Source organism: Nomascus leucogenys, chromosome 3 (genome assembly GCF_006542625.1).
Source record: "Nomascus leucogenys isolate Asia chromosome 3, Asia_NLE_v1, whole genome shotgun sequence".
NCBI lineage: Eukaryota > Metazoa > Chordata > Mammalia > Primates > Hylobatidae > Nomascus > Nomascus leucogenys.
The window spans coordinates 89,465,199-89,537,287 of NC_044383.1; positions in this window are offsets into that span (position 1 = coordinate 89,465,199).

Genomic DNA, 72,089 nt, shown 5'->3' on the forward strand with positions numbered 1-72,089 from the left:
GTTTCATCCATGTCCCTACAAAGGACACGAACTCATCATTTTTTATGGCTGCATAGTATTCCATGGTGTATATGTGCCACATTTTCTTAATCCAGTCTATTGTTGTTGGACATTTGGGTTGGTTCCAACTCTTTGCTATTGTGAATAGTGCCGCAATAAACATATGTGTGCATGTGTCTTTATAGCAGCATGATTTATAGTTTTTATACCTTTTATTTCCTTGAATCAGTTGACTAGGTTTCTTTTCCCATATTGATGAATTTGGACATGTATTTTTGTTTCCATTGTCTGCCATTATAATAATGTTGCAATAAACAATAATATATGTAAGTTTTCTTCAAATCTATGATAGACAAAATTTTGTATACCTTGCTATTTATTCACATGTCCTGGATATGTATCAACTTTTTTCAACAAAAAGGTTGTGCCAAATTTACATAATCAATAAAAATATACATGTAATAATATTATTTTACCTAAAATCTCCACATAACTTAATGAAGGTTTTTTTTTGTTGTTTCGTTCTTTCACATAAAATGTGTTTATTATATTCTTTTCTTTTTTTTTTTGAGATGGAGTCTTGCTCCTTCACCCAGGCTGGAGTGCAGTGGTGCGATATCAGCTCACTGCAAGCTCCGCCTCCCGGGTTCACGCCATTCTCCTGCCTCAGCCTCCCGAGTAGCTGGGACTACAGGCGCCCGCCCCCGCACCCAGCTAATTCTTTTTTTTTTTTTTGTATTTTTAGTAGAGGCGGGGTTTCACCGTGGTCTCGATCTCTTGACCTCGTGATCAGCCCACCTCGGCCTCCCAAAGTGCTGAGATTACAGGCGTGAGCCACCGCACCCGGCCTATTATATTTTTTTCAATGGGTGGGTTAGAAGAGAACATAGCATATGACTGAATACATTGATTTGAATATATTCTATTTTTTCATGAATATTAAAAGACAAAATTACTTTTTAAAAAGTACAATACTAATCAAAACTACAATAAGATACCATCTCACACCAGTCTGAATGGCTATCATTAAAGCCAAAAAAGTAACAGATGCTGGCAAGATTGTGGCGAAAAGGGAATGCTTATACATTGCTGGTGGGAATGTAAATTAGTTCAGTCACTGTAGAAAGCAGTTTGGTGATTCCTGAAAGAACTCAAAACAGTATTGCCATTCAACTCAGCAATCCCATCACTGGGTATATACCCAAAGTAATATAAATCATTCTACCATAAAGACACATGCACATGTATGTTCATCACAGTACTATTGACAATAACAAAGACATGCAATCAACCAAAATGCCCATCAGTGGTAGACTGGATAAAGAAAACGTGGTGCACATACACCATGGAATACTACACAGCTATAAACAAGAATGAGATCATGCCCTTTGCGGCAACATGGATGGAGCTGGACACCATTATCCTAAGCAAACTAACACAGGAACAGAAAAGCAAATACCACATGTTCTTACTTCTAAGTGGGAGCTAAACATTGAGTACATATGCACACAAAGAAGGAAACAGCAAACACCAGGGCCTACTTAAGGGTGGAGGATGAGAGGAGGGCGAGGATAAACAAACTACCTATTGGATACTATGCTGATTACCTGAGTGATGAAATAATCTATACACCAAACCCCCATGATGTGAAATTTACCTGTAAACAAACCTGCACATGTAACCATGAACCTGAAATAAAAGTTTTTAAAAAATGCAATACTATAATACAGGGTCAGAATCAAATATTTACATGTGATAGATGTTGTGACAGGAAATAAATTGATATTTATAGACATAGCTTGTCATATATAACATGGATATAGATTACATATCCTTTTCAGTTTTGTTGCTAGTTTATTGAAGCACTTCACAAGCCTGAACAAATGGTCCAATTTCATGATTTGTATAATTTTTCATGGAATAAAAGGCATTATTCAATGACACTTGTTATTGTATATATTAATTATAAAGCGACAATACTTTTCATTTATCCCAAAATATATCACAGTTTATTAAAATATTTTTCACGACAATTCAAATATTTTACAAAACAGTTTGGAAAGATAAATCATTTGTTTCCAGAAATCTTCAAATAGTGTCAATATACATGTTGCTAAGGTCTAAAAACAAAATTTATGTGCTGTTCCTAATTTATCTTCATAAGAGGGTTAACACATATTACAAATAAATGATTATAGTTTCTGTAATATAACTGAAGTAAATTCCATTCAGTATGTTCCCTAATATCCCTTTTAGAACATGCGCATATTAATTTCCTTTTGAGAATCAAACGCTGGTGAAAGTATCTTCTTGTGAAACTGATATATTTTATTCTTACAGATAACAATACATGTAAAACTAATTATTTTTACTTTAGCCTTCCAATGCATAAAAATATGTATACATTTCATACTCTACTAAATTAACTTACCCGTTCTATTGTACTAGAATAATTAACTCTCCATATGGATATATATTTTTGAAACCAAAGTAATTTTTTGGTATATGTATCTTGTGTTATAAGACTTACCTGTGTTGCAGAAGGATAGTAAAGATTCACATCTCATATAGAGATAATTTCAATTTTTTTTAGTAGTTCTCTATAAAATATGAAGCTCAAAAAAATCAACCAAGTGAGAGTAAGGAAAGTTTTCTTGAATATAAAATGATATTGATTCATGGATTTAGAGAATGAGCAAGGTTTAGCCAAGGTAAATGATTAAAAGCAGTTCAGATAGAAATTAATGAAAAAATATTTGAAGAAGCTGGGGCAATTTCAGGAGTTCAGTTGATTTCCGGGACTCAGAGAACGTCAGAGCAGCTAGGATTCAGATTCTAAGAAGAAAATAAAAGAATTATGGATGAGATTGGAGAACTAGGCAAGGACTACATCTTGGGAGGCCTTGGAAGCCGAAATAATGTTAATTGAGCTCTTTTTGTTTTTTTTTTTTAAGAAAGGCATTGATGGGTTTCAAAGAAGAAAGTGCAAGCATCAAATCTGAACATGTGAAAAGATTAGTTTAGTTACTTTGTGATGAATGAAACAGACATGGAATGTGGATGCAGATTGAGAATTACCCATCCTTTCAGAGCAAGGGTGTATTTCCACCAGAGACTTGGTGGAGACAGACTTTAATTCTGTATGGAGCTGAAATTTAAGCAGTGGCATAATAGATAAAGATAACACTTTGATTAGTCTGACATTTCTACATATCCATTCAAAGGGACAAGATGGAAGTCAGATCTGTACAGAGATGCCATAACTCATATGCTATTAAATGGAGTACTCTTTTGCGAACATGGCTCACAAAATGTATTCTTAAATAATTTTTAAAAATAGTAGGCATGGATACTGTAACAAAGACAGCCAAGCAAATAGCAACTATGTTGCCTCGAGGAAAAATCAGGAGATGTAGAGAGGGAGACTGTATACTACCTATCAATCACTTCCATTTGAAAGTCATGCATATTGAAGAATGCCTCAAGTGTTCTACAGTGTAATCCAAAAGCCCCAGGATGTACACCTATAGTGCAGACTAGTGTTTTATTGTCAAAATATTCATGGTCAATAGAAAATAAGTTAATAATTGAAAGCACAACAAATGTAACCAATAACATAACTGAAGAGTTGAAGAAGAAAATTCAATTGAAATTGCCTTTAGAAAGGAATGTCTACTCGTATATTTTAAGATGGTCTCAATACAGTCATGTGACACACCATGATGTTTCGGTCAAAAACCAACATTATACATGATGGTGGCTCCATATATAATCATATATAATTAATACCATATTATAAAATTATAAGATTATAATACCATATTTTGACTGGACTTTTTCTGTTTAGATATGTTTAGGTACATAAATAGTTACCATTGTGTTACAGTTACCTACATAATCAATATAGTGACATGCTGTACAGGTTTGTAGCCTGGGAGCAATAGGCTATACCATATAGCCTAGCTTTATAGTAGAATACGCCATCTAGGTTTGTATAAGTACACTCAATGATGTTTGTACAATAATGAAATTGCTTAATGATGTTTTTCTCAGAACACATCCCTGACCTTAAGTGACGCATGACTGTATTTATAATAATGAAGTTAGTGAACACAGAATATCCATACCTTCAACATTTTGTCAGTTTCCCACAGTAGTTGTACAAATTCACAATCATGCTGCTCCTAGAAGACCATGAGCATTCTAGGTACTCCACATTTTTGCCAATACTTGCTACTGTAACTTTATCTATTAATACTTTTGGTCATTATACAAAGTGTGCAGGAGGTTTTATCTGGTACTTCCCTGACAGATAATGAGACTAACTACCTTTTCTAATGTTTATTGGGCATTTCAATATTTGCTGTGTAATATCTGCTCAGGTCTTTGTATAATATTTTATTAGTTAGTGTAAAGTTTTTTAGTGCTTTTTTTAGGTACTTTATATAATCTGAACACAATGCTTTTGCCTTTTGTATGTATTGCATATATCTTTTCACATTCTGTGGCTTGCTTTATTAACATCTTAGTGGTGTCTTTCGAAAAAGAAAGTTTTAATTTTAAATATAGTAAAATTTATTGGCATTTTCAATTATTTCTTTCACTTAAAATTTACTAAAAATTCTTATATGTTATAAAGAAAATGAGAAAAGTCAAGACAATCCATTTTATTTAATGAATCTTTTCCATTTTTGAAATATATTTTTCTGAATATACTTTTAGTTATGTTTATGTAAGTGACAGGAAGGAATAAAACATGACTATTTGGACTCTACAAGTTAAATACATTATGAATATTTGCACATATTTTCAGTGTAAGTTTTTGTCTTTAAGTTTTCATATATGCAACTGAGAAAGTATCACATATTTGTTTAAAAGGATGTTTAAATATCTTCTAAAAGCTTGAACATACTTCAGTAATTCAATATACTATGAAATAAATATGCTTTTACTTCAAATTTGTGAAAAAAAAAAGTTCTTGAAGTTGCTTTAAAAAGTTCAAGTAATATGCCCCTAGTTTTTATCTGGGTTTTTTATTTCAAATGTTTACTTTGTTTTTAAACTTCGCTGAACCCTAACGGGCCCACATGTTACATTAAGCAACACTAAAATGTTTATATGTGAATGAAATATATAAAAATTATAGATTACAAAATATTTGGGCTAGTAAAAATATTTTCAGACAAATGTATTTAGGTAGATTCTTTCTCCTTTCATTTCTGGAAATGACTGTAACATTGTCTATCACCTTAACTGGCTTAAGCTAATCAGCTCCAGTAGTGTCTGAAGGCCTGCCTATGGGTTGATTATCACCTGCTGTTGGACATTTGTAAATTTGCATTTGATAATAAGGCATTTGAAGTTATATTTCTTTATTTTCTATATGTGTATATTAAGAATTAATTTTCTATTCACAAAGAGGGAACAAATTTATACTGAAAGATAAATTGTTTAATGTGACAACTATTAGAATGAATTTAATTAACTCTAGAAAATATTAGAGTCCATTTCTGTTTCTCAAAAAAGGAATAGTAGGGATTTAAAGAAGCACTCGCTGAATTCCGATGGAATGAAATAAATTGAATATATCTAAATGCTTTTATTCAAGTGAGTCTATATTATGTTCTCAAACTGTGAAGGATATTATAGTATAAAAATTTCTAGGCCAGGCTCGGTGGCTCACACCTGTAATCCCAGTACTTTGGGAGGCCAAGGCAGGCAGATCATGAGGTCAGGAGATCGAGACCATCCTGGCTAACACGGTGAAACCCCATCTCTACTAAAAATACAAAAAATTAGTCGGATGTGGTGGCGGGTGCCTGTGGTCCCAGCTACTCGGGAGGCTGAGGCAGGAGAATGGCATGAACCCGGGAGGCGGAGGTTGCAGTGAGCCGAGATCATACCACTGTACTCCAGCCTGGGTGACAGAGCGAGACTCCATCTCGAAAACAAACAAAAAAAATTGAAACATATTAATGAGAAAAAGATGATTTAGTCAATAGTAGGTATATTTTATGTATTTTTAGAAATACTAAAATAAAATATTCTAAATTAAAATATTTCCAAAAATTTCCTTGGATATTCATTTTCTCTGATAGGACCTAGAAGAAATAACTTTAATTAATGGAGTTTGCTAATTGATATTTTTATAAAAAATAAATTGTATGTTTTTACAAGAAAAATCTATGAAGCAAATAGATAAAATATATCAAGTTATATTTACATGTTTGTATATCAAAACCATACTTATTCCGTCTTTTTCATCTCTACAAAAGTAAGAACCTATTTATTCATCAAATAGTACTATTATAAGCTTTAGGAATACAGTGAATAAAACATATTCATTTCCTCAATAAAGATAATTTTTATAAGAACATAGGAAGATACACAAACAAGTATTTAAGCATCATGTACCTGTAGGGTAAGATTTAACCTGTTACGAGGGAGAGAGGCCTATGAAGAGCTTTCAAACACAGAAATTAACAAGTAGACAGGGGGAAGGCACAGAAGAAAGGGCATCTGTTATTTGAAATGAAAGAAGGTAGAATTTAAGGACAGAATCACAACATGAATTCATTTGAACAGAAAATACAGAGCTGATTATAAAGGACTTTACATGTCTTAAGTTTAAGTTAAGAAGCTTTTAGATTTTTCTTCCGGCATTGGAAATCTATCATTCAAAGGATAACATTGTAACAAATAAAGGATTGCAATTGCTAGTAACAGTTTAGTAGTATGGGGGACAATATTGACTACTAGAAAAAGGTTGGTAATATTTTTATACAATTTGGGGAGCAGAAGATTATCATGGGGTTGGTAGTTTCTTTGAGGAGGGGAAATGAATGTGAATAAGAAGTTTAGGGTGATGCTTATGTAATTGACTTGGAAAGAAACTAACGTAGTAATAGCATTCTGTAAGTTTGGAAAGAGAAGAGAAGGAAGAGATTTAGGAGACATTTACAATATTTGGGTATGAATACAGTCATTAGCAGCAGCCTGTAGGACATCCACAAAGAACTGTCTAATAGGAAGTTTAATGGGTCATAAATTCCAGAAGAAAAATCAAGAATGGAATATTAGTTTGAAAGTCAATCAGAATATAGTGTGTTAACAAAGATAAAGCTATAAATGAGATGAACCTGTTTAGACTAGTGAAAGATTACATTCGAGGGCAAATTAAGAGAAATTTCAAAAGACACTAGGAAGTAGTGTTCAATAATTGAGAGGCAGAAGCACATGCGGCCACTGGAACCTGGGATTGGTAGCTGCTGCTGAGGTGGCCATGTCAGCAGTCCAACACCGACTGCCCACACCAGCTCTTCAAGGGTTCCCCAGAGAGGTACAAGAAGAGGCATTGGAAGTGTGGTGGTGGAAGACAGCCTCCCAGAGTGACTGAAGAATCTGGAATGACTGCAAGAACAAATCAGGAATCCTGAGAGGACCCACAGACCCTCTGAAAGAAGCAGACTGCTCCCGCAGCACCCGGAAGACACCCCAAATGCTCACAGCAGAAAGACCTGCCCAAGGAAAGTCTGAGTTCAGACATGCCTAGCACTGCCCCCACCTGATGGTCCTTCCCTCCCTCCCCTGGTAACTGAAGACAAAGGGCATGCACTCTTGGGAGTTCTAGGGTCCTGCCAACCACCAGTTCCTCTTCATACTACCCCAGTTGATGTTCTCTGGAAAGTGCCACCTCCTAGCAGGAGGCCAACTGGCACAAAAATAGAACATTAAGCCACCAAAGCTAAGAACCCTCATAGAGTTCATTTCGCTCCCCTGCCATCTCCACCAGAACAAGTGCTGGTATCCTGAGAGCTGAGAGACCCATAGATGCTTCACATCACAGGACTCTGTGCAGACAACCCTCAGTACCTTGCAGACTTGCTGGGTGGCTGGACCCAGAAGAGAGATAACAGTGAAACTAAACATTATATATGAAGGAAAAATACAGTCTTTTTTCAGTTAAACAAATGCTGAGAGAATTCGCCACTACTAACCCACGACTACAAGAACTGCTAAAAGGTGCTGTAAATCTTAAAACAAATCTTGGAAATACATCAAAACAGAACCTCTTTAAAGCATAAATTTCACAGGACCTTTTATAGGTCCTGTATAATAAAATGTATACATTTATACAATTTATATTGTATAAATACAATATAATATTTTGTATTATGTTGTATAAATACAATATAATATTTTGTATTATGTTGTATAAATACAATATAATATTTTGTATTATGTTGTATAAATACAATATAATATTTTGTATTATGTTGTATAAATACAATATAATATTTTGTATTATGTTGTATAAATACAATATAATATTTTGTATTATGTTGTATAAATACAATATAATATTTTGTATTATGTTGTATAAATACAATATAATATTTTGTATTATGTTGTATAAATACAATATATTTTGTATTATGTTGTATAAATACAATATAATATTTTGTATTATGTTGTATAAATACAATATATTTTGTATTATGTTGTATAAATACAATATAATATTTTGTATTGTATAAATACAATATAAAAAGCAAAAACAACAAAACAAAACAAAAACAAGGTACACAGGCAAAAAATAGCAAGATGAATTCTGTGCTACCTCACATCTGAATACTAACATTGAATGTAAATGGCCTAAATGCTCCACTTAAAAGATACAGAATTCCAGAATGGATAAGAACTCGCCAACCATCTGCTACCTTCAGGAGACTCACCTAACACATAAGGACTAACATAAACTTAAACGTAAAGGGGTGGAAAAAGGCATTTCATGCAAATGGACACCAAAAGTGAGCAGGGGTAGCTATTCTTATATCAGAGAAAACAAACTTTAAAGCAACAGCAGTTAAAAAAAGACAAAAAAAGTACATTATATAATGGTAAAAGGCCTTCTCTGACAGGAAAATATAATAATCTTAAACATACATGCACCTAACACAGGGGCTCCCAAATTTATAAAATAATTACTAATAGACCTAAGAAATGAGAGAAACAGCAACACAATAATAGTGGGGGACGTCATTACTCCCTTGACAGCACTAGACAGGTTATCAAGACAGAAAGTCAACAAAGAAACAATGGATTTAAACTATACCTTGGAACAAATGGACTTAACAGATATACACAGAACATTTCATCCAACAACCGCTGAATTCACATTCTATTCAACAGTGCCTGGAACTTTCTACAAGACAGACTATATGATGATAGGCCACAAAATGAGCTGTAATAAATTTAAGAGAATTGAAATTATATTAAGCACTCTTTCAGACCACAGTGGAATAAAACTGGGAATCAACTCCAAAAGGAACCTTCAAAACCATGCAGATACATGGTTGTGCATGTTTTTATGCAAATTAAATAACCTGCTCCTGAATGAGCACTGGGTCAAAAACAAAATCAAGATGGAAATTTAAAAATTCTTCAAACTGAACCACAATAATGACACAACCTGTCAAAACCTCAGGGATACAACAAAGACAGTGCTAGGAGGAAAGTTTATAGCCCTAAATATCTACATCAAAAAAACTGAAATAGCACAAACAGACAATCTAAGGTCACACCTCAAGGAACTAGAGAAACAAGAGCAAACCAAACCTAAACCCAGAGGAAGAAAGAAAATAACCAAGATCAGAGCAGTACTAAATGAAATTGAAACAAACAAAAAATACAAAAGATAAATGAAACATAAAGCTGGTTCTCTGAAAAGATAAAAAAAAGACAGGAATTTAGCAAAATTAACCAAGAAAAGAAGAGAGAAAATCCAAATAACCTCATTAAGACACGAAACAGGAGATATTACAATTGACACCACTGAAATATAAAAGATCATTCAAGGCTACTATGAACACCTTCACACACATAAACTAGAAAACCTAAAAGACATGCATAAATTCCTGGGAAAATACAACCCTCCTAGCTTAAAACACGAAGAATTAGATACCCTGAACAGACCCATAACAAGCAGCAAGATTTAAATGGTAATTTAAAAATTACCTAAAAAGAAATGTCCAGGACCAGATGGATTCACAGAAGAATTCTAGCAGACATTTAAAGAAGAATTGGTAGCAATACTTTTGACATTATTCCACAAGATAGAAAAAGAGGAAACCCTCCGTAATTCATTCTGTGAAGCCAGCATCACCCTAATACCAAAACCAGGAAAGGACCTAACCAAAATGAAAACTACAGACTGATATCCCTGATGAACCTAGACGCTAATACCTTTAACAAAATACTAGCTAACCGAATCCAACATATAAAAAAGATAATCCACCACTATCAAGTGGGTTTCGTACCAGGGAGGCACAGATGGTTTAACACATGCAAGTCAATAAATGTGACACAACACATGAACAGAATTAAAACCAAAAATCACATGATTATCTCAATAGTTGCAGAAAAAGCATTCAACAAAATCCAGCATCCCTTTACGATTAAAACTCTCAGCAAAATTGGCATACAAGGGACATACCTCAATGTAATAAAAGCCATCTATGACAAACCCACAGCCAACATAATACTGAATGGGGAAAAGTTGAAAGCATTCCCTCAGAGAACTGCAACAAGAAAAGGATGCCAGCTCTCACCACTCTTCAACATAGTACTGGAGGTCTTAGCCAGAGCAATCAGACAAGAGAAAGAAATAAACAGCATCCAAATCAGTAAAGAGGAAGTCAAACTGTCACTGTTTGCTAACAATATAATCATTTACCTAGAAAATCCTAAAGACTCCCCCAGAAAGCTCCTAGAACTGATAAAAGAAGTCAGCAAAGTTTCCGGATAATAGAGTAAGGTACCCAAATCTGTAGCTCTTCTATACACCAACAGCAACCAAGTGGAGAATCACATTAAGAACTCAATCCCTTTTACAATAGGTGCAAAAAAAAAAAAGACTTAGGAATATACCTAATCAAAGAGGCAAAAGACTTCTACAAGGAAAGCTACAAAACACTGCTGAAAGAAATCATAGAAGGCACAAACAAATGAAAACACATGCCATGCTCATGGATGGGTAGAATCAATATTGTGAAAATGACCACACTGCCAAAAGCAATCTACAAATTCAACGCAATCCCTATCAAAATACCAACATCATTCTTCACAGAATTAGAAAAAAACAATTCTGCAATTCATATGGAACCAAAAAAGAACCTGCATAGCCAAAGAAAGACTAAGCAAAAAGAACAAATCTGGAGGTATCACACTACCTGATTTCAAAATATACTATAAGGCCATAGTCACCAAAACAGCATGGTACTGGTATCAAAATAGGCACATAGACCAATGGAACAGAATAGAGAACCCAGAAATAAACTCAAATACTTAGAGCCAACTGATCTTCAACAAAGCAAACAAAAAAATAAAGTGGGGAAAGGACTCCCTTTTCAACAAATTATGCTGGGATAATGGGCTAGCCACATGTAGGAGAATGAAACTGGATCCTCTTCTCTCACCTTATATGAAAATTAATTCAAGATGGATTATGTATTTAAATCTAAGACATGAAACTATAAAAATTCTACAAGATAACATTGGAAAAACCCTTCTAGACATTGGCTCAGGCAAGGATTTCATGACCAAGAACCCAAAAAAGCAAATGCAATAAAAACAAAGATAAATAGCTGGGACTTAATTAAATTGAGGAGCTTTTGCATGGCAAAAAGAACAGTCAGCAGAGTAAACAGACAACCCACATAGTGGGAAAAAATTTTCACAATCTATACATCTGATAAAGGACTAATATCCAGAATCTACAGTGATCAAACAAATCAGTAAGAAAAAAAAGCCAAACAATTCCATCAAAAAGTGGGCTAAGGGCATGAATAGACAATTCTCAAAAGTATATATACAAATGGCCAACAAACATATGAAACAATGCTCAACATCACTAACGATCATGGAAATACAAATCAAAACCAGAGTGCAATACCACCTTACTCCTGCAAGAATGGCCATAATGAAAAAATCAAAAAACAGTAGATGTTGGTGTGGATATGGTGATCAGGGAACACTTCTACACTGTTGGTGGGAATGTAAACTAGTACAGTCGCTATGGAAAACAGTGTGAAGATTCCTTAAACAACTAAAAGTAGAACTACCATTTGATCCAGCAATCTCACTACTGAATATCTACCCAGAGGAAAAGAAGTCATTATACAAAAAAAGATACTTGCACACACATTTTTATAGGAGCATAATTCACAATTGCAAAATCTTGAAGCCAACCCAAATGTCCATCAATCAACAAGTGGATAAAGAAACTGTGGTATATTTATATGATGGAATACTACTCAGCCATAAAAAGGAATGAATTAACAACATTCCCAGAGACCTGGATGAGGTTCTAAGTGAAGTAACTCAGAAATGGAAAATCAAACATCGTATTTGCTCACTGATATATGGGAGCTAAGCTACGAACATGCAGAGGCATAAGAATGACACAATGGACTTTGGGGAGTTGGGGGAAGGATGGGAGGGAGGCAAGGGATAAAAGACTACCAGTAAGTTGAAGTATATACTGTTCAGGTTATGGGTGCACCAAAATCTCACAAATCACCACCAAATAACTTACTCATGTAACCAAACATCACTTGTACCCCAATAACCTTTGAAAAAATTAAAAAAGTATTTGTATATGAAAAAAAAGCAAATATTGAGAGCCAAACCAAGTTCAAAAACAAACAGTAAATGTCCAGTAGTGTCACTGGAGTTTAAATAACCCGATAGCAGATAAACGTTTATTGGATTTAGTCAAAATAAAGGAAACAGTCATGTTGGTCATAAAAATTTTCTTGGAAAGTATCAGGTTTACAGAAGTTTGAGGAAACAAATAATTATAGATATCAAAAATTAAAAGTTAAATCTTTCAGAAAGTTTTCTATGAATGTAAGAAAGAGTCAATGTAGTACTGCAGATGGTCAGGTAATCAAGTAAATTCTTCTGTGTTAGTGGGAGAAAATTAAGTTCATATAAATGAAAGAAGCTAGTGAATCAATTTTAAAAATAAATGAAATGGAATAATCAATTAATCATCGATCCAGAAAATGAAAGAGTATGAAGTATAAATGGAATGAGTAGCTATAAGAACTAGGAAAATTATCTATTTTGTTATATTTTATCTAGTATATCTCTTATTCCACAAGAAGAGATGTGGAAAGGATGAATTCAGACCCTAAATTTTTAGGATTCATATCAAGATGTTAAGTCATTTTCCATCTGGTTGTGTCTAGGTGCTGTATGTAAGGAAGTGAAATATTTTCAAAATGAAGATATCTTGGTATGCATAGGATTTAGATGATTGGAACAGTTTGAATAGCCACTTGTAAGACAGAGAAAGATGATATAGGAAAACAGAAGAATGGCTGCATTGAGGATATAATGGGCATTAAAGACATGTATGTCAACATTTGAAGTAATTTTGATTTTTCTAATAATGTCTAGCAAACTGAGTGCACGCACAGAGAAGGCCAAGGAGGGATTAATTCTTGATTGGGTTGTAGCAGTTGGGTGTGATTAAAGCTTATTCTTAAACATACTTTTTATGCACATATTAAAAACACTAGCTGTATTTGCTGTACTCAGTCCAGTTCTGAAGAGATAGTGTCACATTTTCACTTGTTGAGTGAGGGTCTCTCTGGACATGACTCAGTAAAATTTTTCTTAGCTTCAATGCTTTACTCAGAACAGTTGATCTATAGCAGAATAGCTTTTAAGGTTGTTTGGAGAAAAAAAAAATGTCCAAACAGGCTGAGATAATTAGTTGTACCTGTCATATTCTCTGAACTCTGAAAGTCTGAATTGGTGATATGACATAAAGAACAGGAGCGAGCCAAATACATAAAGAAAAAGCACAAACAAAAATATTTACCCAAGAGAATATGAGCTATAGGAGAGGTAAAAATAAAGACAGTTTGAAATAGAATCAAGTAATGATGAGTAATCAATAAAACACTGATCCTGGGGTCCCAAAAGGATGACTTCCTTCCCAAAGCCACTTTAGATCATTAACAATATGTGAAATCAACTAATTTAAGATGTATTCTCTTGGTGAGGCCTGGTTGTATAGTTTGAATTCTGGCTAGATGACTAAGATTTCTGTTTGCTTTATATCTGGGTCTTTATTACAAAATTCCATTACTAAGACAAACTGAATCAGCTCCTATTATATTTCATTTTATTTTATTGTGGAGACAAATTCTCACTATGTTGCCCAAGCTAGTCTTGAACCCCTGAGCTCAAGAGATCCTTCCACATCAGCCTCCCAAAGTTCTGGGATTACAGCCTATGAACCACTGTGCTAGGCCAAGCCTCTATTTTAAAAAAATAATAGTTTTTTCTTCCATTTCTCCTTTCCTCTTCAATTATTTGAATTTAAATAGCCATTATGGTGCTTCCTATTTTCACTGGGTGGGAATTGGGGTGTGGATTATGAACAATGCTCATAATACTACAAGAAAAGTTGGACAAGCAGAAAGTTTATGACTTTTATTGCTCCTATCAGAATATTGAGGCCATAGGTCAACTGACTGGTCAAAAAGTCAATGAGAGACAATCATCTGCAAGAAATGACTATACATGAGGACTGGATTTGTTGGGAAAATGTAATTAAAGATAAAATCTCTTAAGCCAGAAAATCTCACCACACAAGTAAAACAGAAGGAAAACAATTTTCTTATTGAATAAGCATTAGACTACAATTAGATATTAATCGCAAGCAATCTGCCAAGAGGTTGCAAACACAGAAAAAATCTCAACTGTTTGTTAAATCAAGCAGATACAACCCATTATATATGTGTTCTCAAGACAAAAAATAACTAATCCCCAAGTAAGGGGACTTGACAGCACCATTTGTCAGATGCACTCCATCCTAAATTCATTTCGCAGTTGAAGTGATGACCTGTGTTAGTTAATTAGCTTTACTGGAGAGAAAGAATAAACATTTCATATCTTTATGATGGCGGTGGTTTTGCAAGTTGAGAGGGGCATGCTCTGAAGTTAGATTTTTCTCCTCCCACAGAAATCAGGGGAAAGGGACTTTATCTTCCTTGATAATTACATTTCAAATAGATGGTTCTCAGGTCCTTGAGAAAGACATTCCTGTGTCATTAAGCTGTCAAGGGGCTTATTGAACTTTTAAAAAGATTTATACACATTTCAAAAAGACACAGAGATAACTTGAAATTACAAGTTTTCTAAGGTAAATGCTCTAGGAAAATTAGAGGGAGGGTCTTTTGCCTTATTTTCAAGCTTCCTATTTTTAAATTGTATTTGCCTTTACACTTTCCTGGGCAAGACACAGCTAACTTTAGCTAGAATGGTTTCTGAATTGGTGTAGGCCAAGTGTTTGCTGACGAGAGAGGGTAAAGCCTCTAGGTTTCTCAGATACAGGGGGATTTTGTACCTCCTTGCAGTCTTTTTCTTTCCACACCCCACAGGCCACTTATCACCTAGATGTGTTCTGAGAGAGTCCCTTTCATGGAACCAGCCATGGGGAGAGAAAAAGCAGCCACATCGGCAGGGGCACAAAACTCCCCTCAAATCCCCTCCTCTATCACTCTTGTAAAACTGAATTCTTAATCTGTGGAAGAATGGCAACAAGCATTGTTGGGTTTAGGACAATGCTGAAATTTATTACAGATAGGGAAAAAAAAAGAAAAAGAAAACATTAACTCTCTACCTCTGTGGAAGGAGCAAGAAACGTACAGAGCTCAGAACATCAGCCAGGGGAAAAATATTAAGAAGGCCATAATTCTGATATCCAAGAAAATGGTGCATGCTCAAGACCAAGGCTGAATGAGAATAACAGAGAATGCCCACCAGTGCCATCTAAGAAGATTTCAAGTAATGTGCAATGCTATAACCAGACCCTCTCAGAGTCTCAGCAAAATAGAATGACCTAAAGCTGAGGGTAGAATATACCATGGAAAAAAAAACAACCTTCTGATATCATTAACACAAGAAATTACAACAGGAACTTAAACCTGGGGTGTGCTGAGAATAACCATAACAATATCAAACTGCAAACCCAATCTAACTCCTAGTAAATTAACTCAGCCCCTGTCTTAAATCCAAGTGAAGAAAAGGCATACCTATTTTAAGCCATAAAATATATTTATTGCAATCTCTATTGCCCTACACAAAATGCTTGGCTTTCTATAAAGCATTCATACATATTAAAGGACAAACAAAAGGACACATTCTTAAGAGACAAAGAAATCATCAGAAGCAGACTCATGTTTGAAATAGATGTTGGAACTGTCAGACAGGTAATTTGAAATAACTATTATTTGTATGTTAAAGTATCTAATGGGAAAGAAGGGGCATGTACAAAATCAATTGGGTAATTTCAGGAGAGGTATGAAAACTATAATAAAAAATCAAATAGGAATGATAGAAATAAAAAATAGTAACAGACAGGAAAAAATATATTCAAGGGGCTTATTAGTAGACTAGCACAGCTGAGCAAGAATTAGTGAGCATGGAGACAGGCCAATAGAATTTGACTGCATTGAAAACAAAGGGAAAATAGAGTGAAAAAAGATTAGAACATCCTAAACCAGTGGAATTCATCTGGCTTAAGTGTAAATTTCATCTCAGAAGGAAAAGAAAGAAAAAAATAGAGTTGAAGAAATATTTGAATGAAACAGTGATTTAAAATATTGCCAAATTACTGACAGTGGTCTTAAGAAGCTCAGAGAGCACTTAACAGAGCAAATGACAATTAACCAATCAACCAGTCAATCAGATGGACAGATAGATTAAATCCATATCTAAGTTTATCACATCCAAACTGCTAAAAACCAAACACAGAGTATAGGATTACTATTAAATTCTTTTCTCTGTTCTTTTTTTATTTTTATTTTTTTTGCTTTTTAAAATCATACTTTCTTTTAGATCTGAAGGAAGCATTAGTGTTAAATACTGTGAAGAAATTTAGCTATGGGTGTTCCTTCTTGAGAATAATTGTGCTAAATTTGAATTTTGGAATTGCTTGCCTAGTTATTTTTAACAGAGTTCCAAATAGTAGACTCCGTATTTAGTTTTGAATGATCTAACAGTGTAAGTGGTTAGATAGCAGTGCAACAGGGGCACATATACAACTTTAGGAAAAATTATTACTAGGCCAGACCAATAGACAATTCTAAACTTAATTCTGGCTTCCTAGATGTGAATGACTTCTAGGTTTGCACTTCTCTTCTCTATTCCACAAAGTAAACAGAGGAAACAATGTAGTGAGGATAAATATTCATGAGTTGTGATGAGGCCCAGAACTGTTTTCCACTTAGATTAGACCGTATGTATCTAAACTAGATTTGGTGGGATTAATTAATAATAATTGCTCTTTCTTGCTACTTTTTAATAATGCAAGTCAAATTCTCCTTAGAAGCTAACTAGTATTCAAAATTATTTCTAAAATGTTAGAAATTCGAATATAGTCTATATTTCTTTTTGGAAGCCTTTATTAAAATGATCACAAGAGAAAATTCTTAGGCTCTTGTTAACAAATATGGAAGATTTCTATCTGATAAAAATTCCACTACTATAAATATCAGATACTTGAGCAATTATTTCAGGTGTTTGTACTATAATCATGCACTAATAGAACATAAGTATTTGTCATATTTTTACTGATTGAAAAATTGTTCACTTTGTAAGAGAGGAGAATCTAAATTAAAGACGTATTTTATGCTTACACAGCAACAATTGCTTATGTTTTATTGGAATTTAAAATTCAAGTAAGCAAAAGGAAATCACTGATTATCTACAGTCATGCATCCCTAAAGAACTAAAATTCATTCTGAGAAATACATTGTTTATGTGATACGTGGGAACATCATACAGTGTACTTACATAACCTAGATGTTATAGCCTACAACAAGCAGGGTGTCCAATCTTCTAGCTTCCATGGGCTACATTAGAAGAGAAGTTGGGCCACACATAAAATACACTAACACTAACCATAGCTAATGAGCGAAAGAGAAAAAAAAAAAAAGGTTTGTACAGAAATCTCATAGTGTTTTAAGAAAGATTATGAATTTACAAATTTGTGCTGGCCTATATTCAAAGCTGTCCTGGGCTACATGCAGCACAGGCCATGGGTTTGACAAGCTTGAATTGCTTATAGGGTACAAACCTCTACAGCATGTTACTGTACTAAATACTATAGGCAATTTGAACACAATAGTAAGTATTTGTGTATATAGACATATCTCAACATAGACAAAGCAGTAAAAATATGGTATTACAATCTCGTGGGATCACTATCATATATGTGGTCCAACGTTAGCCAAAATTTGTTTATGGGCCTCATGACTAATTATATGAGGATTCTTTAAAAAGTCATACTGAGGAAAAAAGAGTAGAATGAGGATTATCAGAGGCTAGTGGAGAGGTGGTAGGGCAGGGAAAGGAGAGACCAAAGTGTAGAAAGTTTCAGTTAGGCAGGAGGAATCAGTTCTGGTGATCTACTGCACAGCATGGTCACCGTAGTTAATAATAATGTATCATATATTTTGAAAGAACTAAAAGAGGATTTTAACAGTTTTTACTACAAAGATATGATAAGTATTTGAAGTGATGTATATATTAGTTAATTGGATTTGATCATTCTACGATCTCCATAAGGAAGAAAATATCACATCACACTTCATAATATATACAACTATTATTTCTCAACTAAAAATAAGTAGAGAAGCAGAGAAATGGCACTTTGAAAATAACTTGACTTGCCATTCATAGATTTGAAGGTAAGAGAGTCAGGGAATACAGACATTCCCTAGAAGCTAAAAAAGTCAAGAAAATATGTTTTTCCTTAGAAACCCCAGAAAGAAATGCAGTTCTTCTAACACCTTGATTTTAGCCCAGTGAGAGTTGTGTGTCTAAACTTCTGATTTATAGATCTGTAAGATAATACTTGGGATTGCTTTAAGCTATCTAATTTGTGGTAATTTGTAACAGCAGTCATAGGAAACTAATACATCGGTCAATGCCTACGAGTGGGATTGCTGGATCATGTGATAAGTGTGTGTTTAATTTTATAGGAAAAACTGCCAAACTGTTAAAAATGAAATAAATAATTCCTTTGTTATACAGGTGAAGCAACATATCAAGAGAGAAAAGGTATATGGTCAGATTGGTAGCCAACGAATAGTAATGCCAAGGCTGTGTGTGTATAACAAAACTATAATAAAAAAACAAACAATTTTTGAAGTTTATAGTTTATTAAGTTTATAGTTTGTATCTGTGTCTTGGGAATGTGAATTAAACTTTCTGTTCTTTATTTGTATTTAGAAGTAAAACATAGGGTATTAGTACTGTAGTGATGGAAATAAAAGCAGAGTATGAAGTAGAAACAAAACCTGTATATTTTTAGCCTGATACATTTACGTGGTACTGAAACTTGAAATGTGCTACACAGTAAACCAAAATAATGAGTTCAAGTTTTTATTTTACTTTCAATGAGTAAACTTAGTATATTATTTAACAATGAGATCAGTTAAGCATTTGTCTTTCAATTGCATGTTTATGTAAATTAGATAAATAGAAAAACAGTAAATTTCATCATTATAAAGGGCAGAAATCAGAATCACTTTTTGAAGGTTTATCACAATGTTATAGTACATAGCACTAAATATCTTTTGAAATAAAAATCATAATCCCAGCCAATATATTTTCATATATGAATTTGAATACAAGTTGCCTTGGATTTCAGTTCCATTCTCATAAACATGATGGCAGCAGCATTGTTAGAATTCAGGTGTCAATGATCCAATCATGTTATTTGCTTGACTCCACTCAGTTGCAATAAGTTGTGTTATCAGTGCCATTCTCAAGAATCTGTTTTCCCTTCCAATGTATCATCTTTTAAAAATTGCGAGACTTCTATGGAAGATAAACATGATCGAGTACTGGAGCATTTTGTTTATGTTAGTTTACTTGCTTTGCCTTTGATTTCTTTTGGTCTTGATAAATCCTTTATTGTAAAATTCTTAAACTATTATGTTGAAACTGTTTGATAACACAGACTTTTTGAAGTTATTTTCCTTAAACATCAAGTAATGTTTATATAATGCACTTAAACTAACAATACTTAAAAAATCTTTCTCATTACTACCTTATAATTTATAATTACTAACCCAAGGCTATTTATGTTTTAAAATACACAGTAGTCAATCTTTTGCAAAAAACAAATTCTACCATAATCCACCAGAGTATAACAAATAATTATTTTTCTCACTTTTAATAGTATTAAAGTGAAACTAATATTTACTATTGAGTATAAGAAAATAATATATATTTAAGCTATGTAATATGTTCTGTCTTTTATGTACCTTCATAAGTTGTAATTTTCTGACTGAAGAATAACACATACTTATTATAAAATATTTGAAAATTATATAAGCCTCCAAGTTTTAATTTTTCAACCAGAAATTTAAATTATAGGAAAAATGTAAAATATCCACATATCAATATGTAGAAATGATTAATATTTTTATATATTTCTTCCCAAAAATATGTGTGCATTCATGTAATTGCACATGCATATTAATAATATACATATGTATATACAAATGTATTTTTGAATATAAATATATTTAACATCAAATAGTATATTTTATATCTTGTTTACCTATAATTACCTATAATTATATTGTGTGTGTAATTATTCTTATAAACATAATTTTAGTGATATACTACACTACAATATAAATAATATTTTGACTTTTTTGCTACTTTGTTCATTTCAAAATCTTTTTCCTATTGGGAAAATAATGTTTATAATATTTATAAAATAACATTATACATTAAGAACATTAACATATATCAGATTATTTACATGTAACTCATTTGTATCTTGATTGTGTTAAGATACTTTATATCCTGAAAACATTTAATGTTTTCATGTATTTAATATCCAATATTTAGACATGCTACTTTCTATTATTTCAGATATTTCTTATTGCTATATCAGCAGCTCTCACTCTTTTGAACAGTTCAGTTTGAGGGCGTTCTCCTCATATCATCCTGTAGAAGGAATGGTGTGCCTTCTGCAGAGATAGGAACTGTAGTCTTTTCTGTTCAGGGCTACTGGAACTACTTTACACTTTGCCACAGCACTCAGAGGCTCTAGCTACTTTGTGCATCAGGATTTAAACAAAAGGCATGCATGTTTCTTCAACCCTGTAGTGCTTAGTTACATAAAAACTATCTTAGCAAACTTCTTTGCTGACATTCATGGAACTCCTCCTTTACCAAGAATTGTTTAAAGTCTTGGATTATACAAGAAATCTCCTCTTCCATGATAAAAGTGCAAGATGCACTCCAGAAGCTACAATATTTTGCTATATGCTTTATTACATTTTCTTACTAAGTTATCAATTCTCAAATCCTACTCATCACTTTTCTTCCCAAGGCAGGAGACCACAGAGAGGCAATCTGTGTAGTGGAAAAAGGACTGAATAGGGAGTTATTTGTTTGAAATAATTGCTATTGTTTACTTTAATTATCACAGTAACTATGGAGTATACCTATGTTAATCTCAGGAGGAAATTATCACTTATAACTCCTATGCAATGGTTGATAGATAATCTCTCTCATGGCCTTTTTTGGACATGAGCCTATATTTGTCTAACATTAAACTAAATGTACTTTTTGTTTTAAGACATCCGGCTGCTTCTTAATAAAAAAATGGTATTTGCATTTTTTGGATTTGGAAATCCTGATGGCAAATCCTGGCACTTTTTTATGTGTGAGGTGACTTATTCCAAGTTATTTAACTTCTGTAAGGCAAAAAATCTTTGGCTGTAATAAGTTCCTTAAAATGATTATTTTTAAGATATTGAACAAAATTGCTGGGAGGCTCCAATTTAATAATATAGAAGTGTTTTGTAAACAACAAAGTGCTATAAAAATAACATATTGCTAATACATGTGGCCCTGGCTCAAACTACCTATACAACATTTAACAGGTTTTATCTCATCACAGTCTCATTTTTCTGTTGGAAAAAAAAAGTCATGCTTAGACTGAAATATCTAAGATTCTGTCTAATGCTGTACCTTGAAATATTGCCATTCATTCCAACAATAACCAAATGAACACATGCTTACTATGCTTAACACTTGTCTGTCATGTGAGAACCATCTTGACTTATATGCATAAATTAAGCTTCTGCTTTGAGTGAATCTGTAAATTAATGTTTGGGTTAAATTATTTTTAGGCTTTCGTTTAGCATTATTGTGTCCAGAGTTGGTTCCTGCTGGTGGGTTCGTGGTCTCACTAACTTCAAGAATGGAACCACGGACCTTCGAGTTTTACAGCTCTTAAAGATGGCATGGACCCAAAGAGTGAGCAGTAGCAAGGTTTATTGTGAAGAGTGAAAGGACAAAGCTTCCACAGTGTGGAAGGGGACCCAAGCAGGTTGCTGCTGCTGGCAGGGTTGGCCAGCTCTTATTCCCTAATTGGCCCCTTCCATGTTCCGATTCTGTACTATCAGAGTGCCCTTTTTTCACTCCTCCCCATGATTGGCTACTTTTAGAATCCTGCTAATTGGTGCGTTTTACAGAGAGCTGATTGGTGCGCTTTACAATCCTCTTGTAAGACAGAAAAGTTCCCCAAGTCCACGCTCTGCCCAGAAAGTCCAGCTGGCCTGACTTCTCATTATCATGTTGGATGTTCTAGAAGAATACATTTGCATAGCTATGATATAATATTTAACACTTTACACAACTAATATTTTTATATATGATAAAATAGAATTTTATTCAACAGGCATGGAAACTTGTAAGATTTATATGGATATTACTGCTACTTAGTTATTTGTCAGTTTGAATAGGCTATGATGGGTTTCTTCTCCTAAGTATGTGACTGCTTGGCTGAAGCTTTTGAGTGCAGGGACCTTTGGGGAACATAGTAAATTAAGGAAGGGTATAAATGTTTTGGTAGACATTTTAATAAAATTAAATAGCTCATAATGGCAGAAAGTATCTTTCATATTCATTAGATATTCCAAGGCAAAATTTCAGTTTCTTTATATTCTCATTCATTCATCTTTGCATATCTATAAAATAAAGATTTTACTGAGATACGATGTAATCTGCAATGCTTGGAAAGAGATGGATCAATATTCATGTCTCTTTTGAAGTTATCTTTTTAAATGTTGCATTTTAATTTGTTATCTCATATGCCATTTTGTAAAAAAAATTCAAGTAAATTATGATTCACTTATTTTACTTCCCAAACACCCTAGTTTTAAACATTCCAATTCAACTTATTTATATTAATGAACTTTCAAAATAATCCTGAGTGTGGGAAGAAAGGTTCAAAGATGACAGCATTAGAGTTCATGTGTTTTACCTACTCTATCAAACTGTTAATGGATCTCTCAGCTAAAAAAAGACCAAATCACTATGAAACATTGCTTTGAATCCTTATTTCTTATATATTTATTTTTAGTTCATAAAAACTATGTATGTTTAATGTGTACAACATGTCATTCTGGAATGTGTATACATTGTGGAATGGCTAAGTTGAGCTAATTAATGTATGCATTACCTCACATAATTATTTGTTGGTGGTAAGAACATCTAAAATGTACTCACTTGGTGGCTGTACTAATTTAACTTCCCACCAACACTATAGGAGAGTTCCCTTCATATCTTTGCCTGCATTCATTATTGCTTGTCTTTGATGAAAGCCATTTTAACTGGGGTGTGATAATATCTCAGAATAGCTTTGATTTGCATTTTTCTGATGATTAGAGATATTGAAGTTTTTTTCATATACCTGTTGGCCATTTGTGTGGTTTCTTTGGAGAAATGTTTATTCAGATCTTCTGCCCATTTTAAAATCTGATTATTTGGGGTGTTTTTGCTATGGAGTTGTTTGAGCTCCTTGTATATTCTGGTTATAAATCCCTTGTCAGAAAAATAGTTTTCTTTTCTCCCACTTTAGGGATTGTCTCTTAACTTTGTTGATTGTTTCCTTTGCTGTGCAGAAGCTTTTCAGCTTGATGTGATCTCACTTGTCTGTTTTTGCTTTGGTTGAGTTTTACTCAAATCTTCCACATGATCCAGCAATTCCAGCACTGGATATATATCCAAAAGGAAGGAAATAGGTATATCAAAGAGATATCTGCTCCACTGTGTATTTTGCAGCACTATTCATTATAGCCAAGATATGGAATCAACCTAAGTGTCCATAAATGGGATCAACGGTTAAAGAAATACATATTACACAATGGAATATTATTCAACCATAGAAGAATGAAATCCTGTCATTTTAAACAACATAGATGGACTGGGGGACATTATGTTAAACAAAATAATCCAGGTACAGAAAGACAAATATTGCATGTTCTGACTTATATGTAGAAGCTACAAAAAAAACCCTGATCTCCTGGAGATGGAGGGTAGGATGATCATTACTAGAGGCTGAGAAAGAGAATGTCAAGGGAGGCATAAAGAAGGTTTGGTTGATGGGTACATAAATACAGTTAGAAGGAATGAGATCTAGTGCTCTGTAGCACAATAAGGTGACTATAGTTAACAACAATTTGTTGTGTATTTCAAAATTCCTAGAAGAGTGAAATTGTCATGTTCTTAACACAAAGAAATGATAAATGCCTAAGGTAATAAATATCCCATTACCCTGATTTGATTATTACACATTATAAGCTTGGATCCAAATTTCACATATACCCCATAAATATGTACAACTATTATATATCCATAAAAATTAAACATTGAAAATATTTAATCACTCAGCAATTTTCAAGAATACAATAAATTATGAACTATTATGATATTCTACAATAGATCTCTTGAACTTATTCTGCCTCTTTTTCCTGGATACTATTACACAGTAAATATTTCACTGCTGTTATGTGATTTCTAGTTTTAAATTTTTTTGGTAATATTTTTAATTCTAATTATAATTCTAAATAAAGGTATTTCTAATGTTTACCTTTATATCAGTATATAAATGCATCTATTTTTATTGTAAATTTTTTTCTTTATCTTTTTTCCACGGTAATCTTTTACTATCTGGTGTGTTTCTTTTAAATGATATACTTTGATTTTCCCTGTTATCTATACCACCCAGTACCAGTCATTTTATTGTTTCTATTTTTCTGTCCCTTCTCCCATGTATATAATTACAGATTTCCAATTTTCAGAACTAAAAGTATTTACAAATTGTTCCTCTACTATACCGCTATCCTTGTTTCAGTCTTAATTCCATGACTAAATAAATTAAATTCTCACCATCTGTCTTTTTGCCAAAAATTTCCCAGTCATGTCTTGGATGCATGAAACTCATACTGTAGCAGAGGTGTCAGCAAACAATACATCTTTTGTTCTTGTTGTTGTTTTTGTACAGTCCCAAAACTAAGATTTTTTAATTTTTTATTTGTAAAGAATTGTTTTTAAAACATGGAAGAAGAATAAGAGGGGGAGAAGGCTGACGAAGAGAAGGAGAAGCTGGAAGAGGTGGAAGGAAGACAAAGGGGGAGGGGAAAGGACCTTATATGGGCTACAAAGCCTACAATGTTTATTATCTAACCCTTTACAGAAAAAGTTTGCTGACCCTTGCTGTAGTAGATTTCTTAGAAAAGACACATATATACAGTATTCCTTGAGTTCTCGAATATTTATAAAGTTGTTACAGTCTTGTTGCTGAAGGCTAGTGATGGTATGGTATGGTAAATGGTGATAAGTGATAAGAAAAATGAAAGCAAACCAGGAAAGGAGAGTATAAAAAGGGAGAGCACAGATTTTAAATGGTTAGGAAACCCTCACTGAAAATGTAAATTTTAAACTAAGATATGCATGAAGTGAGACAATGGCCATGTGGAAATCTAAAAGGAGAGCATGTCAGGTCACTGGCACACAGGAGTAGAAGCTTTTTGGTGGGAACATGGATGTTACTGTCAAAGACTAGCAGACACCAGTATTGCTGGAGCAAACAGAGCCAGAGGTGAGTAGAAAAGGATAATGTGAGAAAAGTCATGGGGAACCAAATCAAGCAGGAACAAATTCCTATGAATAATTTTTATTTTGCTTTAAGTGAGACAGAAACCCATTAAGAAGAAGAGGGAAAATAATCTGAGTTCTGGTTTAGAGGATCACTTGACTATGCCGCTACGCTGATATTAAACTATAGGAGACAGGGCAAAAGCAAAGGGATAGACAAGAAAGCTAAGGCAATTATTCATTTGAGAGATATAGTACCTTGAATCTGAGTGGTGGCTATGGGAATGATGTAAAGTAGTCACATTCTGGGTATAAACAGCCAAATTTTCTGGATAACTATAGTAAGAATGAGAAAAGAATAAAGTCAAAGACACCACCAAAATTAAATACTTGTGCATTTGGGTGACTGGAGTTTTCAATAACTTAAAAGGAAAATAACATAGAATAAGATTCGGGGGAGCAGTATAAGGAGTTCAAGTTGGAGCTTGTTCAATTGAGTACCTACAATATATCCATATTCATATGTACATGTTCATACATGTTTATATACACATGACTATATGGGTCTGGAGTTTGGGGCAGAATTTCTGTTTGAAAAATATTAATTAAAGAGGTATCAGTACATTGACAACATTTAAAGCCATGAAACTGGATGAGATAACCTAGGCTGAGTGTCCAGAGAAGAGAAAAATTTCAATATCAGAACTCTGAAGCACCGTACCATTTCAAGGTCAGAAAACTGAGGAAGTTGTAGCTAAAGAAGCTGCAAAAAAGCAACCAGAAATATTGGAGTAAAACCAGGAGAGAAAAATTAGAAGGAAAATTAACAATCTAAAATCTCTGTGGGAAATTCTTGGTCAGGGTACTAGATTTGTTTTTCAAATGGCTGTTTTTCTCATAGAAAGAAAAGGGAGATGGAATAAGAAAAATTAATGTGTTTCTTTAGTAACAAATTTTATTAAATTCCACCATACCTGCATATACTATGAATCTAAAATCTTTACTGTTTCAGGATTATGGAGTTTACATTTCTATTCTGGAGAATTTATTTTATATTGGTAATTTCCCTCCTTTCTCTTAGATTTATACTTAACTTCCTTCAGTCTGTACCGGTAGGACTGAGAGTCTGCAAACATTTCTCCGATCCTTTTCTTGTGGTCTTGCTATTAACTTCTGCCTCCCAGAAATACTGGTCAAAAGTCAGAAGTTTGGGCAGTACAGAGATGTTGTCAGCTCCTGTTTTTTTCTGATATGGCTGCTGGAGTGACTCCAGACTCCAGTAATCCAGCCAGAATCATTTCTTTTTTCAGTGGTTTTACTAACAGAAAGGGTGACTCCTTTCAGAAGTTCCCAAATCAATTTTAAGAGCAGGGTGCTAAGTACAGGCTCATGAGCTTCATCCCACGGATATTAGAAGCTTCTGATCTTTGAGTATTTACCCTATCTTAGTTTTTGCTCTTTGCCTCCAACAAATGTGTAACCTATGTATTATATTTCCTCAGGTATTGTATTCCCTCTGAAACTCAGGTCTTGGGTATATTCTTGAATCTTAAGATATATAACTTTATCCTGTATTGTTATTTTCTATTAGTTTACTTTTCTTTCATTATTGTATCCAGTATGGCAGAAAATACACTTATTATATTCACATATGTACTATTAGCCCTTAACAGAGAGTTTGGCATATATTAAGTAAATAAGCATTGAAAGGTAAATAAAGTAATTAAATGATGCAATATACAAATACTTGTTTTTTAAAAATGATGTATATTGGATGGTATTTTCACAAACATACAAGCACAGGTGCACACTAATTTATTTTTGAGTAGGCTATAGACTTTTCCTTATATTGACCCAATAGAAAGGTGAGGCGTATGTCTCACTTTCTTGAATCTGGGCAAGCCTGTGACTACATCAACCGATACAACAGAATGGAATAGAAATAGCACTGCATAATTTTGCATTTAGGTCATAAAAATTCTTACAAGTTTCTCCTTGCTTCCTAGAATACTTTAGAGGTCTAAGCCATTATGTAAGAAATCTGTCTAATAGGAGGCTGCCATACTGTTAGGAAGACTAAGTCACATGGTTAGTCCTTATGTAGACACACTCCCTTGGACAGCCTTGGCTGAATCCAGTTTTTGAGTCATTTCAGCTCACATATCAGACATGTGACAAAAGAATATTCTAGATGGTTGGCAATTGTTTGACTGTTAGTCGTTTAAGTCTTCCTAATTAGGTCCTCAAATACTGTCATGTAGAAATAAGTTATCCCTCTGCTTATTTCTGAACTTCTGATCTATGGAATATAGAAGCATTGTAAATTTTTTTGTTTGTTTTTTAATGCCACTATTTTTTATAGTGGTTGTTACATAGCAATGCATAACTGCATAACTGGAACAAAAGTTTTATCATTTTTGAAACAATGAATCACTTTTAAATGGCCAAAACCACACAAGTATACACTATTAAAAAAGTGATATTTTAACCTTATACTTTTAGGTAGACAAGGATATTCTTGCAGATATTTTTCTAGAAACACTTAAAATTTCTCTTACTGTCATCCTTTTTTTTTTCCCATCTTTTGTAAAATCTTTTGTTAGATACTAGGGCCTTTAGGAACTAACTAGTTAGTTATGCATCTGTTTTGCTCTCCTGGTATTGCTCCTATTTTAGTGGTAATTCCTGCTCACCTTCTTTGTCTGGTTCTTACTCATTTACCTAACATGAAAAAACTGGAGTACCTCAAGTCTGAGTGCAGTTTCACTATGGGAAAACTATAAGCCCCATAAATTGCAAAATGATAAAAATTATAGTAAGTAAAGAAGAATGAATCTTGTAAAGAATACCTCACTTGTATCCATCTTTCATCAATCATCACACACTATGAAGTGTTCTCTTCCTCTTTTGGCAAATACAAAAAAAATTACATTGTTTTATGTGTAAACCATATATTTTTAAAAATGTTTTTATTATCAAGTATACATAATTTTTATATGTGAAAATTGTTATTTGGTTTGTCATGAAATAAAGAATATTTTCTCACCAATGTTAGTGAAAAAATATAAACTTTCTATTTAGAATCAAAATTTTCAAGATGAATTAAAGTAAATAACTGAAGAATAAGTGTACTGAAGGCCAAGTATGTGTAAATCATTAACTCCATGGATATTCATGAGAAGTCAAACGCTTGGGCCAAAATATGAAAGTGTTAATGTACAAGCTGTATTTGGACTCAGTGATTACATTAACATAGTTATATCACAATGGCCCTGTAATAAATCTGGACATAACATAATATTGCTGATATTGTCTGAATTTGTGAGAATTCTAAAAGTCAGAATAAAATATTTGAATTTTATTTTATAGCCAGCAGACTGGTATCATTAGGTTGGAACATAGCAAAGATATTTTTAAAAGCTTGTTATGCTGTCCAAATTTAGCCAATATTGAGTATGAGTTAGACTTGACCATATTTTAATGTTTTTATTAAAACAAATTTCCATAAGATGTTTATTTTTTCCTACTTTTATGTTATTTATTGATTTGGGGGTTATTTATTTCATATAACTTATCAGTTGGTTTGTTAGTGTTTTAGAAATAGGTTGTCTCTATTCTTTATCCTCGTGTTGTCTACAGTTTTAGACTTCTAAATGAAATAGTAAATCTGAAACTTCAAAGGAAAAACTTTTTTCTCTTTCTTTTTCTCAAATGTAATTAAATAGTTTTATTTCAGCAGGGGTTCAAGTTAAATGTTCTTCCACACAATTGACAAAGCAAGTATGGTGCCTACTTTTCATTCCTTCAAAGAGTCTGCTAAATTACCCTTAGCATCTCTTTGTTTAACTACATTCCCATGTAGCCTATAGACTTTATTTTCAAGGAACATTTGACAAGAAGTATTCTTTAATGTTTTGCTTGCCTGCTCTTTTAGTAGCATCAATCTTGAACTCCCACTGCCCTACAAATTGTATTTCTTCAGGCAAAGTGACTTTTTCAACTAATTCTCTTCTGTAGTGAAATAATTCAGGTAAGCAAACACAGCATATACAGCAACACACTAGGCAGTGATTAACCAACTATAAATTTGCATATGTTTGAGAGAAATATTTGAGAGATAAGAACAAAAACGTGTTTAGAGATATCTGTCAACTAAGATATGACATCTGAGGCTAAATTTCTAATTAAAATTTATTAAAGTTGATGACCACATCTTTATTTTGAAAAAAAGAGTGTATCTTAGTAACTTCACTAGTCACATCAGATATATCTTTTAAAATATTTATTATAATATTATATGGGTTATTATCTTAAAAAGCAGTATTTTCAGAATCATACCCTCAAGTGGAGTGCTTAAAATGGTTGACAGTATAGTAAGAGATGAGAGAACAGAAGCCAGTCAGAAAGTTTAATTCAAACATGTTTTAATTATTTTATCTAAGGATCATATTTTATCTAAGGATCAAGAATGTAATTGTCTCAAAATCAAGACTCAAATTGAGATTTTTTAGTTGTTTATCTAGTGATTTTTTTGAGTGAAGAGTAGGAAATAGAATCCAATGTTTGGATTTTTACTTCTTTGCATGTTCCTTCATTCACCAAATACAACTTTTTTTTTTTTTTTTGAGACAGAGTCTCGCGCTGTTGCCAGGCCAGAGTGCAGTGGCGCGATCTCGGCTCACTGCAACCTCCGCCTCCTAGGTTCAAGCGATTCTCCTGCCTCAGCCTCCTGAGTAGCTGGGACTATAGGCGTGTGCCACCAGGCCAAGCTCATTTTTGTATTTTTAGTAGAGATGGGGTTTCACCATGTTGGCCAGATGGTCTCGATCTCTTGACCTCGTGATCTGCCCGCCTCGGCCTCCCAAAGTGCTGGGATTACAGGCATGAGCCATCGTGCCTGGCCAAAACTTTCTTAAATTAAGTAACTTTATAGTATATGGAAAACATTACTATAATTTAAAAACTGCTAATAACAGTCTAATTAATGACAAATCATTGGCTATTATCTAATAATACAAAATATGAAATATTTAACAGTAAAATAGTTGAAATTAATGGTAACTGGCAAATTTTAGTGACTCCAGCAAACAAAACAAACAAATCTTAGTGACTCAAGCAAACACATATTTTTTTCCTTGCTTACAGTAAAACTCATGCAGTCCAAGAAACACTTCTAGTTGACTCTTTTTTTTTTTTTTTTTTTTTTTTTGACTCTTTTTCCCAGGCTGAGTGCAGGCGCATCTCGGCTCCCCCCCCCCCCCCCCCCCCCCCCCCCCCCCCCCCCCCCCCCCCCCCCCCCCCCCCCCCCCCCCCCCCAACACACCCCCCCCCCTAGTTGACTCTTTTCCAGCAGAGGTCACAGGGCTCTGGCTCTTTCCATCATGTGATTTCACTATATGGAAATTCTTTGCTTCCAACCACAAGTATGGAAGAATAAGGAAAACATTTTAGTGCTATGCCTTCAGGGAATAAACATCATGATCACATTTAAATGCAAGCAGGTGAGGACATACAATTTTCTTGTATGTTCATAGAAAAACTAGTGGCTTGAAATATGCACAATGATGGGGCAAACTATATAGATTTATGCAGCTCAAAATTAGTAATAAAACTATTTTGCAGTAATACTTTAAAAATGCAAGGTATCTTTGAAGAATGGAACAGATATTTACTGGATAAGATATGGAAAGATCCTTTTCTTGTTCAGAAAGAGAATTGATATGTCAAACAATTTATATATGAGAGGAAAATATAGTTAAACATGTGCATTAATAATATAAAGAGATTTGCTATGCAATAAAAATCAGTGAAGTTCAAATTAGTGCATGGAAGTAAGAATATAAAAATAATAGAAGCAGATAAAATATTTGTCTATGGATATTGTACTCTGAAGGGTCAGAAAAATCTGACTCACATTAATAAGTTTAAAGATTTATTTACCCTGAAGATACCCATTGTTTTCTCAGGAATGCTCTCCAAATGAGAATTTTTCTAGTTAGAACACTTAACAGTCTGGAAAAGGAAGAGGGCAGGAAGATAAAGAAAACAGTAATCTCCTAGGTTCCTCCTAGGACTAACTTTATAGGAGCTGAAAATTTAACTGATGAGAAAAGGAAATAAACATTTTGAACCGACCTCTATAATCTGGATACACACTTAGGATCAGCCATGAGTAAAACTCTTCTAGTTTCAAAGGTGAAATCTTAGATTACTGATTTGAAGTGTTTTTTTCCAATATACAATATTTTAATGCTCTAAATTGCCCCCAAAGCACTGCTTTATTCTTTTATTCTTCTCCTTTTGGGGCTCTAATACATGTGTGACAGATAATTTGATAATATTCCATAGCTTTGTAATATCCTATTCTACTTTTTTATTGCCATTGTTTCTTCTCATCGTGTTTCAGTTTGGGCAATTTTTATTGATCTTCAAGTTAACTTTTATGTGCTATGTCTAGTCAGCTAATAAAACTGCTAAATAATTTTTTCCTTATCATTTCCATTTGACTCCTATTTGTAGTTTTCCCCTACTAAAATGTTCCATCTGTTCATGCATATTGTCTACCTTTTCCACTAGATATTTTAACATATTAGTCATAAATATTTTAAAGATCTTTTCTGATTGTTCCAACGTGAGGATCATCTGAGTCTTATTCTGTTGATTTACTAGTAACTGATAAGGTTTTCTCTTTCTTTCTCTGTTTTGTGTGACATATATGTCACAAAAATGGAAATGGCTTGTCCACTTCCATGTATAAATATAATTTACCTATTCTCTACTGTCAGAATGACAGACATTATTTTGTACAACTGTAGAGAATTGGTAAATTATATTTATACATGGAAATGGACATACCATTCCTCTTGAAAACCGTTATTGTGAAGTATTTGAGTTAATTTTGTCACAAGTTGAACTGGGTTTAAATTGTGTTGTTATCGTTACTTCTGTTATCCTCAGTTTTCAAATTCCTCCATCACTTAGCTACTATTACTTTATGGCTATTGTAATGTCTGTGCTCTGGTGGTTTTTCTTAGTGTTTCTGCTCCATCTTCAACATTCAGTCTGTGACACCGGCACTGCACACACAAATTTTCTTCCTGTTTTTGACGACTACTGTAGCATATTTCTCAGGGTGCGCAGCTCAGTATTATGCTCTGAAGCAGGGGGACTCAGTCCTTCAGGTTCAGCTAGGCCCTTTGAGACTGGACTTCAACTTTATGATTTCTCAGTGTTTCTACAATTCTCTATACCCCCATAGAAGCCAAATTATGCCTTGTATCTTTGGTTATTCTTGAGAAGAAAATTTCCTGCTACTCTCCAGTGGCAGCACTTGTAGCCTTTCCTTTGGGACAGAATCCTCAAGAATGTTTTGTGTCTCTTTCACAGTGGCAGATGGCTTTTGCTTCTATTCCTTTCTCTGGAAATAATGTATCTTTTTCTCCACCCTAAGGAAAAGATTTTTTTGTCTCTTTGATTCTGATAGAATTTATTTATTTTTTCCTGCCCCAAACACAGTCTTTCTTGAAAGTACCTGATGGAGACCCATTGGAAAAATACTTGGAATTGAATGGAGATTTCCCTTATGTCTGGGACTCCTATTTATTCAAAATTTACATGTTAGTCTATACTGAGCCCTTAATTCACTGAAATTGTATCATATTTATTCTTATATGCTCCTATAGTGGCCACTACTTCCTCTTACTGTAATGCCTGAGGTTCTTGCCTAGCCACGCCAAAGCATTGGTGTGGTGGCTGACTGCAGCGAGTGATAGAGACAAGGGCCGAGAGAGAGAAAAAGCTGTAGGCTTTATTGAGCAGAGTGAGAGTACAAAGCTTCCACAGAATGGAAGGGGTCCCAAATGGGTAGCCACTGCTGGTTTGGATATTTGCCTTTTAAACTTTTTAAGGTGGGAGATACGTGAGGCAGGAAGCTTGTTATAGGAGCAAGAAACAAAGGGAGTCAATTATTTTGTGACATGTCTTAGATTTTGAGGAAAACCTGAATTGCGACTTAAGTTTTATCTACTTTATGACCTTGCAGCGGCATGGCAAAGGAGACAGGATCTTACAGGACTTTACAAAGTATGTTTACAAGGAATTGGAATTGGGACTATCCATAAGGTCCACTGGTCACAGAAAAACGGGCAGTTAACGTTCCTTTTACTTTAGTTTTGTGGGAGGGGGAAGGGAGAGAGCGAGAGAAGGACACAGGGAAACTTACAGCAAAATTTTCCCTGTTTATAGCTTTCTTGGGGAAGAAAACACATGCACAAATCCTCATGTTAGGAATATTGTAAGCGGATATCTTCAATATTATTCATCCAGGACCGAAGTAAGTCCTGATGCAGGAAATGAGTGAGTTTCACAGCTTTCTGGGCCCCTACTCGACCCAGGAAGCCCAGCTGGCACCTCCTCTCAGTATGCTATTGAAAAGTGAATTTATGAGTCCTGTTTCTTTTCGAAGGTGCTTGTCACCCTTTAGAATTCATGTTTACCTTATAATCTGAGCTTTGCAAGTGACTCAAGAGACATTTTAATTTTTTAGTTCATCAGGCTTCTACTTGTTCGGGAAGAAAGTTCCCACGTGACTTTCTACTCTATTTTCCTTAAATAAATGAAAAGCAAAGGTGATTGACTACTTTAATGGAAACAATACTTTTTTTGCACAACAAGACGAAGTAGTCATGAACAAGAAGGAACTGGAAGTCAGAGTATATTATTCCACATCAGGCATTGGAGGGTCAGTGCAAAACAGCATGGCTTTCTTTAAACTCTTCTTTTTTTCTTTTAGAGACACTGAAGACAGACTAAGAAAGCAAAGACAAAAAGGACTTTCTCCTCCCACAGCTTCAGGGAGAATTGATTTCAATAAGGGGTGGAAAAATGTAGCATTTGATTTGATTTAAAGTAGACCCTGAGGGAACTAAATCCAAGCCTGGTTTGAAGCCTCAAGTGGTAAGGATTTATAGAGGAATCAGGAAGGTTATGAATACGCATACATGCTTTGGGAAAGTAAGCAGACTCTTTTAAAGTTTATCGGCCAATATCATACTAATATTGGTCAAATGCTCTACAAAAGCACAGCAGGAAATTATATAGTTCCTTGCATGAGCGATCTCTTAAATCTGAGAAGAATTAAGTTTTTTATTAATTTAATTTGAAGGTGATCCAAAAGCTTCCTGAATTTAATGAGATTAATAAAATAAGTCAGTGCCTAGAGGTAGGGGCAGGAAGGAGTCAAATATTTCTGCCTAACATTTCTATTAAATGCCTAGCATTTCTATTCCTATTAAACCTTGTTACAGTTTAATGTCTGTTATATGTATGCACTTATTTTAATAGTATTGAATTAGAAAAACATTTGCTAAATTACTGACTTTAGTGAAGAGTACAGTTCTTACAGAAAAAATTGTCTGGATTTCTCATGCAGTCAACATAGTTGCCAGGACAAATAAAAACAAAAAATTATTAACACAGGCTTTTTGACACTAGATCTCCTATCCTAGTTAGTGTTCTAAAATGTTAATGGAATCTTCAAGGTACAGAACTTAGGGCTTCCCATTCTCATCTATATGAGTCAAATTAAATGTTACGATAGGAGGACAAAGAAAGCAGCTATTCTTCTGAAGTGGTAGTGGTGGATCAGTGAAGAATACCAAAAAACGGGGGTGTACAGTCAGTCATTCCAGTATGACCTGATATCAGGCTTCTGGCAGCTAGCCAAGGTTGAGGCAACTGGAGGTTACTCAGGCACATGCTCTGCTATGGACTCATACATGGTGCATGGTCATATCTCATCACTCGCTTGTTCACCTTCATGCAGGAAAAATTTATTTAGTTTTACTATATGTTGATTTTAGTAGAGCTTAGGAAGTTTAAAATTTAGATTTTAAAAAGATATCCTCTAGTATCAGTTTGAAACACAACTATATCTATATTTTAAAAATAATGAATAAGGAAAGATTATTTTGGAGACGGGTATGAGAAACCAATAAGTGAAGAATCACTAAAAATGACAGATTGCAAAAATTCTGGAAAGGTTGAAAAGCAGCTGTTTCCTAAATATAATGACTCTTATACCTGTTTAAAGCCCTGTGTGCCATATATGTGTTTTAGCAGGAGTTAATAATTTAATTTTTCTTATTTTTTTGTTGTGATATCTGAAGCAAACTCGAAGAAAAGCAAAAAGAGCCCAAGTCAGCAGCAAAAAAGTAAATTTAGCATCTCAATCAAAGTCACCTTTTTCCCATGAGAATATTTACAAATAGTCAACAAGTAAGTTTTTGGTTAGTTTTTGGTTATGAATGTGCTTCCTTTCAGTTTTTGAGTAAACTCATTGTGAGATCATGCATTATAATATACCAGCAAACGTGAGGCAGCAAAAGGAAATTGAAAAGCTATTGTTAAAACTTTGATTCTCAGAAACAAGAAGATGAAGAAGTAGAGATTTTAGAGATTGCTTTAGATTGCTAGAAATAATATATATGATAATGCCTTAGGCGCACTGCAACTAAAACATATAAATCTCCCTTAGAAGAAACAAGAAGGTAAATTTTTTTGTTTTATTGTGTTTTGTTTTTCCCATGATCACATAAAATTTGAAAAAAAAACAATTGTAGCTAGGACCAAATTCATAAGTTAAATCTCTGTTTGAGCAAAATAATAAAATGCTTTTCAGTCACTCTGTGCTATCAGTGGCTCTACTGCCTAACTGAAGATATAGAATTTATGGACAAACTGCACCCACATGCCAATGGTAATGCGAAAAAGTACAGTGAGTCTTCTGAAAGAAGTAGGTAAGATATGGTATGTCAAGCATTTAACAGTAGTAGGATATAGATAGAGAAAGAGTTTAGCAAGGCTTATTAAAACAACAGACACCCCACACGGCTGGGTACCCCTCTGAGATGAAGCTTCCAGAGGAACAATCAGGCAGCAACATTTACTGTTCAGCAATATTCGCTGTTCTGCAGCCTCCGCTGCTGATACCCAGGCAAACAGGGTCTGGAGTGGACCTCCAACAAACTCCAACAGACCTGCAGCTGAGGGTCCTGACTGTTAGAAGGAAAACTAACAAACAGAAAGGACATCCACACCAAAACCCCATCTGTACATCACCATCATCAAAGACCAAAGGTAGATAAAACCACAAAGATGGGGACAAAACAGAGCAGAAAAGCTGAAAATTCTAAAAATCAGAGTGGCTCTCCCCCTCCAAAGGAATGCAGCTCCTCACCAGCAATGGAACAAAGCTGGACAGATAATGCCTTTGATGAATTGAGAGAAGAAGGCTTCAGACGATCAAACTTCTCTGAGGTAAAGGAAGAAGTTTGAACCCCTCACAAAGAAGCTAAAACCTTGAAAAAAGATTAGACAAATGGATAACTAGAATAACCAGTGTAGATAAGTCCTTAAATGACCTGACGGAGCTGAAAACCATGGCACAAGAACCACATGATGAATGAACAAGCTTCAGTAGCCAATTCGATCAACTGGAAGAAAGGGTATCAGTGATTGAAGATCACTAATGAATGAATGAATGCAATGAAGTGAGAAGTTTAAAGAAAAAAGAGTGAAAAGAAATGAACAAAGCCTCCAAGAAATATGGGACTATGTGAAAACACCAAATCTACATCTGATTGGTGTACCTGAAAGTGACAGGGAGAATGGAACCAAGTTGGAAAACACTCTGCGGGATATCCAGGAGAACTTCCCCAACCTAGCAAGGCAGGCCAACATTCAAATTCAGGAAATACAGAGAACATCACATAGATACTCCTTGGGAAGAGCAACTCCAAGACACATAATTGTCAGATTCACCAAAGTTGAAATGAAGGAAAAAATATTAAAGGCAGCCAGAGAGAAAGGTTGGGTTACCCACAAAAGGAAGCCCATCAGACTAACAGCGGATCTGTTGGCAGAAACTCTACAAGCCAGAAGAGAGTGGGGGCCAATATTCAACATTCTTAGAGAAAAGAATTTTCAACCCAGAATTTCATATCCAGCCAAACTAAGCTTCATAAGTGAAGGAGAAATAAAATCCTTTACAGACAAACAAATGTTGAGAGATTTTATCACCACCAGGCCTGCCCTACAAGAGCTCCTGAAGGAAGCACTAAACATGGAAAGGAACAACCGGTACCAGCCACTGCAAAAACATGCCAAATTATAAAGACCAGCGATGCTAGGAAGAAACTGCATCAACTAATGAGCAAAATAACCAGCTAACATCATAATGACAGGATCAAATTCACACATAACAATATTAACTGTAAATGTAAATGGGCTAAATGCTCCAATTAAAAGACACAGACTGGCAAACTGGATAAAGTCAAGAACCATCAGTGTGCTGCATTCAGGAAACCCATCTCACGTGCAGAGACACACATAGACTCAAAATAAAGGGATGGAAGAAGATCTACCAAGCAAAAGGAAAACAAAAAAAGTCAGGGGTTGCAATCCTAGTCTCTGATAAAACAGACTTTAAACCAACAAAGAAGGCCATTACATAATGGTAAAGGGATCAATTCAACAAGAAGACCTAACTACCCTAAATATATATGCACCAAATACAGGAGCACCCAGATTCATAAAGCAAGTCCTTAGAGACCTAAAAAGAGACTTAGACTCCCACACAATAATAATGGGAGATTTTAACACCCCACTGTCAACAATACACAGATCAACGAGACAGAAAGTTAACGAGGATATCCAGGAATTGAACTGAGCTCTGCACCAAGTGGACGTAATAGACATCAACAGAACTCTCCACCCCAAATCAACAGAATATACATTCTTCTCAGCACCACATCGCACTTATTCCAAAATTGACCACATAGTTGGAAGTAAAGCACTCCTCAGCAAATGTCAAAGAACAGAAATTATAACAAACTGTCTCTCAGACCACAGTGCAATCAAACTAGAACTCAGGATTAAGAAACTCACTCAAAACCGCTCAACTACATGGAAACTGAACAACCTGCTCCTGAATGACTACTGGGTACATAACGAAATAAAGACAGAAATAAAGATGTTTTTTGAAACCAATGAGAACAAAGACACAACATACCAGAATCTCTGGGACACATTTAAAGCAGTGTGTAGAGGGAAATTTATAGCACTAAATGCCCACAAGAGAAAGCAGGAAAGATCTAAAATTGACACCGTACCATCACAATTAAAAGAACTGGAGAAGCAAGAGCAAACACATTCAAAAGCTAGCAGAAGGCAGGAAATAACTAAGATCAGAGCAGAACTGAAGGAGATAGAGACACAAAGAACCCTTCAAAAAATCAATGAATCCAGGAGCTGGTTTTTTGAAAAGATCAACAAAATTGATAGACCACTAGCAGGACTGATAAAGAGGAAAAGAGAGAAGATTCAAATAGATGCAATAAAAAATGATAAAGGGGATATCACCACTGATCACACAGAAATACAAACTACCATCAGAGAATACTATAAAGAACTCTACACAAATAAACTAGAAAATCTAGAAGAAACAGATAAATTCCTCGACACATACACCCTCCCAAGACTAAACCAAGAAGAAGTTGAATCCCTGAATAGACCAATAACAGGCTCTGAAATTGAGGCAATAAGTAATATCCTACCAACAAAGTCCAGGACCAGAGGGATTCACAGCCGAATTCTACCAGAGGTACAAGGAGGAGCTGGTACGATTTATTCTGAAACTATTCCAAACAATAGAAAAAGGGGGAATCTGCCCTGAGTCATTTTATGAGGCCAGCATCATCCTGATACCAAAGCCTGATAGAGACACAACAAAAAAAGAGAATTTTAGACAAATATCCCTGATGAAGATCGATGCAGAAATCCTCAAGAAAATACTGGCAAACCGAATCCAGCAGCACATCAAAAAGCTTATCCACCATGATCAAGTGGGCTTCATCCCTGGGATGCAAGGCTGGTTCAACATATGCAAATCAATAAATGTAATCTAGCATATAAACAGAACCAAAGACAAAAACCACATGATTATCTCAATATTTACAGAAAAGGCCTTTGACAAAATTCAACAGCTCTTCATGCTAAAAACTCTCAATAAATTAGGTATTGATGGGACGTATCTCAAAATAATAAGAGCTATTTATGGCAAACCCACAGCCAATATCATACTGAATGGGCAAAAACTGGAAGTATTCCCTTTGAAAACTGGCACAAGACAGGGATGCCCTCTCTCACCACCCCTATTCAACATAGTGTTGGAAGTTCTGGCCAGGGCAATCAGGCAGGAGAAGGAAATAAAGGGCATTCAATTAGGAAAAGAGGAAGTCAAATTGTCCCTGTTTGCAGATGACATGATTGTATATTTATAATCATACAATCATGCCTATTGTCTCAGCACAAAATCTCCTTAAGCTGATAAGCAACTTCAGCAAATTCTCAGGATAAAAATCAATGTGCAAAAATTACAAGCATTATTATATACCACGAACAGACAAACAGAAAGCCAAATCATGAGTGAACTCCCATTCACAATTGCTTCAAAGAGAATAAAATACCTAGGAGTCCAACTTACAAAGGATATGAAGGACCTCTTCAAGGAGAACTACAAACCACTTCTCAATGAAATGAAAGAGGATACAAACATGGAAGAACATTCCATGATCATGGATAGAAAGAATAATATTGTGAAAATGGCCATACTGCCCAGTTAGTTTATAGATTCAATGCCATCCCCATCAAGCTACCAATGATTTTCTTCACAGAATTGGAAAAAAACTACTTTAAATATCATATGGAACCAAAAAAGAGCCCACATTGCCAAGACAATCCTAAACCAAAAGAACAAAGCCGGAGGCATCATGCTACCTGACTTCAAACTATACTACAAGGCTACGGTCACCAAAACAGCATGGTACTGGTACCACAACAGAGCTATAGACCAATGGAACAGAACAGAGCCCTCAGAAATAATACCACACATCTACAATCATCTGATCTTTGACAAACCTGACAAAAAGAAAAAATGGGGAAAGGATTCCCTATTTAATAAATGGTGCTGGGAAAACTGGCTAGCCATATGTAGAAAGCTGAAACTGGATCCCTTCCTTACACCTTATACAAAAATTAATTTGAGATGGATTAAATACTTAAATGTTAGACCTAAAACCATAAAAACCCTAGAAGAAAACCTAGGCAATACCATTCAGGACATAGGCATGGGCAAGGACTTCATGTCTAAAACACCAAAAGCAATGGCAACAAAAGCCAAAATTGACAAACGGGATCTAATTAAACTAAAGAGCTTCTGCACAGCAAAAGAAACTACCATCAGAGTGAACAGGAAACCTACAGAATGGGAGAAAATTTTTGCAGTCTACTTATCTGACAAAGGGCTAATATCCAGAATCTACAAAGAACTCAAACAAACTTTTAAGAAAAAAACAAACAACCCCATCAAAAAGTGGGCAAAGGATATGAACAAACACTTCTCAAAAGAAGACATTTATACAGCCAACAGACACATGTAAAAATGCTCATCATCACTGGCCATCAGAGAAATGCAAATCAAAACCACAATGAGATACCATCTCACACCAGTTAGAATGATGATCATTAAAAAGTCAGGAAACAACAGGTGCTGGAGAGGATGTGGAGAAATAGGAATACTTTTACACTGTTGTTGGGACTATAAACTAGTTCAACCATTGTGGAAGACAGTGTGGTGATTCCTCAAGGATCAAGAACTAGAAATACCATTTGACCCAGCCATCTCATTACTGGGTATATACCCAAAGGATTATAAATCATGCTGCTATAAACATACATCCACATGTATGTTTATAGCAGCACTATTCACAATAGCAAAGACTTGGAACCAACCCAGATGTCCATCAGTGATAGACTGGATTAAGAAAATGTGGCACACATACACCATGGAATACTATGCAGCCTTAAAAAAGGATGAGTTCACGTCTTTTGTAGGGACATGGGTGAAGCTGGAAACCATCATTCTCAGCAAACTATCACAAGGATAAAAACCAAATACCGCATGTTCTCACTCATAGGTGGGAATTGAACAATGAGAACACTTGGACACAGGAAGGGGAACATCACACACTGGGGCCTGTCGTGGGGTGAGGGGAGGGGGGAGGGATAGCATTGGGAGATATACCTAATGTAAATGAGGAGTTAATAGGTGCAGCACACCAACATGGCACATGTATACATATGTAACAAAACTGCACGTTGTGCACATGTACCCTAGAACTTAAAGTATAATTTTTAAAAAAAAATGACTGGCTGGCGCAGTGGCTCACGCCTGTAATCCCAACACTTTGGGGGGCCAAGAGGCATGGATCATAAGGTCAGGAGATCAAGACCATCCTGGCTAACATGGTGAAACCCCGTCTCTACTAAAAATACAAAAAAATATGCCTGGCGTGGTGGCAGGCGCCTGTGATGCCAACTACTTGGGAGGCTGAGGCAGCAGAATGGCGTGAACCCAGGAGGCGGAGCTTGCAGTGAGCTGAGATCGCGCCACTGCACTCCAGCCTGGGCGACAGAGTGAGACTCTGTCTCAAACAAAACAAAACAAAACAATACAAAACAAAAAACTATAGTGCAACATAATTGTTTTTCTAAATAAATAATCTCTCTCAACTACATTGAGAAATAGTCTAAATTGATGCAGTAAACATCATGTTTTTGCATCTGGTGCTTTCAACACTTAGATTCTTCATCAAGAGGTAAAATGAGAAGAACCTCACATTTGGATTCTCATCAATTCTGCAAAAAAGCGAAAAATACTGCTAAGCTGCTCAAAGTAGACAACAGAATACAATGTCAGTGAAGGGAGAACTTGACTCTTGCATTACATGGAAACTGGAGAGTTCACTGAATCTGGCATAATTTCTACATTTATAGAGCATTGTTTTTGGTGGTTCTTTTGTATGGTCTGGCTAAGCATATTCTAGCTTAAATTCTACGTAAGGCATGTAATGCTGTCATTCTTCAGTAGTAAGCCTTACTCAGCATATGTGAGTGTAAGGTAGGTGTTCAAATATAAAATATACATTAATTTGTATTTGTTGAAGCTATTTATTCTGAAATAGTTTTAGAATTTTGAAAACAGATTCTAATAAGATACTTAGAATTGTTTTAAGCAATGATATTGCAAGTAACTATAGATTTTAAAATAATGTTACTTTACAGAAGAAGGATTAAGATTCTTTACCATTAGTTAAAAAGTATTCACTAAGACCATTTGTGATGGATTTCATATGCATAATAAACTTGTCTAGGCTTTAGAAATAAAATACCTGTTTTATTCTATGGAATTCTGTCTTTCACTGAAAGAAGTACCCTTTTTTCTAAGAACAAGGAAATATTAAAATAAGAATTCATATATGCATATATTTATTTATGTTGGCATGATTTCTCTAAATGACGCTATAATCCTAGATTTACTTTATTCGATTTGATTTCGTTACATAATTGGCCTGAAAAAGGAAACAGGCCCACGATGGAGGTACCAAAAAGACTATGTTATTGGGAAAAGATAAGCTGTTGCTGCCACAATATTTCTGGAAGCCAGGGAAATGCCAAGTACAGTAAGACCAGAGCATCTCAGATGGTGCCATGTGTCTATTCTTATTGGTTAAACAATGATTAGATTACATGGAATACATCATGAAGTTGTCCTACCTGTGTTCTTGTCTTTCTCTTATTTTTCTTATATATTCATTTCTTAGAGAACTCAAAGAGCTTGCTCAAAACCTCAGTAGCTTTTATTAAATTGTATATATGACCACAATGCCGTATCATTGATTTTAGAGTCTTTGGAGCCATTGCTGACACAACTAGTATAGTTTGACATTTTTCTGGGTGGATTGTGACATACTTACTTTATGGCACTATTACACTTCTCTTAAGATGTATACACTAAATAACTTTGTTAAATTTGTTTTCTGTACTATAATTGAATATAGTTTGTATATCAAGTACATTTTACATAGGATTTGAAGGTAATTGGTTTAAATAGGTTTATTCATAAAATACAATAGCATTTTAAAATGTCAAATGTGATTTGAGAAACAACTTAGCAGTTTTTAGTTCAAAATTTGCATTTCTTTTTCGGAAGGAGTTTGGGGTAATTAAGCAAGCTTTCTGGGCCAACTGTTATCATTAAAAAAAAAATCATAAAATATGCAGTGGTAGTACAACTCAAAGTGTTAACAGTGTATTTAAACAAATGTCAATCTCTGTAAAGCTTTATGTTGAAAGCCTTCTTGGGAAAAGCATTAAGGAAGAAAACATAACTTTCAGCAGTTTACCTGTTGCTTTAGTGGTAGTAATTTGATTAATAGTATAAGCTATACAGAAGATAAATGGATATTTTCTCTTTCTTGGAGGCGCCTAAAGGTAGCTAGTACAGGCATGGGCCGTCCAGGCAAGGAGCCCTGATATTTAAGCCTCATTAGCTTCTCAATAAATCTGCCTTTAACTGCTTTCACTTCCTCACCCAAATTCTCTTAAAAATCTGTAGCAATGTATCTCTGCATCAGTCTACTGGGCTGAATAGCTTTCAGCAAGCTTAACAGTAATTGACTTTTACCAAAACCTTTGGTCACATGTTTGGCCTCTGCTTTACCTCTCAATTCTTTCAATGTGATTTATTACTCTTCCCTCATTTAAATACTGTCTTAACTTGACTTCTGTGGCTTCACATTCTGAGGTAATCTTTTTCTTACCTCGTTCACTAATCTTTGTCAAACTCCTTGGATGATTTCTTCTCTACCTAAACTCTTAACTATGGGGTTCCCAGGGATTTATCCAATGCCATTCTTCCTTCTCTATGTATATTTTCTTTCTCAGTTCTCCAGGCCAGTCACATGGCTGTAAACAAAACATATATGATGATGAATCCCGGACTTTCATCTCTAGTCTTGAATATTTCTCTAAATTCTAGACTGATACAACTACGTACTTACATAGTATCCCTCATAATTATCTCAAACTTAATATATTACAAGGTAATCTCTTGATATATCACTCAAATATTTTTCTTTGTTTTCATCATGTCATTAATTGACATAAACATTCACCCAGAAGCACAAGCCAAATTCCTAGAAAGTATGTTTATTTCTTTGTCTTTTCCCATAACCAGTCACTGACAATTTGTTTCTCTTTTCCCGAAATATTTTCCAATGATGTCCACATTTCTGTACCTTTGCTACCATTTTCCTTTATAAATTCATCTTTCCTTCCTCAGAAATATTATTATAATATTCTTTTTTTTTTTTTTTAGTTTTACTTTAAGTTCTGGGATACATGTGCAGAACATGCAAGTCTGTTACATAGGTATACATGTGCCACGGTGGTTTGCTACACCTATCAACCCATCATCTAGGTTTTAAGCCCCACATGCATTAGCAATCTGACCTGATGCTCTCCCTCCCCTCAACCCCCACCCCTCATCCCCTTACAGGCCCTGTTGTGTTGCCTCTCTGTGCCCATGTGTTCTCATTGTTCAACTCCCACTTATGAGTGAGAACATGTGGTGTTTGGTTTTCTGTTCCTGTGTTAGTTTGCTGAGGATGATGGCTTCCATTTTCATCCACGTCCCTGCAAATGACATGATCTCATCATTTTTTATGGCTGCATTGTATTCTATGGTATATATGTGCCACATTTTTTTTATCCAGTCTATCATTGATGAGCATTTGGGTTGGTTCCATGTCTTTGCTATTGTAAATAGTGCTGCAATAAACATATACCTTAATATGAAGCTACAATTATCAATATAGTATGACATCAACATAAAAATAATTCATTTGAAGCAATGAAACAAAAGAGAGTGTATAACAATAGATTCATGTTTTTATGATTGATTAATTTCCCATGTAAGCATCAAAACAATGCAAAGAGAAAAGTTTTTAAATTATTGGTGTTAGAACCAGATAACCAAATTTAAATCAATGAACTTCAATCCCTATCTCAGATTATACAAAAATAATAATTTTTAAATGTCACAGTCCAAAATATAATAGCTAAAAATATAAACCTAGAAGTAACTGTGGAAAAATGTCATCTCAACCATGTTCATACATAATTTCTCAGGACACAAAAATAACCATAAAAAGGTAAATAATAAATTAGACTTTAACAATATCAAAGACTTCTAACTGAAAGACAAAATAAAGACAGTGAAAAAGAAAGACACATACATAAAAAATATTCACAATGTGTGTACCTAACAAATTTTTTGTCTCCAGACTGTATAAAGCACTCCTCTTACTCAACAACAAAGAGACAAACACTCCAATGAAAGATCAGTGCAAAACCTGAACATATAATATATAAAGGAAGCTTTATAAATGACCAATAAACATGTAAACACAGTGTTTGACATTATTGATTATCAGGGAAATAAATATTCAAACCACATAGAAATACCAGTATACATTTATTATAATGGCCAAAAATACCAAATTAATGAAGCAAAAAAAAAAAACCCTGCAACAACCAAATGTTGGCAAAGATAAGGACTTGGGAAACAAAAATAACTCTCAAATCGATCTAAAATACAGAAAAGGAAAAACAAAAGAGCAAAAACAGATGGACAAATAAAAACAAAGAGTAAGATGGTAGACCCCATAATATCAGTAATTACATTAAATTTAAAAGGACTAAATAGGCCAAGATTGTCAAACTAACAACAAGATTTCAATTATATGCTATACATTTAAAAGCAATTTGAAAGTAAAACTATGAAAAACATATGCTATGCAAACATTAATAGAAATTCCTTGAATCAATAGGAAAGAGGCCTACATTTTAAAATAAATACAGGGAATAATGAGTTTGTATCACTACCATGAAAAGCGTTTGAAATAGTTTTAGTATCCAGTTTATATAATTGGTTAATATCAACAGCTATAAACACTAGTTTTTCCCTGTATTAGGTAATAGAAAATAAGAAGCCTGACTGATTATATTAAAAGTAGAAAATCTTAATGCTTAACTATATTAAATCCTCAGTTCAAATGAGTTTATTTATTCTACAAACTAGATATATACCCTTAGGGACCTGGAAGAATCTAGACAGAAAATATTAAGTAAGATTTATTAATATTGTGAAAGTTTTTAATCTTTATTTTCTATCTTTCATTAGGCTTGAATATGCATTTTCAGAATATTTTTGATTTTGATCTATACAATATAGATCCACTCTGTAGTATTTACCTTGCACTCTTGATACTCAGTATAGAATGCACATTTACCTTTCTTCTGAGTTTTCATACTCATGAACACATTAATTTTTCCATAAAATGGTCAGTCAGAGCTATAGTGATGAGGATATGCATTTTATAATTCTATGGAACAAACCCTATAGGAGAAAAAAAATAAGTAGATATACAGTTCATGATATACAGGCTATATTTATCTACAAGGCATTTTCTTTTGGGAATTACTAACTTAGGAGGAGATATTTCAAATTATTATACAAACCAAGTGCATTAATTCATTAAAATATTCTCAAATTTAAAACAATTACAAGGAAGGAAGGGAAGAGATCATACAATGGTTAGACTGATTTGTTTGTTTGCCTGTTACAGGAATCAATCTGAAAACCTTTAGTACAATGAAGTGGTTACAGCTCCGGCGTTGCAACCAGGCTGCTATACAGCAAACTGCTAGGTAAGTTATCTTAGGCAAATCATTTAGCGTAACTGTATCCATTTCTAGCCAGTAAAACATGACAATAACTGCCTCTACCTCACACTTTTCTTGTGAAGATCAAACAATCAACATAGGTCAAAGCTTTAGAACAGTTGCTGACAAAGTAAATGCAAAAATAATTTTTATTTTCTTTTAGTAACCAAAAATGAATGATTATTTTTGTATATTTTAAAATAGAAAAGGAAAACTACACACTTAGAGAGCCTAACATTTTCTGAAACATTTTAGCTCCTTAGATCAAATTACAAATAAAGATTAAATACATTTCTATATTTAATAGCACATGAAATATTTTTACATAAAAGTAAAATAATGTAATAATATCAGAGAACACAATGTTTAAATAGCTAAATGACAGTGGCCTCATCCAATGAAAATATACAAAGTTCCAAAACCATCATAAGTGTAATAGCATAAACACCATAGAGCATAATTTTATTTTTATTTTACAAATGAATTTTATTATACAAATAGTAATTTTATGATAATCTTTACCAAGTTTACTCAGACACAATGAAAATATATTTGGTAAAACAAAGACAAATAACACTTTTTTACAGTGTATTTTTATGTGGATTTATAAATGAGCAAAATGTAATAGTTGTATCTCATATATAAAATAAAAATATATATATAAAGAAGATAATCACTCTAGACGTGGATATTGATGAAAAATTATAAGATTTTTTTTTTTTACTATAGGCACCAAGAGATTTCCCCTTCATTATCGCAAGCTTCAAAGAGTTGAAGCATGGCAAAGATTAATCAATAATATTTAAAGGGAGGTGGATTTCAGTTTAAGTCAATACAGAACAATACTAAATGGCAACAGATACTCAAAGTGTCTGTGGGCCGGTTCAGTTTATTGACTTTGCTGCACAAAAGATTTTGAGAGCGAGTCCAAAGTAAGAGCAGGTGAAGAAGTTTATTGCAAAGTGAAAGTACATATTCTTACATATTCATAAACACTGGTGAAGTCAAGTATGTAAAGGTGGATCCACAGTTGGCGCATGCATCCAGCATCTACATGCTCTAACACTTATCACATGTATGATTAGCATCTAACATCACCTAGGGGTGTGTTTTGAATTATTAAAATGGGGACAAGGTAATTATAAGCTAAACCTTGAACCTAGCTGTGCATGCATGACTTGGAGAAGTCTCTAGCCACTCTCTCTCCAGGCAGGAATTCATACCACCACACCTCCCACAGGAATTTGTAGTCAGTAGTGTCTTAGGATTTTGGTGCTGATTGGCTGGAGGTTGGAGCTACATCAGGAATAAGGAACGTTTGTTCTCTTCCCCTGGCCGTTTAGGGTAGCTGGAACTTGTAACTATCTGAGAGTCTGCTGGTATCCTGTAGGACTGCTTACCTTACAAAATAGTGAGGTGCTGACACACTAGGGTGCGAAGGATGCAGACCCTACTGGGCTTCACACAAGGGGAGAAGTCAGTATCGCCTCATAACCTTACTTATCCTGCCTCATTTTCAGGGGATACTTTACCATCTTTGTAATTGTTCAATTCAAGATAGTAAGATCACTTATGAGAAAGTTTTAGGGAGTTTCATATACATAGACCAGAGTAGAATTTAGCTAGATACCACCAATATCCTTTGAAAGAGTCTGTTCTATAAATTTGATGGAATATTTTACAAAATCACATTGTCATCACAGCAACAATGGTCATACCTGATCATTGGGAATATGCCTTACCATGTTTAATGTCAAATATAATGTCTTAATTTTTTTATTGCAAATTGAATAAAATAAATTGCATAGATACTGTATTAGTCCATTTTCACACTGCTGATAAAGACATACTTGAGACAGGGTAATTTATAAAGGAAAGAAGTTTAATTGACTCACAGTTCCACATGGCTGGGGAGGCCTCACAATCATGGTGAAAGACAAAGGAGGAGCAAAGTCACATCTTATATGGTGGCAGACAAAGAGAGCTGGTACAGGGAAACCCCCAACTGTAAAACCATCAGATCTTGTGAGAATTATTCGCTACCATGAGAACAGTATGAGGAAAACTGCCCCGGGATTCAATTATCTCCCACAGGGTCCCTCCTGTTAACACATGGGAATTATGGGAGCTACTATTCAAGATCAGATTTGGGTGGGGAGAAAGCCAAACCATATCAAGTACCTATATAGGCACTTACAAAAAAAGTTAATGAAGTTTTACTTGTATATTTATCTATACCACAAGGCTCAGCCAAGTACATTGTATATAATACTTGCCAAAATACCATAATAATAAATTTACTACTATTTATCATTATTCTCAACTTTCTATACCCAAATGAATACTAAAGTAGACAAGAGTTTCTCTTCATCACTTGCTTTCATTATTGTTTTGTTTGGCGTTTTGTTTTTCTCTTATCTGCTCTCCCCTCCTCTGCTTTTCTCTGGTGTTCCACCCCAACATTTGATGCCCTATTTCATTGTGGCTGAACAATCAAGACTTTAAAAATAGTAATATTAAAATAAAGGTACTCAATAAATAGGACTTTGATTTAATTAATAACTTAGGGTTTTACATAGACAAATAGTCTTACCACATGATTATTATAGATATAGCCTTTATTACATCTTCTCACAGGGAAAATTAGTAAGGAGACTATAACTACTTCTAAATAAACAAATTGTACATAGAGATTGTCCTATGAATGTTCTCTCAGTCTCTCCTGAAAGATCAAGCTCTGAAAATATGTTATTTTCTATTAAAGAATAGTAAATGTTGCAAAAGTCAACTACTGACTTTTCTCTTCCACTCTCTATAGTATTGTCATTATGACAGTAGAGAAGGATTGTTGTTGACAATTTACAATATAGTGAGAAGTACAAAGAATGATAGGAAGTCATCCAAGTTCCCACTATACTGATATGGTCTCTGTTTATTGATTTGCTCACTTCTTTTTATAAATTCTTATACCATATATTTTTGTGTTTAAGTGATCACTAACAATGTTTATGCTAGCACTTCTTTTTTATTTGAATTATAAATAAAATACCTGATTGTTAGAACTATTTGGAAAGCAAGGCCAGGTGTGGTGGCTCATTACAGTAATCCTAGCACTTTGGGAAGCCAAGGCAGATGGATCACATGAGGCCAGGAGTTCGAGACTAGTCTGGCCAATATGACAAAACTGCATCTCTACTAGAAATAGAAAAATTAGCCAGGTGTGATGGTTCAGACCTATAACTCCAGCTACTGGACTTGGGAGGTTGACGCATGAGGATCGCTTGACACAGGAGGAGGAGGTTGCAATGAGCCAAGATCATGCCATTGCACTTCAGCCTGGGAGACAGAGCGAGGCTCTGTCTCAAAAAACAAAGCAAAACAAAATGAAAATAATATTTAAAAGTAGCTGTAATTACCCTGCACTTCCATAACCACTATTAATGTTTTCATGAATTTTATATATGTTTTATTTTATTTATTGTGCAAGTACTTGTTGAGCACTGAATAGACACTAAGACAGTACTAAGTTCAGGGGATTTACTGCCAATTAAGATTCACATGATTTTACTCTTATTGAGCTCATTTAATAATGAAAGGTACAGACAAGTTAATAGGTAATTGTAATACAAAGTGACAAGTACACGTGCTATGAAAGGAGAGGTAGTTTGTTTTAAAAAGCAAATAGAATGAACATTTTTTAACTTATGACCCATACCCAAAATCCTATTGAAATGCAGGATGATTATTAAAAATGCATTTATGCATCAGTAAAGAACAAATGATGTCCTCCAGTAAAGTAGGGAAGTGAAGGTGTTTCCGCACAAAAATAGCATTAATATGGAAGAGAAAGAGAAACAGAACATGAGTTTTAAAAGACTTCTAAGAAATTAAACATTCTTCTCAACAGCCCCAGAAAAATTTCCAAGTGTAAAGTTAACAACAACAAAAACAAGATGCAGAATTAAATCTATGAAAAAAGATCAGACTAATTAAACTGTACCTGAAGAACAGCTAGCTAATCATACTGTGCTCATTAAGAACATATAAAGCAGCAAGCTAGAGATTTATTCTGTAATAAATCAAAAAATAAATAAATATAATGTATTGGAAAAGGTTAAACATCCATCAGGTTGGAGACTGAATAGATAAATAGTAGTTTACCCATACAAAGGAATTTCAGCAATAAATAACTACAAACTATGAATATATGTAACAACATGATTAACCTAAAAACATATCAAGTGAGAAATATAACAGATACAAGATTACTATGAAGTTTTGGGCAACTAAAACTAATCTATGGTAAAAACCATAAGGAGAGTGGTCAATTTGTGATGACGATGAGACTGAGGGGGAAAGGGTTTGAGGAACATTTCTGGGATAATAGAAATGTTTATAAGGGTTTCAGTCACATGGGTATATGCATTTGTAAGAATTCATTGAACTGTACACTTAAGATGAGCATTTTGTCAATTATAACTCAATAAAAAATGAACTAAAAAAGGTTTCTAAATACACAAAAATTAGGAGTTAATTTAATTATGATATATGAGAAAAATACTAGTATTCTTATTCATCAACGTAACATAAATTCAAGAAAGATAATGGCATCAAGTTTAAGAAGCAATAGCAACAAAATAAAATCTAGCTAAGATTGAATAAATTTATAGTTCTCATGTAAAATTTTATGATACTGTTATAACATATTGAAAAGAGCATATTATAATCATTAAGCTTTAATATATGGAACAGTTTAGCTCACCAAATACAAAGCAAAAATCGTAGACAATGAATTATTTTGAAAAAATCTAAAGGAGGTATTTAAAAATCAGCCTATATTCAAAAAATCCACTTAGCATTTTACAAAATAGTTGCATATTTGGACACTACATTGTGTCAAAATCTTATTAATTTCCAAAACAAAACTAAGGAGATGCCATATAGCATAATCTTGGAGAGAAAAAGTCTTTCTCAAACTAGAAAATCTTTCCATAGGCCTTGAAGGACAATAAGTTAGCTGTATTAGAAAGACGTAATAACTTAAGTGACAAAGAATAGAGTGAAAGGAAATATATGCTCTCTACAGTAGACAAGATATCTTATTGATATAAATGAAGAATTTCTAGAGATCAGTTAAAAATACAATAAATAAAATAGAAATAAAAGGTGAATGATATAAAAAAGCAATGCAAAAAAAAGTAAACGTATTTTTATAAAAAATCTATTAAAACATTATTAATTTCATGCCAAAAATTTTATATCATCTTCAAAACTCTTGACTATTTTTGGGATTTCATCTGCCATATTAATTTTGGTATTAACTTGTAGAGTTCCACAAGTTATATAATTGTGTTTTGTTCTAATTAAATTTATGAATAATTTAGGATAGTATGGAAATAATTTACACCTGTAGAAGATTAAGACTTCATACTTATTCACATTTTATTTTATGACAGTGAACAAAGTTTTCTTTGACTTTGTTAATATGTGCTTTGCTGACATTTTGTATATTGATTATTTGTAAGGATTTTTTAACTTGCTACTTACAGATTTGCTTTCTTTGGTTAGCTGACTGTTGGAATTTATTGCTAGATAATCATATCTTATATAATATGTAGATAACGATGACTACGTATCTTCATTTCTAGCTAATTATTCCATTTATTTATCTTATTTTATTGCATTAATTTTCCAATATAGCACTGACTGGTTATGGTGGTAGGGAGTATTCTTGACTTCATCGTGACTTTAGGAAAATGCATCTAATTTTACAGTTTGTAGTAGTATATAGTGATACGATGTAATTTGTTATGTTTGAATTCAAAAATATCTTGAAGATATGATAATCATACCTTATATCATAATGTGTAAAATATGTATGCCTTTTATATACTATTAATATTTGAGGGTTAAAAAATGACTATATTTGACACATCAGAACGGATATATATTTTGTTTTAATTTTTTTGAATTAAAAACACCACAACTATAGGATAATATATGTTTAAAGAAATATTTAAAGAGATGTAAGACATACGGTCTCAACCTGTGATGTCTGTTCATCTCGTGCATGTTGAATGTTTCAGATGATGCTTTCATGTAACTAGTATGACTCAGGAAGTGAGAATAATATATATAAGTTAATAAAGACATCTGATATAAAAAAGAAAATTTTAATAAAAACACTGTTTCTTAAGTTTCTGTATATAGCACTGTGTTGATTATTGTATTGGTAGATGTGAATCTTATTGAGAAAGCAGAATCACCTATAAAAAGTAAGAAGTGTATTTTTACAAGACTTCTGATAAGTCATTTTGGATGTAACACTTGCATTTCCAAATAGAGAAATTGTGATGGCAATTTCTTATCTCTGTAAAGTATACATTTACAGAATTGTTAGTCCTTAATATTAAAATTAATACTTATCATCAAAGAACAATATGTTTAATGAGGCAGATATATTTATTTATTTAGAAAGCAATGCTTTCCTGGTAGTATAAAGGAGTTAAAGTTGATACTTTTCCATTGATTCAAAATGTAAAACTGAAGAAATACAGAGAGGCAAATTGGGAAACGCCATTGGATACCACTTCAAGGGCTTCAGAGTAAGTCTGTCAGCTCCAAATTCTCTTGAAAAATAAGCAAAGGCATGGAAGATTTATCCTTAAATGTGGAGTTGTGTTTTCACTTGTAACTTTTGAATGTCTTTTATATATAAAGCATGAAAAAGCTATTTTGATTTCTTACTTAAAAAAATGGAAGTCTCTCTTTTTGACCTACTGAATTTTCATAGTACACAAAGTAAGGGTATTATTGGGAAATTTGTTTAATTCAATGACAGCTTTACATCTGGAAAAACAATAAATGACTAAATGAACTTTTTTTAAGTTTAGATTGAACATAGCGGTTTTTAAGTGGATTTACTCAACAAAAAATAAAAATTATTATTTAGTCAAATAGAAGTTACATTTTTCAAAAATGTTACAGATTTACAGTAGAAATTGTAACTTTTGATTTTAGGTAAAGAAAATAATTTGCTGAAGCCATTCTAGTTCTAAAATACTTTCTCTTTAAACTTTTAAAACATTAATACTAAATTGTCAAGAAAGACAGAATCTCCTGGCCAAAATGACAATATTTAGTTTGAACAAAATTTAATACGTAACTCTTATCTACAGTACAGCTTCAGGCCTATATCAGAAAATAAAGATGAGCAGAAAAAAAGTAGTACTATTTCATTTAAAATCAGAGAACTTCTCTCTATTATATTTGTTGGTTTGAAATATGCCTACATGTGTAGAGAACGTTGATTCAAAAAATATCTGCTGCCATACCTGACAATAATATAATCTACAAAAAATATTTTGAGTATATAATGCATACAAAATATCATGTACTTAATGTTATGTTTTCTACTATTATTTAACTGCACCCATTATTAAGTGCTATCTCTCTCTCTCTTTTTTTTTGAGACAGAGTCTCACTCTGTTGCCAGGCTGGAGTGCGGTGGCCCGATCTCGGCTCACTGCAACCTCCATCTCCTGGGTTGAAGCAATTCTCCTGCCTCAGCCTCCCAAATAGCTAGGATTACAGGCACCCGTCACCATGCCTGGCTAATTTTTGTATTTTTAGTAGAGACAGGTTTCACCATCTTGGCCAGGCTGGTCTCGAACTCCTGACCTCGTGATCCACCAGCCTCGGCCTCCCAAAGTGTTGGGATTACAGGTGTGAGCCACCACACCCGGCCAAGTGCTATCTCTTATGCCTAAACTAAAACACTTCCTAGTGTGTAAATAAATAAAACATTAAATTAAAGGCAAGTATGCTCAGTAGCATTGCCTTTATTAAATATTGTCCTGGAGAGCCTGTTTAATGCAGTAAGCCATAAAAAATACACATGCTGTAATTATTCAAAAATACTGGATAAAGCTGATGTTATCACAATGTTAGCTACTTGGAAAAAATATAAAAATTTACATATTTTTCAATTATTTTAAAAAAATAGTGAGGTAGTTCAGCATCAGTTAGCAGGAGTCATCTAAAATTTACTTACAATTGTTTACAAAAGATGCCAGGAATTAGGAAAACTAGATGGATAGTTAATAGATTGATGTATTCTGTTTACCAAGGCATACAGAAAACAATTTAAAGCAATTAAAATGTTGAGTATATAAAACTTATGTTTATTTTTAAAAAATCTTTTTTAACTTTTAAATTCAGTGGTATATGTGCAGGTTATATAGGTAAACTTGTGTCATGCGTGTTTGTTTTACAGTTTATTTTGTCACCCAAGTATTAAGCCTAGTATCCATTCGTTATTTTTCTTGACCCTCTCCCTCCTCACACTTTCCACCCTCCCACAGGCCCCAGTGTGTGTTCCCCTCTATGTGTTCATGTGTTCTCGGCATTTAGACCCCACTTATAAGTGAAAACATGTAGTATTTGCTTCTGTTCCTGCATTAGTTTGCTAAGGATAATGGCCCCCAGCTCCATCCATCCATATTCCTGAAGAGGACATAATCTCTTTTTTTTTTTTTTTTTTTTAGATAGAGTCTTGCTTTGTCACCCAGGCTGGAGAACAGTGGCATGACCTCAGCTCACTGCAACCTCTGCCTCCCAGGTTCCAGTGATTCTCCTGCCTCAGCCTCCCAAGTAGACTAGCTGGGACTACAGGCGTGCAACACCACACCTGGTTAATTCTTGTATTTTTAGTAGACACGGGGTTTCACCATGTTGGCCAGGCTGGCCTCGAACTCCTGACCTCAGATGATACACCTGCCTTGGCCTCCAAAAGTGCTGGGATTACAGGCTTGAGCCACCGTGCCCAGCCAATCTCATTTTTATGGCTGCATAGTATTCCATAGTGTATTATGTACCATATTTTCTTTATCCAGTCTATGATGATGAGTATTTAGGTTGATTCCATGTCTTTGCTATTGTGACTAGTGCCGTGATGAACATACACGTGCATGTGTCTTTATGGTAGAATGATTTTTATTCCTTTGGGTATATACTCGGTAATGGGATTGCTTGGTCGAGTGGTATTTCTGTTTTTAGTTTTGTAAGGAATCTCCATGCTGTCTTCCAAAATGGTTGAACTAGCTTACATTCCCACCAACAGTGTATAAGTGTTCCTTTTTCTTCTGAACCTCTCAGCAACTGTTATTTTCGACTTTTTAATAATAGCCATTCTCACTGGTATGAGATGGTATCTCATTGTGGCTTTGGTTTACATTTCCCTAATAATTAGTGATATTGAGCTTTTTTATATGATTATTGGCTCCATGTATGCCTTCTTATGAAAAGTGTCTGCTTGTATCCTTTGCCCACTTTTTAATAGGGTTGTTTTTTTTCTTGTAATTTAAGTTCCTTATAAATGCTAGATAACGGACACACAATTTGCAAAAATTTTCTTTCTTTCAGTAGAAAGAAAGAGGGGTTCTATAGGTTGTCTCTTCATTCTGTTGATAGTTTCCTTTGCTGTTCAGAATCTCCTTACTTTAATTAAATCCCATTTTTCAATTTTTGCTTTTGTTGCAATTGCTTTGGCGTCTTTGTTATGTAATCTTTACCTTTTCCTATGTCCTAAATGGTATTGCTTAGGTTGTCTTTCACGGTTTTTATAGTTTTAGATTGTCTTCCACGGTTTTTATAGTTTTAGGTTTACACTTAACTCTATAATATATCTTAAGTTAATTTTTGTATATGATGTAAGGAAGGGTTCCAGTTTTAACCTTCTGCATATGGCTAGCCAGTTATCCCTGCACTATTTATTAAATAGGTAGTCCTTTTCCCATTGCTTGCTTTTGTCATGTTTGTTGAAAATCAGCCTTATTTCTCAGTTCTCTATTCTGTTCCTTTGGTCAATGTGTCTGTTTTTGTACCAGTACTATGCTGTGTTTGTTACTGTAGCCGTGTACTATAGATTGAAGTCACATAGCGTGATGCCTCCAGCTTTATTCTTTTTGCTTAGGATTTCCTTGGCTATTCGGGATCTTTTATGGTTCCATGTAAGTTGTTGTTTTTCTTTTTAGACGGAGTCTTGCTCTCTCACCCAGGCTAGAGTGCAGTGGCACGATCTCGGCTCACTGTGCAAGCTCCACCTCCCGGATCCATGCCATTCTCCTGCCTCGGCCTTCGGGGTAGCTGGGACTACAGGTGCCCGCCACCATGCCCGGCTAATTTTTTGTATTTTTAGTAGAGACAGGGTTTCACCGAGTTAACCAGGATGGTCTCGATCTCCTGACCTCATGATCCACCCACCTCGGCCTCCCAAAGTGCTGGGATTACAGGCGTGAGCCACCGTGCCCGGCCATATAAGTTTTAAAATAGATTTGCTAGTTCTAGGAAAAATGTCAATGGTACTTTAATAAAAATAGCATTGAATCTATGAATTGCTTTGGGAAATATAGCCATTTTTATGATATTGATATTCCTATCCGTGAGCATGGAATGTTTTCCTATTTGTTTGTATCATCTCTGATTTCCTTGAGCAGAGTTTTATAGTTCTCCTTAGTGTGATCTTTCACCTTCCTAGTTAGCTGTATTTTTGGTATTTCATTCTATTTTGGGAATTGTGAATAGGACTGCATTCTTGATTTGGCTCTCAGCTTGACTGTTGTTGGTGTATAGGAATGTTAGTGATTTTTGCACATTGATTTTGTATACTGAGGCCTTGCTGCAATTGTTTATCAGGTTAAGAAGTTTTTAGGCTGATACCATGGGGCCTTCTAGATATAGGATCATGTCATCTGCAAACAGGGCCAGTTTGTCTTCCTGTTTTCCTATTTGAATACCCTTTATTTCTTTCTCTTGCCTGACTGACCAGGCCAGGACTTCCAATACTATGTTGAATAGGAGTGGTGAGAGAAGGCATCCTTGTCTTGAGGTCGTTTTCAAAGGCAATACTTCCAGCTTTTGCCTATTTAGTATGATGTTGGCTGTGGGCTTGTCATAGATGGCTCTTATTATTTTGAGAAATTTTCCTTTAATTCCTAATTTATTGATAGTTTTTAACATGAATGGGTGTGAAATTTTATCACATGATAAAGGAGTATTCAATTTTATTGAAAGCCTTATCTGCATCTATTGAGATAATCATGTGATTTTTGTCTTTAGTTCTGTTTATGTGATGAATTACATTTATTGATTTGCATATATTTAACCAACCTTGCATCTCAGAGATAATGCCTGCTTAATTATGGTATGTTAGCTTTTTGATGTGCTGCTGGCTTATATTTTAAAAAGTTAAAATATACATTAAAATTTTGGGGGGAAAAACTAACAATGAAAATAGTAGAAAAGAGTTTAGTATTCAGAACCAATAATGGATGTAAAGTTTCACTTAATCAAAATGATTGTGTTCTAGAGATCTGCTGTACATGGTTGTGCCTATCATTAACGAGACTGTATTATACACTTAAAAATTTGTCAAGAAGATCTGATGTTAAGGGTTCTTACCACAGAAAAAGTTGTGAGGCACCTTTAGGTCTACTAAATTGTGGATATAAGAAGGTATCACTTGTAAATGAGGAAGTAGATTTGCATTGTCCAAGACATACTGTTAAGTAAGAAAACCAATGTGCAGATCTGCATACAAAATATGCCTTTATTTTTACTTAAAACAACTTATAGAAGGATATATTTAGACACACAGACACATACACACACACATAAAATGTTGCATCCATATTCAGACAGATTTTTAAAAGGATAATGCTATAGTAAAATTTGTTTTTGTTCTGGGTGGTAGATTTAACAGAGACTTCCTACTTTCTATCTCATAAGTGTATATAATGTAGTACTCCTTCAATAAACAATGGAAAAACTAATGAACAAAAAAAACTACCATAACAAAACAAGACTACAGATAACCAAATAGGAAATCAGGCAAAATACATAGGCATTTCACATAAGAGATCGCAAGACTGCAAATAATCCAAAAATTTCTTAGCCTAATTTTTAGCCAAAAATATGTGAATGATAATCAAAATAGAATATCATCTCACATACACAAAAATAATTAAGATCAGCAAAAATCTTAATTAATTACTTGACAAAAACTAAAAATGATGATAAAATGTCTTGACAAGAATGTAGATTCCAGTTGTGGGAATTGGCACAATACTGAGGAATTCAATTTAATGATACCTGTTTATATTGAAGATGTAGTTACCTTTTGACCAGACAAGTCCATGTTTAGGATACATATTAGGTAAACTCTTGTATATTTATGAATAGTGAAATACTTAAAAAAGAATATTTATTACTGCAATTTTTATCGTAGTATACAAATGAAAACAAATTAAATATCCATGAATAATGGCAAATGAAATCATGTTTTGTTCATCCATAGAAGTGTGAAAGAAAAGGGTTTAGGGCCTCAAAAATCAACATGAATGAGTCTCACAAACATATTGCTAATAGAAAATGGAGGTCACATAAATCTGCACACTGTATGATAACATCTTTATAATGCTTAAAAATCAAAACTGCAGGAAATCATCTTCTAAAGACAAGGAAATTAGAAATACTACATTTAACAACTCTTTTATCACTGCAGAATGAGAAAATGATGGAATTGAGGAAAAATCCCAGATTCCCTCAATCATATTGGTGGATTTATAAATATTAATTTTATTAGTTTTATGCATATTTATATATAGGTTACATGTGTATCAAACAATGCCTGATTGAACGTTAAAATACTTTTTCTACCTTACTCATAATGTATTTTATTACTAATATAAAGTAGAACGATATATGCTACTATTTTAAGTTTTTCTAGGAAAACAATTTGAAGTACTTGATTCTTGGTACAAGATTACAAAAGTAAACCATGTTAACCCAAGACTAGCTTCACTAGTACAGGGGGAAACTATACTATTTAATTCACAAAAAAGACTAATAAGTTTTATTTTAGGCAAAACAATTCAATTGAAAATAATAACTTATGAAATAGATAATCAAGTTAAATTCAGAAAAATACCAGAACAAAAGGAAATGTTATACTAATTAAATATGTATATTTTTCTGTAGATCAGTTACTCTGGATAACTGTCAAGTATCCTAAATCAGGGGAGAATATGGCAAGATCCTGGATGAGGCTCACGTCTCTGTTTTAGGCACCTCAAATATGGGAGGTAACCTACAATAAACACCTCCAAAAAGAGCAGGCACCAGAGAATGGTGATTGGTGAGTCGAGCAGGCAGAGGAACAGCTGCAGGTTTCAGTGTGAAGATGTTGAGTTGAGGTCCCTTCCTTTTATCCAAGGGGTCATATCTAATGTTCGAAATATTCCATTCTGAAATTTAGGGTAGCTGTAATATAAAGGTAAATTTCGGAGGAGTTATAAAACATGAACATTGAAGCCATGGAAGTCAGAAGATAGTCCAGGGAAAGTTTGTAGTTATTAGGAGAGATGGGCATTTGGGAGAGAAATTTAAAGAATACAAGTGAAAGTTTGGAAAAGGAAATAGAGTTAAAAAAAATGTTTCTGCAAGAGTGGCCAAAGATACAAGAGGAAATGTAGGAGTGTGTGTGTGCGCGTGCACACGTGTATTCTTACCCTGAAGCAAAAAAAAAAAAAAAATTAGACTATTAAACATGGCCAGTGTAGCAACCTGTGACATACTGCAAAGTGGAGAGAGGTGTTGGCAGGTGACTGGATGGTATGGCTGCAGGGGACGGTGGATGAGGTAGTGTTAAATAGAAAAGGATAGAATTTTCTTTTTTTACACTTGAACAAATTGAGTATCTTTAATTACCATGGAGAAGTTTAGAAGAGAGGATATAAATAAAGATGAGAGTATGAGGTTAAAGAAATCCTGGGCAGACAGAATAGCATAGGAATCAGGGCACAGATGAAAAAGAAATAGACTTAGGTTGCAGGAGAAACATTTGCCCATTTATATTTTCCTTTTATGTTTTTTTTCTTTATTTCTTGTTTTCTTTTAATTCTTTTATCTTTTAGAGAAAGTTGATCCAGTTCCAATCTAGTGAGTTTTTTCTCTATTGAAGTAAGAGAAAGGTTATCTGAGAGTGAGAGGATTAGATGGAATTTAATAGGATTGGGGAAGAATGAAATAGCTAGTGTGGAGAATAGAAAATGGACCTCGATAGGGGACTTAAAAGGATTTTCAGATGATGGTTAGATTTGGTTTGATACCATGGTCTCCAAAATATAATGAGAAGAGTCAGACAGCAAGCCTATACCCTGAACATATATGAACACTGAGTATTGGGAACTAAATTAGAAAAGAGATCAATTCTTTATCCCATTGAAATTTGATCCTTAAACTTTAATACTTTTTTATTATTAACTAAATATTCCCGGTACTCAAATGGCATTATCACCAGAAACTGGCTAATCAGAAAATAAATAAATAAATAAATAGTCATTTTTATCAACAATGAAATACATAAGTGTTGTACTTCCTTTTTACTTTTTTTACCACTTTGATAAGATAATGAATATAAAAATAACTGCATGTATTTAATGTATATGCAATTATTGGTAAAACTCAGATACCCATAATACCATCACCATAGTCAAAGTAATAAATACATTCATCACCTCTAAAGGCCAAATATTTCCTTGTTTCTTTTTGCTTTTGTTTGATCGTTTGATTGTTTTGTTGTAAGGAACACCTAAGATCCATCACTTTAACAATTTTTAAGTGCACAATACTGTATTGTTATCTATAGGCACTATGTTGTAAAGCAGATCTCTAGAGCTTATTCATCTTATATAAATGTAACCTTGTACCCATTGAATAATTATTCCCCATTCCCCCCAACTTCCTCAATTTCTGGCAACAATCATTCCATGTTTTTCTTCTATAAGTTCGATTATGTTACAAACTTCATTGTATTAGTCTGTTTTGTACTGCTATAACAGAATACATGAAACTGGGTAATTTATAAAGAACAGAAATTTCTTTCTTACAGTTCTAGAAGGTGGGACATTCAAGGTCAAGGGGTCCACATCTGGTGAGGGCTGTCTTGCTGCATGTGCCCATGGCTGAAGGCGGAAGGTGGAACAGCAAAAGAGCATATGTGAGAGAGAAAGAGAGAGAGAGAGGCGACAAATTCATCCTTTTATCAGGAACCCAATCACACAGTTACAAACCCACTCTGAAGACAACCACATCAATTTATTCATGACAGCAGAGCTATCATGACCTAAACACTGCTTAAAGTTCCCACTTCTCAACACTGTAGCATTGGGAATTGCTTCCATCACATGAATTGTGAGTGACACATTCAAATCAGAGCCCTCATGTAAATAGAATCATTTCACATTTATTTTTCTATGATTGACTTATTTCATTTACGTAATGTCTTTCAAGTCCATCCATGTTCTTACAAATTGTAGGATTTCCTTTTATTTTAATGTTGAATGTGTATATACCATATATTCTTTATTCATTCTTCTGCCAATGAGCATTTCAGTCATTTGGGTTGTTTCTATATTTCCCCTATTGGAAAGAATGCTACAATGAACATGAGAACACACATATCTCCTCAAAATCCTGATTTCAATTTTTTGACTACATACACAGAATTTGGATTGCTGGATTATAGTGTGGATTTTCAAAACATTTTTTTGAGAAATCTTCATACTGTTTTCCTTCGTGTCTGCACCATTTTACATTCGCACAAACAGTATAAAAGGGTGCCAGTTTCTCTGCAGCCTCAGCAATATTTGGTGCTAAAATATTTTTGTTTTTTGATAATAACAATCCTGGCATGCATAAGGCTATATCTCACTGTGGTTTGAAATTTCATTTCTCTCATGATTAAAGATATTGAGCACCTTTACATATACCTTTGGTCATTTGTATGTATTTCTAGAAAATGATTTTTTTTTGTAATTTTTAAATAGTTATTTTTTTTTTGCTTGAGTTGTAGGAGTTTCTTACATATTTTGCATACTAAGCCTTTACCAAATATATGGTTTTCAAATATTTTCTTCCACTTGAAAGAAAATGGAAAGTGAAAAGGCAACCATTGACTAATGGCATTTCACTCTGTTAATGATTTTCTTTGCTAAAGAGTTTTTTAGTTTGATGTAGTCTCCTTTGTATGTTTTTCCTTTTATGGCTTGGACTTTTGGTGTCATACACATGAAAGTATTTCAAGACCTATGTGATGAAGCTTTTCTCATATGTTTTCTTCCACATGTTGTACAGTTTCAGATCTTACATTTACATCCAGTAAATTTTGAGTTGATTTTTGTGTATGATACATAATAGAGGTCCACTTTCATTCTTTTGCATATAAATATCCAGTTTCCTCAACAAAATTTGTTGAAGAGACATTCTTTTTCCCACTATATGTTCTCAGCACCATTGTCAAAGATTAGTTGATCATACATGTATGGTTTGATTTCGGGGCTCTTTATTGTGTTTCATTGGTTTATGGCTGACTTTACCTAAGTACCACACTGTTTTAATTACTGTAGCTTTATACCATATTTTGTAATTAGAAAGCATCATGCTTCCAGTGTTGTTCTTTTTTCTCAACGTTATTTTGCTTATTCTGGGTCTTCTGCTGTTCTGTGTGAATTTGGGGATTTTCTTTCTATTTCTATAAAAAATACCATTGGGGCCGGGCATGGTGGCTCATGCCTATAATCCCAGCACTTCAGGAGGCCGAGGCAGACAGATCACAAGGCGAGGAGATTGAGGCCATCCTGGCTAACATGGTGAAACCCCGTCTCTACTAAAAATACAAAAAATTAGCCAGGCGTGGTGGCAGGCACCGGTAGCCCCAGCTACTCAGGAGCCTGAGGCAGGAGAATGGCATGAACCCAGGAGGCAGAGCTTGCAGTGAGCTGAGATTGTGCCACTGCACTCGAGCCTGGGCAACAGAGCTAGACTCCGTCTCAAAAAAAAAAAAAAAAATTCCATTGGGATTTTGATGGGAATAACACTGAACCTATAGGTCGCTTTGGGTAACTGGAGGTTATACCATCTACTGTGGTCTGCTCCAGCTCCTAGGACTTATGAGGGCAGCTGCAATTCACATCAGTTGCTGGGTGCCTTGCCAGCTTCTGAGAGCTACCTGCTCTTCATTCAGTTCTTAACTGCCCCTTGGCATTACAACTATGCCAGGTCTCACAGTACTCTGGATGAGGAAAGACAGGAGCAGCTCTCTCAGGCAGCTTTATTGGACACATCTCATCTCTTTCCTTCCCCTACAGGAAAAGTCACAAATTGTGAGGATATCTTCTGGCTTTTTAATGTGCTCACTTGGGTGGGGAAGGTGCAGGCAAAGTGACACTACTCTTCTTAGTGACACTAAACATGTTTGTTTCCATGTAGCTTTTATTGCCTCTAGGTTCTACTGGGTTGAGGCAACTTCTCGCCTGAATTCTGGGGTTTCCACAAAGATATTCTGGTCCATATGCAGTTGTTAAATCAGTGTTTCTGTGGTGGTGGGATGAGTACCAGGACCATCTATTCCACCATCTTTCTAATATTACCCTCCTTTTCACTTTTTTGTAAGTGAATGCTTTCCTAACCAGTTTGCACCATTCCCAAATTCTTAATATTTCTTATATCTTATTGTTTACTATTTATTTAAATTATGTTTATATAAATATATTCTTAAGCATATCATGTATACAAGGATATCTGTAAATAGACAAAACTTTGTCTTATCTTTTTAATCATATTGGCATACATAGGCTTTCTAGCTTTTCAACAGTCTTTGTTGTAGACTCTGTTTACATAGTGTATGTTTTTCATAAATATTTTACTACTAATGGCAACCTTTGTAATCTTAGCATCTGTTCAATTAAAAAAATCATATGTGTTGCAATTTTCTGTACCTGTTCATCAAAACTGCAGAATGTAAAAAGGAATTTGCATAATTACAAACAAATTAGCTTTTATATTAAACTACTGGAATGTGAAATTTCAACAGATGATAAAAAGAACATCTTGCTATATAAACACTTTCAGAAAACAAAGTATTTACTTCTCTAATTCAAGTGAAGATATTTAAGTGAAGAATAAGAAACTCACAACGCTTCTTACTGAATTTTTCATTTATAGTCTGCAGATTTAAATTTAAAATTCCCAGGAAATAGAACAAAAATTCCCAGTATATATGATCAATGAATTGTGTTTTGAATTGCAAGTTAAGGAAATACTGTTGCAAGTCACTGGAAATGCGTAAGAGCAGAGGAATTGCAGGCAGTATCATAGAAGATATATCCCAGTAAGTATAATATCAAGAAATAAACTCTTGAGATATTATATATTGTCAGGTAAGAAATAAGTGTTCTTAAATTTGGTTATCCTAAAAAAAATTTATAGAAAATTTACTTACATGAATATTTTAAGAAACTTCAGAAGTCAAATAAAATATCTGGTGTAAGAATGATAGTTAAAATAGTCATGAAAATGACTCCCTTGAGTTCAATACTTAATAATTTGACTCACCAAGGCCGGGCGCGGTGGCTCACGCTTGTAATCCCAGCACTTTGGGAGGCCAAGGCGGGCGGATCACGAGGTCAGGAGATCAAGACCACGGTGAAACCCCGTCTCTACTAAAAATACAAAAAAATTAGCCGGGCGTGGTGGCGGGCGCCTGTAGTCCCAGCTACTCAGAGATGCTGAGGCGGGAGAATGGCGTGAACCCGGGAGGCGGAGCTTGCAATGAGCGGAGATTGCGCCACTGCACTCCAGCCTGGGCGACAGAGCGAGACTCCGTCTCAAAAAAAATAATAATAATAATTTGACTCACCAAATAAATTAATTTCTGAAGGATTTTATAATAGACAACAACAGTAACAAAATCTTAACTTCAACGTTATATTAACATTTCAGATTCATTTGAAAAATAAGGGTTCTTTAAACCAGATCATGAAATCAGTCAACTTCTAGATGATAGGATCCCTCCACAAAATTTTAGTTTGTTTGTCTATATATTTAATTATTTATTGTCAACTATATTACTATATTCTATGTGCCACAGGAGATGGAAATACTGAGCAAAGTTCTTACCTAAACTTTGTATCCTCATATTTAAAAGAACATATACTCCAAAGTAACAAAAGAAGTATCACAGTATGCCTTTGAACACAGCTACAGGTACAGGTGTAATTCTAAGATAACTTTCCAGAACAGATATTATTTGTCTGTAGTTTCAAGAGTTGGCCACATGTAGCGGTCAAAGGAGGCAAATATAGAATATACAATGCCAACAGAACAGCAAAATTAGTTAATAATACAGTATCTTTGGTTAATTACAAATACTTGTCTGAAACATTAGAATTGTAAAGTCATAGGGTCTGAGATGTGAAGAGATTCTCCTTTAATCTGTATTAAACTAAGTATCAAATTGTGGCTTATTCATAATGAAAAAAATGTAAAAATCCAGAGGATATTTGTGTATATTTTTAATATTGAAATAATTATAGACACACTGGAATTTGCAAAAAGGGTGGCGAGAATCTTTACTGATTCTGTATCATCCCACCAATAGTGACAGCTCACTTATCTATATGACAGAAAGAAAACCAATAAATTGGCATTTCTTATATTTATATAAACATAATTTAAATAAATAGTAAGTAAAAAATAAGATATAAGAAATCTTATTCAGATTTCACCAATTTTTACATATACTCATTTGTGTCAATGTGTGTGTGATTCTTTACAATTTTGTCATATATATATATATATATATATATATATATATATATATATATATTTGTTTCAGCAGCTAACAAGCAAGAAAAAGAACTATTTCATCACCCCAGAGAAACTGCATTATACCACCCTTTTTCAGTTGCACCTACCTCATTGTTCCTAGATTGTCACAGCCAATCTTCTTTCCATTTCAGTGTTAGGAAATCTTATGTGGAATTATGCAGAATGTAGCCTTTTTTAAATTTATTTTTTTTTTGTATGCAGCCTTTTGAGGTTGGCATTTTTACTTAGCATAATGCCCTTGGAATTGATATTGTTCCAGGTGTTAATACATCATTTCTTTTATTGTTGAGTAATATTTCATGATATGGATGCATACAGTTTGTTTAATCATTTACTGATTGAGGGGCAACAGGCTTGTTTACAGTTTTCACAAATAAAGCTTGCTGTAGTTATAATTAAACCTTCATGAATATCTGTATATAGTTTTTTGGTTTTTTGTGAACATGTTTCATTTTGACAAGATCAATGTCTGGGAATGTGATGGTAAAGTCATATAGTATGTGTATTTTAGTTTTATAAGATAATATCAAAACTATTTTCTAGAGTGTTATACCATTGTAGATTATCAGCAGCTATGTATAAAAATGCAGGGTCTCTTTATGCTGGACAGCGTTTGGAATTATAGTTACTTTTTAAATGTAAGTATTCGTATATAGTGATAATCATTGTTATTTTAATTTTCATTTCCCTATTGCTTAATGATGTTGACCATACCTTCATGTGCTTACTTGCCATCAGTACATCCTCTTTGATGAAATGTCTGCTTCTGCTTTCTATCCATTTTCTAATTAAATTTATTATATTTTTACTATTAAGTTTTAAGAGTTCTGTATATATTTGAGATACTTTCAGTATGTGGTTTGCAACCGATTTCTCCTAGTTTGCAATTGTTTATATATCCTCTCAACAGGGTCTTTAATGAAGCATGTATTTTTAATTTTGATGAAGTGCAGTTTTTAAATATTTTCTTTTACAGATTATTTTGATGTTTGGTACCATGTCTGAGATTTGTTGAAAAGTTACCCATGTTTCATTTAGTCGTTTTTGAAAATTCAAAATGTGCATACTCATACATGTCTATTTCCACCTTTTCTACTCTTTCTTCTATCTTTTTGCAATACCACACTGTCCTGATTGTTGTAGAAACATAGTTAAGTCTTAAAATTAGGCAGAGTTTTCCTCTCACTATGTTGTTTTAAACAATTTTTCTAGATATTCTAGTACTTTTTCCATATAAATTTTAGAATGTTTGTTGGTATATCTGAAACCACTTGTTGGTATTTAATAGTAACTGCATAAAAACTAAAAATCAATTTAGGGAGAATTGACATCTTAACTATGTCAAATTTCCCAAAATATGAATATAGTATTTTTCCTCATTTATTAAGTTCATGAGCATTTTCGTAATTTTTCTGCATACCAATCCTGTACCGGCTTTGCTAGATTTGTGTCTAAGCATCTCATTTTCACTGGAACAATTTCAAATGGCATTGTTTTTAAATTTTGCTTTCTACATATCATTGCTAGTGATGCAGGATTTTGTCACCTTATTTCAGCTAAAATCCAGGTTCTTGTCACACCACTAGGAAATTATAGGCACATGGACACGTTGAAAAATGAGGAGAGCAAAATTTATTGAAAGAAAGCTCTCAGCAAAAAGAGGGGGCCCTACCAACAGGCTGCCACCTTGCAGATTGAATACCAGGCCACCACACAGGAGCTGAAGAGGCCAGGCTCCTCTCCCCTACATAATGCACGAATTCCCAGTGGCTCCACCCCATTCTCCCAGTGTGCAAGTGGGGCACCAGTCCTGTGTGGGTATGCCCAGACAAGGCCCTGGGCAGGTTCCCTTACCTTCCTCCTGCATCTATCTATCACTAGTATATTAAAAGATATTTGATTTTTGTATACGTATTTTGTATCCCGTGACTTTGTTAAGTTACTTATTAGTTCTAGATTGTAAGTCCTTGTTATTCTTTGTGTTTTTTATATTAATTGATATGATCGTGTATTTTTTCTTCATTAGTCTATTGATGTGGTTGATTATATTGATTGACTTTGGAATATATCAGCAGTCTTGTATTTGTGGAATAAACCATACTTGGCCATGGTGTATAATTGTGATGTAAAATACATTTATTTACTTTTGTATGTTCCAAAGTAATACTTTAGAGAAAATGACTATTAACAGAAAATCTTATTTAATATTATTTTTGCATAGGAATATTTAATGTAATTGGTTTTAGTCAATGAGATCTTGCTTGCAATACTATTCATACAAATGAAGTTTCATATGCTTTTTCAGAAGTTACTAGATACCCTATGTTTAAAACGTATTTTAAAATTTGAATTTATTTATATTTAAAAATATTTTATCTGTGTGGTCAATGAATATATCTTCTTGTGTTAAAATTAAATAACAAATGTGTGATTCCCGTATTTAAAGTCTACTTTACTTAAGGGATTATTAAAATATTTTCATTGCCTGAGCTTCAGAGTTTTTGCTTATACTTATTAATTAATCATGATAATTTTAGGTAATATTTAAATAATATTTTTGTAATGCATGTAGGTTGAGTGCTAGATGTCTAACATGTTATCTCATAGAATTTCCATGTGGGTCCATGACTAAAGAATTAAAAATATTCATGTTATTTTGTTTCTAACAGCTTTATTGCAAATAAAAACAGTTTAACTTGCAAGCATCATAAAGGGTAGATATTATTAGGCTCAGTTTATAGATGAGGAAATTAATGTACCAAAAGTTAATTAATAGTCTGTATTTGCACCAGTAGTATTTGCTGAAGTTTATAATTGAACTAATTTTTTTCTCATCAAATTCATTTTTCTTTTACTATCTATACTAATTAAAATTACACTTCAATTAATCACATGATTGCACCAAAATTAGAACATTTGCCTACTAACTCAGAATAATGTACTCATTTGGGGCTGTTGTATAAGTTATTTGTTGCCACAATATTGCTGTGTAACAAAGCACTCCAAAATTATTGAGTAATTTAAAATGATATTTCACTGATCAAAAGTAGGCTGTGGGGAGAGGTTTTTGTTGTTTCAGGTGGTCTCACTTAAGTGGCTGCTAATCAGCTGGGTGGATTTGCATCTGGGGGTTATATGGGTCTTGGCTGGGGTTCCTTGGCTGTCTTCCAAGTGACAGTTATCATCCAGCACAATAGCAATGGCTTGTTCTCATGGTAAGACAAAAGAGGTTCAGAAGAGATTCTAGAAGCTTGTCAAGTCCCTTGAGGCCTGGGTTCAGAAATGTCACACTGACAATAAAATTAAAATTACTGTTAAAATAAGCCATCTGGCTCTTTCAGATTCAAGGAGTATCAAACTAGACTCTACCATTTAATGGAGATGAGGCAAAATCTGCAAAATTATATTGTAAAAGGCATGTAAAAGGGTTGTTAGAAAAATTGGGGCAGTCAATCACAGCTGACCCAACTCTACCATGTCTCAAGCTATTTATTTCCAAGTTTTGTGTTATCACTTCAAAAATATATAGTGACACTCACTCTTATTAAACAACTGGCAAATTTTTACCGAAAGCTAAAAACTACAAAAGCAGAAAGGGTTTTATGATTTTGTTTTATAAATTAGTGAATTTTTATGACTATATTTTGTTGGGAAAATTGAAACATATTTTTGTACATCATCATCATCTTTTTCCCTATGGAAATCATTTGTTATTTTCCATTAGAAAATCACCTTATTGGCCGGGCGTGGTGGCTCACACCTGTAATCCCAGCACTTTGGGAGGCTTAGGTGAGTGGATCACGAGGTGAAGAGATCGAGACCATCCTGGCCAACATGGTGAAATACAAAATTAGCTAGGCATGGTGGCACGCACCTGTAGTCCCAGCTACTCAGGAGGCTGAGACAGGAGAATCACTTGAATTCGGGAGGTGGAAGTTGCAGTGAGCCTAGATCACGCCACTGCACTCCAGCCTGGCAACAGAGAGAAACTCCGTCTCGGAAAAAATAAAAATAAAAATAAATAAATAAATAAATCACCTTATCAAATGTTATGAAGCATATATTAATTCTATTCATCTTTAAGCTATACAGAAGATAAATAACACAAAAAGAGCCTGGGCATGTGTTACCCTTCAGATCTATGTTTGATCTACAGCATTTTTACCAGTTTTGATACTAGGCAAGGCATTTGTCTATTTGAGATCTACATTAGAGCAAACTAACAATTCCTGGATTTTTTGTTTGTAAATTTCAAAGGTTGAAACTTAAATATAAATACCTAGGATTTTGTTTTTCCATCTGTACTGCAGTACTAAAAATGGTTTTTTAGCTCTTTCTTGACATTTTTGCTGAGAAATTTTCTAATTTGCTTAACTTCAAATGTTGAGAATTACCTGAAAGTCATTCTTATCTCCAATTGTATCAGCAATCTCCATATTTACTGATTAACTATAAATTGACCAGTATGTGCTGGGTACTTAAGAATTTATATGATGAACTAACTCAGATTTTTCAAACAAGCAATGTTGTATGCATTAGTAATTATATTTTTCTCTGAAAAAAAGTGATTTAACTTATATTTAAAGATAAAGGTTTCTATTTTTCTTATGCAAAAGAATTCAAAAACAGGGAGTCCATAGCTGCTATATCATGAATGTCCCAATTTCTTTTTCTAACACCCATCA